This window comes from Eriocheir sinensis, chromosome 20 (genome assembly GCF_024679095.1).
Source record: "Eriocheir sinensis breed Jianghai 21 chromosome 20, ASM2467909v1, whole genome shotgun sequence".
Classification (NCBI taxonomy): Eukaryota; Metazoa; Arthropoda; class Malacostraca; order Decapoda; family Varunidae; genus Eriocheir; species Eriocheir sinensis.
In genome coordinates this window covers 16,001,099-16,073,187 of record NC_066528.1, presented here as the reverse complement: position 1 = coordinate 16,073,187, position 72,089 = coordinate 16,001,099, and the positions used below count along the sequence as shown (strand labels likewise).

The window sequence follows — 72,089 nt, the reverse complement described above, 5'->3', positions numbered from 1 at the left end:
TGTCCGCGTTCATGGTGGAGAAGCCTTGTCAAACTATCACTAGGCTTATCAAACTACCCTTGGAAATACCCCACACAACATCTACGAAAGCCTTATTAAGTGTGGGTGTGTGGGTCATGACAGTTTGAGAACCAGATAGTTTACGAGAGATATCAACTAGGTACTCTTTTTTTCCACGTTCATGGTACAGAATCTCGTCAAACTATCACTAGGCTCATCAAACTACCCTTGGAAATAGCCCACACAACCTCTGTCAAATGTGGGTGTTTGTAGGCGCCGAAATATGTGACTATACGGGCCTTTGAACCAGGTAGACAACGAGGGCAAAAGTCTTGTCAAACTGTTACTAGGCTCATCAAACTACCCATGGAAATACTCACAACAACCTCTACGAAAGCCTTATCAAACGTGGGTGTGTGCGAGCTCCGAAACGTTTGAGGATACGGGCCTTTGAACCAGATAGTTTACGAGGGTTTTCACCTACTCACGGGCCTCCTTCAGAGTGACTACGTGCCCCCTTTAACCTACAAACGACGAGGGCTGAAGGAGGAGGAGTCTCGCTCGCCCTTGTTTGGCTCGTGCTCTTCGCGTTGAGGGAGGCTCCGAGCGCACCTCATTGTCTTAACAGGGTGGAGGCTGATGTTTCTCGTTCCATCGGCTTTCTAACTCATCCCAGTTCTTCCTGTTTTCCTTTCGTATCCGGTGTCCTCTTGCGAAACCTCATAGTGTTTCTGTTCTGATGTTTCTGTTCCATCGGCTTGCTAACTCATTCCAGTTCTTCCTGTTTTCCTTTCGTATATCCGGTGTCCTCTTGCGAAACCTCATAGTGTGTTCTCATTACCTCGAAGTTCGTGTTCTTCAAGTTCTTCTTACTCTCTTCTGTTCTGATGTTTCTGTTCCATCGACTGTCTAACCCTTCCAAACTCTTCCTGTTCTCCTCTCGTCAACAATATCCTCTTGCGAAGCCTCATTCTGTGTTCTCATTATCCCAAAGTCTGTGTTCTTCAAGGTTTTCTTATTCTCTTCTGTTCTGATGTTTCTGTTCCATCGACTGTCTAACCCTTCCAAACTCTTCCTGTTCTCCTTCCGTCAACAATGTCCTCTTACGAAGCCTCATTCTGTGTTCTCATTACCCCAAAGTTCGTGTTCTTCAAGCCCTTCTTACTCTGTTCCAATCTTACGAAGGATGATATTTCTGTTTCATTGGCTTTCTAACTCTTCCTAACTCTTCCTCTTCTCCTTCCGTCAACAATGTCCTCTTACGAAACCTCATAGTGTGTTCTCATTACCCCAAAGTTCGTGTTCTTCAAGCCCTTCTTATTCTGTTCCAATCTTACGAAGGATGATATTTCTGTTTCATTTTCTAACTCTTCCCAACTCTTCCTCTTCTCCTCTCGTCAACAATGTCCTCTTGCTAAACCTCATAGTGTGTTCTCATTACCCCAAAGTCTGTGTTTATCAAGCCCTTCTTACTCTACTTTGTTTCAGTCTTACGAGGGTGGAGGCTGGTTTTTCTGTTTCATCGACTTTTCAACTCTTTCCAGCTCTTCCTGTTCTACTTTCTTCCTCGTGTCTCTTGCTTAATGAATGGAAATCTTGCACTATATCATTTTTTCAAGGCAGTGGAAAAAGTCACGAGTCTATGGGCCGTATTCTTAAACACTTCGGCTCCCAAGCACACATATTTGTCAAGACTTTCATGTATAGAAGCTCCGGGGATCTTCACGGATAGTTTATGACCCTGGTGGTAGATTGACCGTTCTGCACCACGAACCTAAAATAACCACTCGATAGAACCCAACTGATCTGTTTGGCGTTTGAAAATACTTGATATGAGAGGCGGAAGCGTCTGAGAGAGTCCCGACCTATCTCACCCAATTTCTCAGTATTTGGTTCAATGGCAATAAAAATAAAGAAAACCTGCTCGTTCAAGGTGCAAAGGTTGGTATGTCTGGGCCCGTGACTGCCTTCCTACCTTCATACCTCGCCCACGTGACCCCAGACCGACTCAACAATGCCCGGAACCTTCACTCCTGCCGCGGGGGTCCTGGGACGCGGCGTAGAGGTCCCAGGAAGTCCTTCGGCAGGGTAGGGCGAAGAGGAAGACATAGAGAGACAGATTGCGATAGAGACAGATAGTTATATAGATAGGATGATAGATAGATAGATAGGCAGATAGACACGGAGAAAGGCTTTAGTCAGTGTAGAAGGAAGATAAAGATATATATATAGATAGGTGGATAGATAGATAGGTAGATATACAAATAGATAAAAATATAGATAAGTAGATTCAGGGTAGAGGGAAGAGGAAGACATAGATATAGATAGAGATAGAAACAGATAGATATAATGGTAGGTGATTAAATAGATAGCCAAGGAAAGGTCAGCAAGCCCAAAGACAAGCCATAAAGCCCGAATTTAACCCAAAAGCCCGATCAGAAGCCCAAAGAACACCGTAAGCCTGAAAATTGCCTCACCCAAGACACACAGCCCGAATTTAATCCACAAAGCCCGAATATAAGCTCTCAAAACCCGAATTCAAGCCTCAAAAACCAGACAAAACCTTAATTCAACCCACAAAGTCCCATCAGAAGCCCGAGGAGCAACATAAGCCTGAAAATAACTTCACCCAAGACACAAAGCCCGAGTTTTATCCACAAAGCCCAAATATAAGGACACTAAACCCGAATTCAAGTCTCAAAAACCCGAATTCAAAGCCACAAAACCCGAATTTAACCCACAAAGCCCGAAAAACAACTTAAGCCTGAAAATGACCTCGCCCAAGACACAAAGCCCAAATATTAGGTCACAAAGCCCGAATTCAAGTCTCAAAAACACGAATATAAAACCACAAAGCCCGAATTCAAGTCTCAAAAACCCGAATATAAAACCACAAAGCCCGAATTCAAGTCTCAAAAACCAGAATACAAAACCACAAAGCCCGAATTCAAGTCTCAAAAAACCCGAATATAAAACCACAAAGCCCGAATTCAAGTCTCAAAAAAACCCGAATATAAAACCACAAAGCCCGAATTCAAGTCTCAAAAAACCCGAATATAAAACCACAAAGCCCGAATTCAAGTCTCAAAAACACGAATATAAAACCACAAAGCCCGAATTCAAGTCTCAAAAAACCCGAATATAAAACCACAAAGCCCGAATTCAAGTCTCAAAAAACCCGAATATAAAAATTCAAGTCTCAAAAACCAGAATATAAAGAATTCAAGTCTCAAAAACCGAATATAAACCCACAAACCCCCAATTCAATTCTCAAAAAACCCGAATATAAAACCACAAAGCCCGAATTCAAGTCTCAAAAAACCCGAATATAAAACCACAAAGCCCGAATTCAAGTCTCAAAAAACCCGAATATAAAACCACAAAGCCCGAATTCAAGTCTCAAAAAACCCGAATATAAAACCACAAAGCCCGAATTCAAGTCTCAAAAACCCGAATATAAAACCACAAAGCCCGAATTCAAGTCTCAAAAACCCGAATATAAAACCACAAAGCCCGAATTCAAGTCTCAAAAAACCCGAATATAAAACCACAAAGCCCGAATTCAAGTCTCAAAAACCAGAATATAAAACCACAAAGCCCGAACTTAACCCAGAAAACCCGATTAGAAGCCCGAGGAGCACCATAAGCCTGAAAGTTACCTCATCCAAGTGTTCCTCGACCTGGGTGTACAAGCCCGAGAGTGCCGCGTCATCCTAGTAATGGGCCAACGAGGGTGATAACCAGGTCGCTCGCCCGGCCACACCTGCATCCAGCGACCCATTTTCTCTGACAGGTTCTCCTTCTCGTATTCCTTAAGGGGACCCTCCAGACTTGTATTCCCACCCATGCATGTTTTAATTTGCGTCTATTTGTTTTAATTTTATTTCGTATCATATTGTTCATTTTTTATTTTGAATGTTGTTTCATGATTTGATTTGCGTTTTTTTTTTTTTTAGTGTTTTTCTTTTATTTTTCAAGTTCTTCAGTGTATACAAGAGTTATTTAGAGTAAAGGATTATGATAAAGACTAAACTCATGCTATATTAAAAAGATGGACCTAATACACACACACACACACACACACACACACACACACACACACACACACACACACACACACACACACACACACACACACACACACACACACATTAAGTTAGTTTATTAAAGACCACAACATACATATTCCGTACAAAATTTCTTTCTTTGGTTTGGGTCCAATATAAAATGGAAAATAAGGTCTCCCAAATAACCCACACATAAGAAGGTACACACACACACACACACACACACACATACACACACACACACACACACACACACACACACACACATTTGACAAGGCTTTCGTAGAGGCTGTTCTTGAGTGCGTTAGTATTTCCATGGGTAGTTTTATGAGCCTAGCGATAGTTTGACAAAGTTTCTACACCATGAACGCAAAATAACACTCATAAGAACCCGACTGACCTTCTTTGTGACCTTTGGAAATAATTATTGTAAGAGCGAAAGGGCCTGAGAAAACGGAGGAGGAGGAGGAGGAGGAGGAGGAGACAGGGAAAGGATGCAAGGAGAGAGAGTAACAGGAGTGCGGGTGAGAAGGAGGTTAGACGAGGCGGGAAGGTGCGGGGGGCAGGGAGGGAAGAAGGGATGGCGGAAGGGAGGTAGAGAGAGAGAGAGAGAGGATTCCTTCGTACCCAGCTGATCCTGCCTGGAAGGAAGGGAGGCAGAGGGCGGAGAGGCGAGGAAGGGAAAGTGAATGAGAGAAGAGGAGTTTATGGAAGGAGAAGGAGGAGGAGGAGGAGGAGGTGAGAGATAGAGAGAGGGAGAGTTAGCCAGCCACCAGTCAGCATGGAATATTGGAAAGAGAAATAGACAGAGGACTTCAGAGTGAAATATAGAGGAAGGGAAATGAAGAAGAGACGAGGAGCTTATGGAAGGAAAACGAGAGAGACAGAGAAAGAGGAGAGAGAGAAAGAGAGAGGGAGAGTTAGCCAGCTACCAGTCAGCATGGGATATTGGAAAGAGAAATAGACAGAGGACTTCAGAGTGAAATATAGAGGAAGGGGAATGAAGAACAGACGAGGAGGTTATGGAAGGAAAACGAGAGAGACAGAGAAAGAGGAGAGAGAGAAAGAGAGAGGGAGAGTTAGCCAGCCACCAGTCAGCATGAAATATTGGAAAGAGAAATAGACAGAGGACTTCAGAGTGAAAGAGAGAGGAAGGGGAATGAAGAAGAGATGAGGAGGTTATGGAAGGAAAACGAGAGAGAGAGAGACGGAGGAGGAGGAAGAGGAGAGATAGAGAGAGGGAGAATCAGAAAGGAGTCAGCATGGAATATTATAAAGAGAAACAGATAGACGATGTTAGGATGAGAAAAAAGAGGACGAGAAGAATAGCATTGAGAAAAGAGGAAGGGGAACGAGAAAGAGGAGGGGGAGGAGAGAGTACGAGAGAGGGAGATACAAAAAAACCCATAAAACAGTTAGCATGGAAAATTGCAAAGAGAAATAGACAGACTGAGTTAGGGTGAAAGTCTTGTTAATAGTGAGCGGTGTGAACTCTTAGATACATGACTAGACTTGGAAATGAGCCAGAGGAAGGGAGAGGGAGAGGGAGGGGGAGAGGGAGAGAGAAACACCATCCCAGAGGAAGAATAAGAGGGAGATTAACAGCTTGGAAGACACACACAAACACATCCACCCACCCAAAAAAAATAAAAAAATAAAATAAAACAAATAAATAAATAAATATATCGAAATAAGATTAATAACTGAACGGAATCAAAATTTACCCAAAACACAAATAATAATGCATAGGTATTTTAAGTTAGTGTTTGGTAATGAGAAACGAAATTCAGATGGGATGAAAATGGGATAAAAAGCAACATAAACTAAAATAAACAGAATGAGGTCAAGAAAAGATGGGGAAAAGAAGGAAAACAAAGAGAAACAAGGAGAAGGAAAATAGGACAAAACAAAACAAAAATAAAAACAAATAAAAGAAAAACAACAACACAGAACGAGGTCAATGAAATGCAATAACGAAGGAAAATAACACTGGAACAAAAAAATTAAAGAAGAGAAAAAAAGCAAAAATAAATAAAATAAAACAAAATAAATACAAAATAAAAATAGAAAATAAAAAAAAGACCACAAACTCGACCAAGAACAATGCGAGAGAGAATAACATTTGGCATTGAAAGGAAAAGGAACCAAAGACATTGTTGAGAAATCGTTAAAGAAAGACATTTATTTGGCATTTTTAGTGAAACAAGGACAGGTGAGAGAGAGAGAGAGAGAGAGAGAGAAGAGTAAAACCAGGTATAAAAATGTCCTAAATTCGATACAGGTAAATGATAGTGAAAGTATGATGATGATGATGATGATGATGATGATGATGATGATGAGGAGGAGGAGGAGGAGGAGGAGGAGGAGGAGGAAGAATAGGAGGAAGAGAGGAGAATATAAGATGAATTACAATATGAGAAGACGGAAGAAGAAGAAGAAGAAAAGGAGGAGGAGGAGGAGGAGGAGGAGGAGAGGGAGAAAGGAAGAAAAAAATGCAAAACAGAAAGAAAAAAAAGGAAAAGTTGATGAAATTTATGAACTAATAAAAAATAGTTGAGGAAAATAAAGTACTTGATGTGTGTGTGTGTGTGTGTGTGTGTGTGTGTGTGTGTGTGTGTGTGTGTGTGTGTGTGTGTGTGTGTGTGTGTGTGTGTGTGTGTTTCCTAACGGCACTCTCTTCCTTCCTCTCTCGCTCTCTTAACCTTGACCCACTTTCCTCCTATCCTCCTCCTCCTCCTCCTCCTCCTCCTCCTCCTACTCCTCTTCTTCATTCACCTCCTTCTCTTCCTCCTCCTCCTCCTCCTCCTCATCTTCCTTCTCCTCCATTCTTTTCCTTATGCAATCTCTCCTCTTCCTCCCCCTTCATCTCCTCCTTCTTCTTCTCTTTCTTCTTCCTCTTCCTCTTCCTCCTCCTTCTCTTCATTCTCATCTTCCTTCTCTTCCTTTCTTCTCCTTGTACAGTTTCTCCTCTTCTTCCTTCGCCAACACATCCTCCTCCTCCTCCTCCTTATCTTCCTTATTCTTCCTCCTCCTCCTCCTCCTCCTCTTTATTCTGATTTCCCTTCTCCTCCACTCTTTTCCTTATACAGTTTCTCCTCCTCTTCTTCCTCCTCCTCCTTGTCTTCCTAGTCCTCCCTCCTCTTCCTCTTCTTCCTCTTCCTATCCTTCCCTTAACAGATTCAAAAACAAGCAAATCCCATCTCTTACTCTGCCTTGTGAGACCAGACGTGGATTCAAACCCTTTTCCCACACTATAAACGAAGAAACAAAAGAAGATCTAAAGGATTGCATAGTACTGGATCCCTTGCAGACGCGACATGCTCTTCGGAAGATAAAACTTGTTAGAGAAAGGAGAAGATGATGATGGTGATGATAAGGAGGAGGAGGAGGAGGAGGGAGAAGAAGAAGAGAAGGGAAAAGAGAGAGAAGATAGGCTGGCTGTGAAATTGGAGGAGAAGGGAAAGGAGGAGGAGGAGGAGGAACAGACAGGGAAAGGATGCAAGGAGAGAAGGATAATTATATGAAGGAAGGAAGGAAAAAAAGAAAAGGAAAGGAGAGGAAAGAAGAGGAAAAGAAGAAGGAAAAGAAAGGGAAAGGAAAAAAAGAAAAGAAAGAAAGTAATATTCTAACTATCATCACCACCATCATCATCACCATCATCACCATCATCAGCTTTCTCGGCCTCCACAACGGGTCTGAGTGAGGCAGGCGAAAGGAGGAGGAGGAGGAGGAGGTGAAGTTCAGGGTGACCTTTTTGATCTACTGTGGTGGTGGTGGTGGTGGTGGTGAATCTTCCTGTTCATCCCTGTCTCGTCTGTCTGTCTGTCTGTCTGTCTGTTTGCCTCTTCATCTGTCTTTGTTTCTGTATCTCTGTCTGTCTGTCCGTCTGTCTGTCTCTTCCTCTGTCTCTGTTTCTGTATTTCTGTCTATCTGTCCGTCTGTCTTTTTTGCTGTCTCTGTTTTTCTTTGTCTGTCTTTCTTTATCTGTCTGTCTATCTGTCTTTTTCTGTCTTTCTTTATCTGTCTGTTTGTCTATCTCTCTGTCTATCTGTCTGTCACTTGCTCTGTTCTCTCTGTCTCTGTATCTCTGTCTGTCTCTATCTATTCATCTGTCTATCTCTGTATGTGTCTGTCTGTCTATCTGCTTCTCTCTACCTCTGTCTCTCTGTCTCCTTCTCTGCATCTTTCTTTGTCTCTCATTATAAGCAACTTGACAACCAAAACAACAATCTAATCTTCCTGCACTCCAAAATCTTCTTAGACAAGCATACGATATCTTAGAACTGCGGTAGGTTAGGGAGGCGAGAGGAGGAGGAGGAAGAGGAAGAGGAAGAGGAGGAGGTCATGTTGTGGGTGCCAATACGATAGTCACATTCAAGAAGGGGTTAGACAAATTTATGGATAGTGAGGTTAGGTGGGGTTAGGTTCACAGGAGTTGCCTTGTATAGAGCTGACCGGCCTCTTGCAGACTCCTTATGTTCTTATGTTCTTATGTTCTCTCTCTTATCCTTCAATCCCTCTGTTCTTCCTTCCTTCCTTAAGTTCTATTCCTTTCTTTACCCTTTTCTCCATTTTTTTCATTCCTTCCTTTTGATGGATTGTGAATTTGGGAGATGGGGTAAAAAGGAAAGTATGAGAGAGAGAGAGAGAGAGAGAGAGAGAGAGAGAGAGAGAGAGAGTGTGTGTGTGTGTGTGTTTAAGGAAAGTTTATGTTGGTGTCTGGTGCCAAATTCAAAACGTACCGATGATATTTCAAATTCCATGACACTATAATGAGACTGATCGTATAGATGATGATGATGATGATGATGATGATGGATACGTGGTTTGTGATAATGAGGGCTGGCGAAAGTGCTGGTGATTACGCCTGAGTGATGATGATCGTTATAATGAAGAGATGATGAGAGTGAAAATGAAGATAGAGGAAGAGGAGGACACGAAAATGATGCTGTTTGTGATTGCGGTGATAGTGAAGGAAGGTGATGATGGCAGTGAAAGTGAGGTAGGTAATTAGATAGTGTCGATGATGATGATGGTGATGATGGTGAAAATAAGGAAAAGAAAAACAGAACAATTACCATGAAAATTATAACCAAAATATCGATAATAACAATAATAATAATGATGATGATGATGATGATGATGATGATGGTGAAATAATAATAACAATAATAATAATAATGATGATGATGATGATGATGATGATGATGGTGATGATGGTGAAAATGATAGAAAGAAAAAGAAGAACAATTAGCATGACAATAATAACCAAAACATCGATAATAACAATAATAATAATAATAATAATAATAATAATAATAATAATAATAATAATAATAATAATAATAATAATGATGGTGATGATGATGATGAGGGTGAGGAGGATAGTGACAAGTGAAGGTGATGAGTGTAGTGGAAGTGAAGTAACAGCCTCCTCCTTTTCCTCCTCCTCCTCCTCCTCTTATTTCTTCTCCTCTTCCGACCTTCACTTTTTTTCCTCCAAAGTTGCAGTCTGTCATTATGGGTTCAGAACTTTCTCTCCCTCCGGCTACACCTGCATCTCCTCCTCCTCCTCCTCCTCCTCCTCCTCCTCCTCCGTATGCCCGTATGCACGTCTTCCTTCATTGCATACATTCATTGGGTCGTTCCACCCCCTCACGACTGCGTTATGGGGTCGTGACACACACACACACACACACACACACACACACACACACACACACACACACGTAGAAGGAAAGCAGGAATGATGGAGGAGGAGGAGGAAGAGGAGGAGGAGGAGATGTGATTGCCCCGAGGAACCTGAAAGTCGAACTGGTCCTCCTCCTCCTCCTCCTCCTCCTTCTACTACTACTACTACTACTACTACTACTACTACTACTACTACTACGCGGTCATTACTTGCTTTCCTCTCCTCTTTTGGCAACGAGGTCAGAAAGGCCATTAAATAGTTTAATATTCATTTACGCAATCTAATTATTGCACACAAGACACAACTAGAATTAGCGATTATGTGCTCTCTCTCTCTCTCTCTCTCTCTCTCTCTCTCTCTCTCTCTCTCTCTCTCTCTCTCTCTCTCTCTCTCTCTCTCTGTATCTCTCTCTCTTATTCCCTTTTATCTCTCCCCTTCTTCTTCCCTCTTTTCATCTCCTTCTGGTTCCTCCACTTTCCTCTCTTTCCTAAATTACTCCTCTTCCTCCTCCTCCTCTTCTTCTTTGTCTTATTCAACACTTCTATCACTAATTCTTATTCTATTTTATTTTAGTGCTCTTCTCTCTCTCTCTCTCTCTCTCTCTCTCTCTCTCTCTCTCTCTCTCTCTCTCTCTCTCTCTCTCTCTCTCTCTCTCTCTCTCTCTCTCTCTCTCTCTCTCTCTCTCTCTATCTCTGTCTCTCTCTCTCTCTCTCTCTCTCTCTCTCTCTCTCTCTCTCTCTCTCTCTCTCTCTCTCTCTCTCTCTCTCTCTCTCTCTCTCTCTCTCTCTCTCTCTCTCTCTCTCTCTCTCAAATAGAAACGAACGGATGACAGGGAAGGGTAGAGAGATGAGATAGGGACTGGTAGGAAGATAACATGCACCCTGAAGAGAGATTGAAAGAAATGCTGACAAGGGAACTGAAGGGTTTTTGGCCAGGAGATGGAATGAAGGCAAGATGATTAGGACAAGATATTAAAGCAGAGAATAACAAAAGGATAGTTAAGCTTGAGACTAATTAGAAGTAGATAAGAGAAGATACAGATGATAAAATGCATTGTAAGCTGGGCGAATTTATTTATAGTGGATTGGGTTATTTTTTGTGTGTGCTTGAAAACCATTAGCCCTTTCCTTTCTTTTTTCTGGGGGGGGAAGTCTTGGGTCCTCCTTACGGTGAGACGGGCGAATTTATTTACAGTGGCGCCTGGTTGGGATTAGGTATAGAAGAAATGAAAGTATATAACACGTTTTAGTATTGGAAGTAGGTACATGTAGAAAGGAGGAAGATATGAAAGGAAATTAAAGGAAGGAAGAATTTATAAAAACTGAGAGAAACAGAACAGACAGAAGGAGAAAGAGGAGGAGGAGGCAGGAGGAGGAGGAGGCAGAAGAAGATGAAGTGTTTAAAAGAAGGTTATTTGAGGTATTGAGAGTAGATGTAGAAGGAAGGTGTGAAAGAAAAGAAGGAATGGATAAGAAGGAAAATATCTATATCAAGAGAAGGAAAAGGAAGATTTAAAGAGTGAAAACGGTGCCGCCAAAACAGAAATAACAGGAATAGGAAAATAGGAATAGGGCCGGAAATAGAAAAATAGGAAAATAGGGAAAGGAAAAAAAGGATTCAGTCTTTCAAGAGTACCGATACATCTCTCCTTCCGAAATTGACCTCTGTTTTGACCATTCTTCTAAACTCTTCTCTATAGGGGCAGTGCGTAGCGGGCTTATTTTTTCATTATTGTTTTTTTTTGTGCCCTTGAGCTGCTTCCTTTGGTGTAAAAAAAATTAACGGGTATGACCAAAACAGGGATAACAGTATTTCGTAGAAGCTAAAGTTCTGTTCAGTTGGATTTCTCTCACCGGGTCAACAGTCCTCTCCTTCGTTAGCTCTCTCTTAGCCGCTGAGATGAGGGCAGAGGGATTGGCTAACAGCATCATGGAGGTGCTTAAGATGTGTTGCAACGCTGACACACGCACACACACACACACGCACGCGCCGAAATTAATGTGCCGCACGTTCCTTTTGCTTTCCATTTTTTGCGTGTGTGTGTGTGTGTGTGTGTGTGTGTGGGTGTGGGTGTGTGTGTGGGTGTGGGTGGGTTTTTGTGATGCTTGAGTGGGTTGGGTTATGTTTTTTTTGTGTGTGTGTGCATGAAGACCATTAGTGCTTTCCTTTCTCTTTTTCTGGGGAAGGTCTGGAAATAGGGTCATTTTTTTGGTAAGGCGGGCGAATTTATTTATAGTGACGCCTACATGTGTTGCCTCAGTGGGTTGGGATATGTTTTTTTTGTGCCTCTTATGTGACTATTATTCCTTTCCTTTCTCTTTTTCTGGGGGAAGGTCTGGAGGGTGGGTCCTTTTTTTGGTAAGACGGGCGAATCTATTTTTAGTAATGCCCACTTGTGTTGCCTCAGTGGGTTGGGTTATGTTTTTTTAGTGTTAAGACCATTAATACTTTCTCTTTTTAGGGGGCAGTTTGGTGGGTGGGTCCTTTTTTTGGTAAGGCGGGTGAATTTATTTATAGCAACGCCTAATTATTTTGCTCGAGTGGGTTCCTTTTTGTGTGTGTTAAGACCATTAGTGCTTTCCTTTCTCTTTTTAGTGGGCAGTCTGGTGGTTGGGTCCTTTTTTTGGTAAGGCGGGTGAATTTATTTATAGTAACGCCTCCTTGTTTTGCTCGAGTGGGTTCCTTTTTGGGTGTTTGCAAGAAGACCATTAGTGCTTTCCTTTCTCTTTTTAGTGGGCAGTCTGGTGGTTGGGTCCTTTTTTTGGTAAGGCGGGCGAATTTATTTATAGTCACGCCTCCTTGTTTTGCTCGAGTGGGTTCCTTTTTGGGTGTTTGCAAGAAGACCATTAGTGCTTTCCTTTTTCTTTTTTTGGGGTAAGGTCTGGATGTTGGGTTCTTTTTATGGTATAGCGGGTGAATTTATTTATAGTAGCGTCTCCTTGTGTTGCTCCAGTGGGTTAAGTTACCTTCTGTGTACATGAAAACCATTAGTGCTTTCCTTTCTCTTTTTCTGGGGGAAGGTCTGCTGGTCGGGTCCTCTTTATGGTAAGGCGGGCGAATTTATTCATAGTGACATCCCCTTGTGTTGCTCGAGTGGGTTGGATTAAGTCGTTTTTTGTATGTTAAGGCCATTAGTAGTTTCCTTTCTCTTTTTCTGGAGATGGGGTCCTTTTTTTGGTTAGGCGGGTGAATTTATTTATAGTGACGCCTGCATGGGATTAAGTATAAAAAAGATGAAAGTATAAAAGGAAATTGATTAAAGGAAGAATTGATAAGAAGGAAAAGAAGCAGACAGGAGGAGGAGGAGGAGGAGGAGGCAGAGACAGAGGAAGAGAAGATGCAGTTGATGAAAGAAAGTGGAGAGTTGAGATATTAGGAGTATACGTAGAAAAGGATGAAGATAAGGAAGAAGGGGAAGAAGTACAAGCAACAAGTATTAGGAGGAAGAAGAGGAGGAGGCAGGAGAAAAAGATACAGATGCTTAGAGAATATACGAAGAAAGACTGAAGTTACGAAAGACTGCTTAAGTTGCTAATGTTACCAGCTAATTCACCGCTCACTCGAGGTCACAGAAGGTTTGGGGTAGTGGGGCTGGCGGGCGGGGGCTTGGCAACACTGGTGCTTGAGTGAGCGGCCGAGGTGGTGGTGGTGTCTGACGGATGGCCCCAAAACGGTCAGTCCTTAACTCGTTTGGGAAAGACCTCGTCCGCCTTACTTCTTCCACCTCTCGTGTTGGTTGTAAAGGTTATTGTTCGTTCTTGCTTGGTTGTTTGTTTTTTGGCTGTGTTGCTGTGTTTGTTTTTGTTGTGTTTTTTTGTTGGGGTATTGTTGATTTTTTGTTTTTGTTGATGGTGGTGTTGGTAGTAGTAGTAGTAGTAGTAGTAGTAGTAGTAGTAGTAGTAGTCATTCTCGTATTCTACATTTTCCTCGTCCACCTCGTCTTCCTCCTCCTCCTCCTCCTCCTGCTCCTCTTCTCCTTCTTCATTAATTTTCCTTCTTCATGTTTTTGTTGTTCTTGCACTTAATCCACTTTTGTTTTCTTGATCTTGTTCTTCATGTTTTTCTTGTTGTTGTTGTTGTTGTTGTTGTTGTTGTTGTTGTTGTTGTTGTTGTTGTTGTTGTTGTTGTTGTTGTTGTTGTTGTTGTTGTTGTTGTTGTTGTTGTTGCTGTTGTTGTTGTTGTTGTTGTTGTTGTTGTTGTTGTTGTTGTTGTTGTTGTTGTTGTTGTTGTTGTTGTTTTTCTTCTTCTTCACTTATCCTCTCGTATATGTCAAGTTTTTTTTTTCTTTGTTCGCAAGCAAAGGTTAAAATAGATTATATAGCTTTTTTTTTTCTTGGCAATGTTTTTTATGGCAAATAACTGAAAGTGTTTTGACCGCACACTAGACTCAAACTACATATTAAGTGTGTGTGTGTGTGTGTGTGTGTGTGTGTGTGTGTGTCAGTCAGTCAGTTATTAAGTTAGTCTCTCTCTCTCTCTCTCTCTCTCTCTCTCTCTCTCTCTCTCTCTCTCTCTCTCTCTCTCTCTCTCAAAATAACAAAACAAAAAAATCAAACCAGAAAATAAGAAACGAGACAAGTCATCCAACCGAAGCTTTGTAATTCGAGGCTTCGCTATCTCGAACCCATAAGATCACTGAGGCATGACAGGGAGGGGAGGAGGGGAGGAGGAGGGGAGAGAGGAGGAAGAGGAGAGGGGAAGAGGAGGGTAGAACCTTTATAAATGTCAATGCCATCTCTTCTATTTCATTATTCGTTTTATTTTTTCTCTTCGTATGTGTGTCTGCCTTGCCTGTAGTGTGTGTGTGTGTGTGTGTGTGTGTGTGTGTGTGTGTGTGTGTTCTAATCTACTTGTCATATCAAAAACCTTCCATCCATTTCCTTTTCCTTTTATCAATATTTTTTTTCGTCTATTTTTGTGCCTTTGCTCCTCTCTGTATCCTGTTTAGAAGGATGAACTTGTGTGTGTGTGTGCGTGTGTGTGTGTGTGTGTGTGTGTGTGTGTGTGTGTTCTAATCTACATATCTTGAACTTTGTGTATGTGCGTCTATGCGTGAGTGCGTGTGTGCGTGTGTGCGTGCTCTGATCTATCACTTCATAATATCAACATTCTCGGCACGACAACAGGAGGCAGGCGGACAGATAACAACATACAGGTGACTGGACTTATTAATACCTGTCCACCGTCGCTGTCTGTCCGGCTTACCGATCTCTATATTATTATCATCATTCTGTCTAATTCTCTTATTCTCTCTCTTCTATCTCCCTTTCATTCTTTCCATATCTTCTCCCTGCTCAATCTCAATCCCATTCTCATTATTCCTCCTCCTTATCATCATTCTATTCCTCCCTCATTCTATCATTCAATCTCTTTCTCCTCATTTCATTCCTATCTCCTTATCTCTCTTTTCTTTATCATTCATCGTCATTCTCATTCAATATCTCACTTATCCTCTCTATCTCAACCTTCTTCTCTCCATCTCCCCATTCCCTTATCAGTGCCAGAGACGATCCAACACTCCTTACGTCTCCGGCTATAGGATTCAGTGCCACAAATTCGCGAGTCTTGCTGCTCTTTCCCTAGTTGGTATTCCCCACCTCGCCTCTGGGTGCAGCGAGCCGGATACGCTTATGACTTTCTCCACTAGAGGGCAGTGTTAGCATGTGTCGGGGAGGTGCGGCGTTGCTTTTATATGAGGAGATAAAGAGGAGGAGGAGGAGGAGGAGGAGGAGGAGGGAAGCGGAAGTAGAAGATGCAGACGAGAAGATAAGATTGATGAAGAAGTGAATGGGAAGAAGGGGAAGATAATTGAACAGATTGAAGTTAGGAGGAGGAGGAGGAAGAGGAGGAGGAGGAAGAAGGGAGAAGAATTATAAGATGTAGATAACGTAGATGGAAGATAGATAGATGGAAGAAGATAACGTTGGGAAAGGGAGAGAGTGAGGGTAGAAGAAAAGGAGAGATTGAAAACAAGAATAAAAGAGAGAAAATGAGGTAGGAACGAAAGGAGAAAGGGAAGATTAGAAGGAATGAAGAGAGAGAGAGAGAGAGAGAGAGAGAGAGAGAAATGGAAGTATTTCTCTCCTTATACAATTCCTTTCGGCTAACCTAACTTACAACAACCAACAAAAACTCATTACATCAATATTATGACCATCCTCCTCCTCCTCCTCATCATCATCATTATCACCATCCTGCTCTATTTTCATCTCATTCTCATCTCATTCCATCTCATCATCATCATTGTATTGCTTTCTCATCACTAGGATATTCTCTCATTCAATCTCTTCTATCTCCATCTCCTCATTTCATCTCTATTTCATTTTCTCTATCTCCCAACACTCCGCCATATAAAAGAGGAAGGAAGGATGGGAGGAAGGGGGAAGGAGGGTGGGAGAGGAGTGCCATTTATCCGTGCAGCCAACACCTCTCATCATTTCATCTCTATTTCATGTTCTCTATCTTCTAACACTCCGTCATATAAAAAGGAAGGAAGGAAGGAAGGGAGAAAGAGGGGGAAGGAGGGTGGGAGAGGAGTGCCATTTATCCGTGCAGCGAACACCTCTCATCATTTCATCTCTATTTCATGTTCTCTATCTTCTAACACTTCGTCATATAAAAAGGAAGGAAGGAAGGAAGGGAGAAAGAGGGGGAAGGAGTGCCATTTATCCGTGCAGCCAACACCTCTCATCATTTCATCTCTATTTCATGTTCTCTATCTTCTAACACTCCGCCATATAAAAAAGGAAGGAAGGAAGGGAAGGAGGGTAGGAAGGGAGGAGGAACAGTGCCGTTTATCCTCTGCGGCGGGCAGTGGCACACACACACACACACAGGTCCGGCAAACTAACCATCCCCTTTCTCCACAACACGGTGCCGCGCCGCCTCCGTGTGTTGGTCATAAATTCATAAATCTTTGTGCCGTAAGTTTCGTGATCCGCCTCCTCGTCGGTGCTGTCTCCTCGGGCTCGGACTCGGCGGGGGTTGCGGGGACCACTTCTCGGCGCTGTTCCCCTTGTGTCGGGTAGAGACGGCGGCGGAGGCTGTCGACGCCCCCGACACGTGATCGCCCAACTACGGGGCAGAACCTCCTGGAAGACCCCCAAACACCGTCTCTGTGCCGTCTTCTGCGCGAGGCGTGGAGGCTCTCGACGGCGCAGACGACACAGCCTCTGCGTCGTCTGTGCCGCCGAGTAACTGGCGTTCCGTGCAGCTGGCGGGGCGGGGCAGGATCGGTGGGGGTCTGCAGGAGGCTCCGAGCACGTCTTGGGCCGTCACTCCCTGTCCGGGCGTCCACAGCCCAGCGCCTCGCAAACCCGCCCAGCGTGAACCCGAAGAGAACAAACAGCCTCGCCGAAGACCCGGACCGTGACGCCACGACACAACGATCTATGGGTTTAGATAGATAGATAGATAGATAGATAGATAGACAGATAGATAGTTTATTGACCAGTTTCTTTTAAATTACATAGTGTGTGTGTGTGTGTGTGTGTGTGTGAGTGGGAGCGACTGTGTGAGTGAGTGAGTGTGTGTGTGTGTGTTTGTGTCTCTGTGTGTGTGTGGTGTGGTGAGGTGTGTGTGTGAGTGTGGTGGGCGACTGTGTGTGTGTGTGTGTGTGTGTGTTGTGTGTGTGTGTGTGAGAGAGAGAGAGAGAGAGAGAGAGTGGTGGGCATACAAGCGCGCGTTTTCGTATCTTTTTCTCATATTGATCCACAAGACAAATTAAGTTAACGTGTTTAAGAACGCATCGTAACATAAACAAATACAATTGAACACTATTAACTAAGCACAGTGACGGAGCAGCAGATGGGGCAAACACACACACACACACACACACACACACACACACCTGAGGAAAGCATTAGATTACCTGGTGTGACGTAAGTACTGTCTCGTTTCGCTCAGCTAGTGATTACGTTAACTCCTAAAATACCTGGAGGAGGAGGAGGAAGAGGAGGAGGAAGGGAGAAGAATTATAAGATGTAGATAACGTAGATGGAAGATAGATAGATGGAAGAAGATAACATTGGGAAGGAGAGAGAGTGAGAGTAGAGGAAAAGGAGAGATTGAGACAAGAATAAAAGGGAGAAAATGAGGTAGGAACGAAAGAAGAAAGGTAAGCAGAGAAGGAAGGGAGAGAGAAAGGGAGAGTGGGAATAAGAAAAGAGAGGAAGAAAATTAAGTATTCAAAATTTTCTCTCCCATTAAATCAATATTATGACCATCTTCCTCCTCCTCCTCTCCCTCATCATCATCATTAACATTATCATCATCATCATCATCATTATTAACATTATCATCATCATCATCATCATCATCCTCATTTCATTCCATCTCATTATCATCCTTGTATTGCATTCTCATCACTAGGATATTCTCTCATTCAATCTCTTCTATCTCCATTTCCTCATTCCATCTTTATCTCCTCATTTCATCTCTATTTCATTTTCTCTATCTCCCAACACTCCGCCATATAAAAAAGGAAGGAAGGAAGGGAGAAAGAGGGGGAAGGAGGGTGGGAGAGGAGTGCCATTTATCCGTGCAGCGAACACCTCTCATCATTTCATCTCTATTTCATGTTCTCTATCTTCTAACACTCCGCCATATAAAAAAGGAAGGAAGGAAGGGAAGGAGGGAAAGAAGGGAGGAGGAACAGTGCCATTTATCCTCCGCGGCGGGCAGTGGCACACACACACACACACAGGTCCGGCAAACTAACCATCCCCTTTCTCCACAACTCGGTGCCGCGCCGCCTCCGTGTGTTGGTCATAAATTCATAAATCTTTGTGCCGTAAGTTTCGTGATCCGCCTCCTCGTCGGTGCTGTCTCCTCGGGCTCGGACTCGGCGGGGGTTGCGGGGACCACTTCTCGGCGCTGTTCCCCTTGTGTCGGGTAGAGACGGCGGCGGAGGCTGTCGACGCCCCCGACACGTGATCGCCCAACTACGGGGCAGAACCTCCTGGAAGACCCCCAAACACCGTCTCTGTGCCGTCTTCTGCGCGAGGCGTGGAGGCTCTCGACGGCGCAGACGACGCAGCCCCTGCGTCGTCTGTGCCGCCGAGTACCTTGCGTTCCGTGCAGCTGGCGGGGCGGGGGCGGGATCGGTGGGGGTCTGCAGGAGGCTCCGAGCACGTCTTGGGCCGTCACTCCCTGTCCGGGCGTCCACAGCCCAGCGCCTCGCAAACCCGCCCAGCGTGAACCCGAAGAGAACAAACAGCCTCGCCGAAGACCCGGACCGTGACGCCACGACACAACGATCTATGGGTTTAGATAGATAGATAGATAGATAGATAGACAGATAGATAGTTTATTGACCACAGTTTCTTTTAAATTACATAGTGTGTGTGTGTGTGTGTGCGTGTGAGTGGGAGCGACTGTGTGAGTGAGTGTGTGTGTGGTCGAGTGAATGTGTGAGTGAATTGCGTGTGCGTGTGTGTGTGTGTGTGTGTGTGTTGTGTGTGTGTGTGTGAGAGAGAGAGAGAGAGAGAGAGAGAGAGAGAGAGAGTGGTGGACATACAAGCGCGCGTTTTCGTATCTTTTTCTCATATTGATCCACAAGACAAATTAAGTTAACGTGTTTAAGAACGCATCGGAACATAAACAAATACAATTGAACACTATTAACTAAGCACAGTGACGGAGCAGCAGATGGGGCACACACACACACACACACACACACACACAGCCTTACCTTACCTCCCTACTTCCCTACCATCCCCCCCCACCCCCCCCCGTCCAGGAGGTTGACGTTTTCAATAAATTAAAGAAATTAAGGACTCACAGAGCTACCACGCCCACTGACCTCCCAATCAAAATCTATAAGGAATCTCCCCCTGAACTTGCCACCCCTATTTGCTCCATAATAAATGCTTCACTTGAACAAAACACTTGCCCTAGCGACTGGAAACCTTCCTTTGCCACTCCCATCCCCAAAGTATCCAGCCCACAGTCCCTTAATGATCTAAGGCCAATTGCCATCACGCCCATTCCCAGCCTCATTTGTGAAGATTTTATTTTTAACTGGGCTTATGATGATATTAGTTGCCTCATAGACATCCAACAATTTGGCAACATGAAGCACTCCTCCTCCACTCATTGCCTGGTCAGCTTTCTAGATTTCATACACAGCCACCTGGACAAGCGAGACACCTCCCTTGCCCTTGCTTTTGTCGACTTCAGGAAAGCATTTGACCTTGTAGACCACACTGTTGTCATTACTGAGGCCATTGAGCTGGGGCTTCACCCTAATATTGTATCGTGGCTGACTTATTTCCTCAGCGCACGCCAGCAAGTAGTTCGCTCCCAGGGCTCGGTCTCCCCTCCTCTTGAGCTGACGTGTGGCCTCCCGCAAGATAATTGAACAGATAGAAGTTAGGATGAATAGGAGGAAGAGGAGGAGGAGGAGGAGGAAGGGAGAAGAATTATAAGATGTAGATAACGTAGATGGAAGACAGATAGATGGAAGAAGATAACATTGGGAAGGAGAGAGAGTGAGGGTAGAGGAAAAGGAGAGATTGAGACAAGAATAAAAGAGAGAAAATGAGGTAGAAACGAAAGAAGAAAGGTAAGCAGAGAAGGAAGGGAGAGAGAAAGGGAGAATGGGAATAAGAAAAGAGAGGAAGAAAAGGAAGGATTCAAAATTTTCTCCCCCATTAAATCAATATTATGACCATCCTCCTCCTCCTCCTCCTCCTCTCCCTCATCATCATCATTATCATTATCATCATCATCATCATCATCATTTCATTCCATCTCATTATCATCATTGTATTGCATTCTCATCACTAGGATATTCTCTCATTCAATCTCTTCTATCTCCATTTCCTCATTCCATCTTTATCTCCTCATTTCATCTCTATTTCATTTTCTTTATCTCCCAACACTCCGCCATATAAAAAAGGAAGGAAGGAAGGAAGGGAGGAAGGGGGAAGGAGGGTGGGAGAGGAGTGCCATTTATCCGTGCAGCCAACACCTCTCCTCATTTCATCTCTATTTCATGTTCTCTATCTTCTAACACTCCGCCATATAAAAAAGGAAGGAAGGAAGGGAAGGAGGGAAAGAAGGGAGGAAGAACAGTGCCATTTATCCTCCGCGGCGGGCAGTGGCACACACACACACACACAGGTCCGGCAAACTAACCATCCCCTTTCTCCACAACTCGGTGCCGCGCCGCCTCCGTGTGTTGGTCATAAATTCATAAATCTTTGTGCCGTAAGTTTCGTGATCCGCCTCCTCGTCGGTGCTGTCTCCTCGGGCTCGGACTCGGCGGGGGTTGCGGGGACCACTTCTCGGCGCTGTTCCCCTTGTGTCGGGTAGAGACGGCGGCGGAGGCTGTCGACGCCCCCGACACGTGATCGCCCAACTACGGGGCAGAACCTCCTGGAAGACCCCCAAACACCGTCTCTGTGCCGTCTTCTGCGCGAGGCGTGGAGGCTCTCGACGGCGCAGACGACACAGCCTCTGCGTCGTCTGTGCCGCCGAGTACCTTGCGTTCCGTGCAGCTGGCGGGGCGGGGGCGGGATCGGTGGGGGTCTGCAGGAGGCTCCGAGCACGTCTTGGGCCGTCACTCCCTGTCCGGGCGTCCACAGCCCAGCGCCTCGCAAACCCGCCCAGCGTGAACCCGAAGAGAACAAACAGCCTCGCCGAAGACCCGGACCGTGACGCCACGACACAACGATCTATGGGTTTAGATAGATAGATAGATAGATAGATAGACAGATAGATAGTTTATTGACCACAGTTTCTTTTAAATTACATAGTGTGTGTGTGTGTGTGTGTGTGTGTGTGTGTGTGAGTGGGAGCGACTGTGTGAGTGAGTGAGTGTGTGTGTGTGTGTTTGTGTATATGTGTGTGTGTGTGTGTGTGTGTGAGTGAGTGAGTGAGAGTGTGTGTGTGTGTGAGTGTGAGTGGGAGCGACTGTGTGAGTGAGTGTGTGTGTGGTTGAGTGAATGTGTGAGTGAATGTGCGTGTGTGTGTGTGTGTGTGTGTGTGAGAGAGAGAGAGAGAGAGAGAGAGAGTGGTGGACATACAAGCGCGCGTTTTCGTATCTTTTTCTCATATTGATCCACAAGACAAATTAAGTTGACGTGTTTAAGAACGCATCGGAACATAAACAAATACAATTGAACACTATTAACTAAACACAGTGACGGAGCAGCAGATGGGGCAAACACACACACACACACACACACACACACACCTGAGGAAAGCATTAGATTACCTGGTGTGACGTAATTACTGTCTCGTTTCGCTCAGGTAGTGAATACGTTAACTCCTAAAACACCTGGAGGAGGAGGAGGAGGAGGAGGAGGAGGAAGGGAGAAGAATTATAAGATGTAGATAACGTAGATGGAAGATAGATAGATGGAAGAAGATAACATTGGGAAGGAGAGAAAGTGAGAGTAGAGGAAAAGGAGAGATTGAGACAAGAATAAAAGAGAGAAAATGAGGTAGGAACGAAAGAAGAAAGGTAAGCAGAGAAGGAAGGGAGAGAGAAAGGGAGAGTGGGAATAAGAAAAGAGAGGAAGAAAAGGAAGGGTTCAAAATTTTCTCTCCCATTAAATCAATATTATGACCATCGTCCTCGTCCTCCTCCTCTCCCTCATCATCATCATTAACATTATCATCATCATCATCATCATCATTAACATTATCATCATCATCATCATCATCATCCTCATTTCATTCCATCTCATTATCATCCTTGTACTGCATTCTCATCACTAAGATATTCTCTCATTCAATCTCTTCTATCTCCATTTCCTCATTCCTCCTTTATCTCATCATTTCATCTCTATTTCATGTTCTCTATCTTCTAACACTCCGCCATATAAAAAAGGAAGGAAGGAAGGGAGAAAGAGGGGGAAGAAGGGTGGAAGAAGAGTGCCATTTATCCGTGCAGCCAACACCTCTCATCATTTCATCTCTATTTCATGTTCTCTATCTTCTAACACTCCGCCATATAAAAAAGGAAGGAAGGAAGGAAGGGAGAAAGAGGGGGAAGGAGGGTGGGAGAGGAGTGCCATTTATCCGTGCAGCCAACACCTCTCATCATTTCATCTCTATTTCATGTTCTCTATCTTCTAACACTCCGCCATATACAAAAGGAAGGAAGGAAGGGAAGGAGGGAAAGAGGGGAGGAAGAACAGTGCCATTTATCCTCCGCGGCGGGCAGTGGCACACACACACACACACAGGTCCGGCAAACTAACCATCCCCTTTCTCCACAACTCGGTGCCGCGCCGCCTCCGTGTGTTGGTCATAAATTCATAAATCTTTGTGCCGTAAGTTTCGTGATCCGCCTCCTCGTCGGTGCTGTCTCCTCGGGCTCGGACTCGGCGGGGGTTGCGGGGACCACTTCTCGGCGCTGTTCCCCTTGTGTCGGGTAGAGACGGCGGCGGAGGCTGTCGACGCCCCCGACACGTGATCGCCCAACTACGGGGCAGAACCTCCTGGAAGACCCCCAAACACCGTCTCTGTGCCGTCTTCTGCGCGAGGCGTGGAGGCTCTCGACGGCGCAGACGACACAGCCTCTGCGTCGTCTGTGCCGCCGAGTACCTTGCGTTCCGTGCAGCTGGCGGGGCGGGGGCGGGATCGGTGGGGGTCTGCAGGAGGCTCCGAGCACGTCTTGGGCCGTCACTCCCTGTCCGGGCGTCCACAGCCCAGCGCCTCGCAAACCCGCCCAGCGTGAACCCGAAGAGAACAAACAGCCTCGCCGAAGACCCGGACCGTGACGCCACGACACAACGATCTATGGGTTTAGATAGATAGATAGATAGATAGATAGATAGACAGACAGATAGATAGTTTATTGACCACAGTTCCTTTTAAATTACATAGTGTGTGTGTGTGTGTGTGTTTGTGTGTGAGTGGGAATGGGAGCGACTGTGTGAGTGAGTGTGTGTGTGGTCGAGTGAATGTGTGATTGAATGTGCGTGTGTGTTGTGTGTGTGTGTGTGAGAGAGAGAGAGAGAGAGTGGTGGGCATACAAGCGCGCGTTTTCGTATCTTTTTCTCATATTGATCCACAAGACAAATTAAGTTGACGTGTTTAAGAACGCATCGGAACATAAACAAATACAATTGAACACTATTAACTAAGCACAGTGACGGAGCAGCAGATGGGGCAAACACACACACACAAACACACACACACACACAGCCTTACCTTACCTCCCTGCTTACCTACCATCCCCCCCCACCCCCCACCCCCGTCCAGGAGGTTGACGTTTTCAATAAATTAAAGAAATTAAGGACTCACAGAGCTACCACGCCCACTGACCTCCCAATCAAAATCTATAAGGAATCTCCCCTTGAACTTGCCACCCCTATTTGCTCCATAATAAATGCTTCACTTGAACAAAACACTTGCCCTAGCGACTGGAAAACCTCCTTTGCCACTCCCATCCCCAAAATTTCCAGCCAACAGTCCCTTAATGATCTAAGGCCAATTGCCATCACGCCCATTCCCAGCCTCATTTGTGAAGATTTTATTTTTAACTGGGCTTATGATGATATTAGTTGCCTCATAGACATCCAACAATTTGGCAACATGAAGCACTCCTCCACCACTCATTGCCTGGTCAGCTTTCTAGATTTCATACACAGCCACCTGGACAAGCGAGACACCTCCCTTGCCCTTGCTTTTGTCGACTCCAGGAAAGCATTTGACCTTGTAGACCACACTGTTGTCATTACTGAGGCCATTGAGCTGGGGCTTCACCCTAATACTGTATCGTGGCTGACTTATTTCCTCAGCGCACGCCAGCAAGTAGTTCGCTCCCAGGGCTCGGTCTCCCCTCCTCTTGAGCTGACGTGTGGCCTCCCGCAAGATAATTGAGCAGATAGAAGTTAGGATGAATAGGAGGAAGAGGAGGAGGAGGAGGAAGGGAGAAGAATTATAAGATGTAGATAACGTAGATGGAAGATAGATAGATGGAAGAAGTTAACATTGGGAAGGAGAGAGAGTGAGAGTAGAGGAAAAGGAGAGATTGAGACAAGAATAAAAGAGAGAAAATGAGGTAGGAACGAGAGAAGAAAGGTAAGCAGAGAAGGAAGGGAGAGAGAAAGGGAGAATGGGAATAAGAAAAGAGAGGAAGAAAAGGAAGGATTCAAAATTTTCTCCCCCATTAAATCAATATTATGACCATCCTCCTCCTCCTCCTCCTCTTCCTCATCATCATCATTAACATTATCATCATCATCATCATCATCATCATCATCATCCTCATTTCATTCCATCTCATTATCATCCTTGTACTGCATTCTCATCACTAGGATATTCTCTCATTCAATCTCTTCTATCTCCATTTCCTCATTCCATCTTTATCTCCTCATTTCATCTCCATTTCATTTTCTCTATCTTCTAACACTCCGCCATATAAAAGAGGAAGGAAGGAAGGAAGGGAGAAAGAGGGGGAAGAAGGGTGGAAGAAGAGTGCCATTTATCCGTGCAGCCAACACCTCTCATCATTTCATCTCTATTTCATGTTCTCTATCTCCCAACACTCCGCCATATAAAAAAGGAAGGAAGGAAGGAAGGGAGAAAGAGGGGGAAGGAGGGTGGAAGAAGAGTGCCATTTATCCGTGCAGCCAACACCTCTCATCATTTCATTTCTATTTCATGTTCTCTATCTTCTAACACTCCGCCATATAAAAAAGGAAGGAAGGAAGGGAAGGAGGGTAGGAAGGGAGGAAGAACAGTGCCATTTATCCTCCGCGGCGGGCAGTGGCACACACACACACACACAGGTCCGGCAAACTAACCATCCCCTTTCTCCACAACTCGGTGCCGCGCCGCCTCCGTGTGTTGGTCATAAATTCATAAATCTTTGTGCCGTAAGTTTCGTGATCCGCCTCCTCGTCGGTGCTGTCTCCTCGGGCTCGGACTCGGCGGGGGTTGCGGGGACCACTTCTCGGCGCTGTTCCCCTTGTGTCGGGTAGAGACGGCGGCGGAGGCTGTCGACGCCCCCGACACGTGATCGCCCAACTACGGGGCAGAACCTCCTGGAAGACCCCCAAACACCGTCTCTGTGCCGTCTTCTGCGCGAGGCGTGGAGGCTCTCGACGGCGCAGACGACACAGCCTCTGCGTCGTCTGTGCCGCCGAGTACCTTGCGTTCCGTGCAGCTGGCGGGGCGGGGGCGGGATCGGTGGGGGTCTGCAGGAGGCTCCGAGCACGTCTTGGGCCGTCACTCCCTGTCCGGGCGTCCACAGCCCAGCGCCTCGCAAACCCGCCCAGCGTGAACCCGAAGAGAACAAACAGCCTCGCCGAAGACCCGGACCGTGACGCCACGACACAACGATCTATGGGTTTAGATAGATAGATAGATAGACAGACAGACAGATAGATAGTTTATTGACCACAGTTCCTTTTAAATTACATAGTGTGTGTGTGTGTGTGTGAGAGTGTGTGTGTGTGTGTGTGAGTGTGAGTGGGAGCGACTGTGTGAGTGAGTGTGTGTGTGGTTGAGTGAATGTGTGAGTGAATGTGCGTGTGCGTGTGTGTGTTGTGTGTGTGTGTGTGTGAGAGAGAGAGAGAGAGAGAGAGAGAGAGAGAGAGTGGTGGGCATACAAGCGCGCGTTTTCGTATCTTTTTCTCATATTGATCCACAAGACAAATTAAGTTGACGTGTTTAAGAACGCATCGGAACATAAACAAATACAATTGAACACTATTAACTAAGCACAGTGACGGAGCAGCAGATGGGGCACACACACACACACACACACACAGCCTTACCTTACCTCCCTGCTTACCTACCATCCCCCCCCACCCCCCCCGTCCAGGAGGTTGACGTTTTCAATAAATTAAAGAAATTAAGGACTCACAGAGCTACCACGCCCACTGACCTCCCAATCAAAATCTATAAGGAATCTCCCCTTGAACTTGCCACCCCTATTTGCTCCATAATAAATGCTTCACTTGAACAAAACACTTGCCCTAGCGACTGGAAAACTTCCTTTGCCACTCCCATCCCCAAAATATCCAGCCCACAGTCCCTTAATGATCTAAGGCCAATTGCCATCACGCCCATTCCCAGCCTCATTTGTGAAGATTTTATTTTTAACTGGGCTTATGATGATATTAGTTGCCTCATAGACATCCAACAATTTGGCAACATGAAGCACTCCTCCACCACTCACTGCCTGGTCAGCTTTCTACATTTCATACACAGCCACCTGGACAAACGAGACACCTCCCTTGCCCTTGCTTTTGTCGACTCCAGGAAAGCATTTGACCTTGTAGACCACACTGTTGTCATTACTGAGGCCATTGAGCTGGGGCTTCACCCTAATATTGTATCGTGGCTGACTGATTTCCTCAGCGCACGCCAGCAAGTAGTTCGCTCCCAGGGCTCGGTCTCCCCTCCTCTTGAGCTGGCGTGTGGCGTCCCGCAAGATAATTGAACAGATAGAAGTTAGGATGAATAGGAGGAAGAGGAGGAGGAGGAGGAGGAAGGGAGAAGAATTATAAGATGTAGATAACGTAGATGGAAGATAGATAGATGGAAGAAGATAACATTGGGAAGGAGAGAGAGTGAGAGTAGAGGAAAAGGAGAGATTGAGACAAGAATAAAAGGGAGAAAATGAGGTAGGAACGAAAGAAGAAAGGTAAGCAGAGAAGGAAGGGAGAGAGAAAGGGAGAGTGGGAATAAGAAAAGAGGAAGAAAAGGAAGGATTCAAAATTTTCTCCCCCATTAAATCAATATTATGACCCTCCTCCTCCTCCTCCTCTCCCTCATCATTAACATTATCATCATCATCATCATCATCATCATCCTCATTTCATTCCATCTCATTATCATCCTTGTATTGCATTCTCATCACTAGGATATTCTCTCATTCAATCTCTTCTATCTCCATTTCCTCATTCCTCCCTTATCTCATCATTTCATCTCTATTTCATTTTCTCTATCTCCCAACACTCCGCCATATAAAAAAGGAAGGAAGGAAGGAAGGGAGAAAGAGGGGGAAGGAGGGTGGGAGAAGAGTGCCATTTATCCGTGCAGCCAACACCTCTCATCATTTCATCTCTATTTCATGTTCTCTATCTTCTAACACTCCGCCATATAAAAAAGGAAGGAAGGAAGGAAGGGAGAAAGAGGGGGAAGAAGGGTGGAAGAAGAGTGCCATTTATCCGTGCAGCCAACACCTCTCATCATTTCATCTCTATTTCATGTTCTCTATCTTCCAACACTCCGCCATATAAAAAAGGAAGGAAGGAAGGGAAGGAGGGAAAGAAGGAGGAAGAACAGTGCCATTTATCCTCCGCGGCGGGCAGTGGCACACACACACACACACAGGTCCGGCAAACTAACCATCCCCTTTCTCCACAACTCGGTGCCGCGCCGCCTCCGTGTGTTGGTCATAAATTCATAAATCTTTGTGCCGTAAGTTTCGTGATCCGCCTCCTCGTCGGTGCTGTCTCCTCGGGCTCGGACTCGGCGGGGGTTGCGGGGACCACTTCTCGGCGCTGTTCCCCTTGTGTCGGGTAGAGACGGCGGCGGAGGCTGTCGACGCCCCCGACACGTGATCGCCCAACTACGGGGCAGAACCTCCTGGAAGACCCCCAAACACCGTCTCTGTGCCGTCTTCTGCGCGAGGCGTGGAGGCTCTCGACGGCGCAGACGACACAGCCTCTGCGTCGTCTGTGCCGCCGAGTACCTTGCGTTCCGTGCAGCTGGCGGGGCGGGGGCGGGATCGGTGGGGGTCTGCAGGAGGCTCCGAGCACGTCTTGGGCCGTCACTCCCTGTCCGGGCGTCCACAGCCCAGCGCCTCGCAAACCCGCCCAGCGTGAACCCGAAGAGAACAAACAGCCTTGCCGAAGACCCGGACCGTGACGCCACGACACAACGATCTATGGGTTTAGATAGATAGATAGATAGATAGATAGACAGATAGATAGATAGTTTATTGACCACAGTTTCTTTTAAATTACATAGTGTGTGTGTGTGTGTGTGTGTGTGTGTCTGAGTGGGAATGGGAGCGACTGTGAGTGACTGTGTGTGTGTGTTTGTGTATATGTGTGTGTGTGTGTGTGTGTGTGTGTGTAAGTGAGTGAGTGAGAGTGTGTGTGTGTGTGTGAGAGTGTGAGTGGGAGCGACTGTGTGAGTGAGTGTGTGTGTGGTTGAGTGAATGTTCGTGTGTGTGTGTGTGTGTGAGAGAGAGAGAGAGAGAGAGAGAGAGAGAGAGAGAGAGAGAGAGAGTGGTGGGCATACAAGCGCGCGTTTTCGTATCTTTTTCTCATATTGATCCACAAGACAAATTAAGTTAACGTTTTTAAGAACGCATCGGAACATAAACAAATACAATTGAACACTATTAACTAAGCACAGTGACGGAGCAGCAGATGGGGCAAACACACACACACACACACACACACACACACACACACACACACCTGAGGAAAGCATTAGATTACCTGGTGTGACGTAATTACTGTCTCGTTTCGCTCAGGTAGTGATTACGTTAACTCCTAAAATACCTGGAGGAGGAGGACGAGGAGGAGGAGGAGGTAGAGATGAGGTGAAAGAGGAAAAGAGTGGGTTGGTAATAGTGAAGGCGATCATGGAGGAGGAGGAAGAAGAGGAGGAGGAGGAGGAGGAGGAGGAGGAGACAGACTTATGACATGTTATTGTTCCTCGTTAGTGTTTTAGAAGTGAAATCCGATTCGATGTGGATGAGAAAATTGTTGCTTATTTTTTTTTGTTTACTACTACTACTACTACTACTACTACTACTACTACTGCTACTACTACTACTGCTACTACTACTACTACTGTCATTATCATCTTTGTCATTTGATTTTTTTTTTTTTCAATTTTGATTTGACTTATTTTAGTTCGTTTTCTTTGTTATTTTTTTCTTTTTTTTTTTTACAGAGCTGAACATTCATTACTTTTTATTTCCACTTGTTGTTGTTGTTGTTTGTTTTTTGTTTTTCTTCTTGTTCTTCTTCCTCCTGTTCTTCTTTTTCTTTCTTTCTTTCTTTCTTTCTTTCTTTCTTTCTTTCTTTCTTTCACCTTTTCCATTCATTACAAAACAGTCAGTTATTTACTCGTTCTCTTCTTCCTCCCTTTTTTTTCCTCCCTTCCTTCCTCCATTACTTACCATAACAGTTTAAGAGCCAAGACCTTTTTTTTATTTCTTTTTTTCGTCAAGGCCGCGAGGGACTGACCGCCGCTTCCTCCTCGCCTCACGTAAAAGAAAGGCAAAGGTATTTAGTTTTTCTCACCTGCTCCCTTTGCCTTCACGTTCAACACCTTCACGCCTCCCTCCGCCTTCCTCCTTTCCCTTTCGTTCCAGTGTTTTCATTGCCGGAACGAAAGAGATGGGGCTGAGAAGGAGGAGGAAACATGGAAGCGTGAAAGAGTTGGTTACAGATATCCAGTTGAGAAGGGAAACATGGAAGCTTGGAAGAGTAGGTAACATAGACATTATAGGAGGAAACATGGAAACTTGGAAGAGCAGGGGGTGTTGGGAAGGATGAGGAAACATGGAAGCTTGGAAAAGTAGGTTACAGATAGTTGAGAAGGGAAACGTGGAAACTTGGAAGAGCAGTGGGCGTTGAGAAAGAGGAGGAAACATGGAAACTTGGAAGAGCAGGTTACAGATAGCCAGGTGAGAAGGAAACATGGAAACGTGAAAGAGCAGGGGGTGTTGCGAAGAAGGACGAAACATAGAAACTTGGAAGGGAAGGCAACAGATAGTCAGCTGAGAAGGAAACATGGAAACTTGGAAGAGCAGGGTGTGTGGAGAAGAAGGAAACATGGAAGCTTAGAAGAGCAGGTGGTGTTGAAATGAAGGAAACATGGAAACTTGGAAGATCAGGGGGTGTTGAGAAGGAGGAGGAAACATGGAAACTTGGAAGAGCTGGAAACATGGAAACTTGGAAGGGAAACTTGGGAAAGGTCAAAAGAGTAAATGGGGGAGAAGAGGAAATAAAGGAGAAGAGAAAAGGATAGGAGGCAGAAGAAGAGCATGATAAAAAAAAGGAGGAGAAGAAGGAGGAGGAGGAAACAGAGAAAAAGGCTGAAAAGAAAAAGCAGAAAAAGGCGAAAAAAGAAGAAAAAAAGAACATAAGGGAGAAGAACAGCTTGATAAAAAAGAGGAGGAGAAGGAGGAGATAGGGAAAAAGGCAGAAAATAAAATAAAATAAAAGAAGCAGAAAGAGGCAAAAGAAGAAGAAAAAAAAGAACACAAGGCAGAAGAACAGCATGATAAAAAAAAAGAAAACAAAAAAACACACACACACACAAAAAAACGCGTATCATTCGTGTATTTCCTTCGTAATGGACTGAAATGAAAACAACAATGAAATAAAAGGAGAAAAAATAACAGGACAGGAGACAGAGGAAGAGCTTGATATAAAAAAAAAATGAAAAGAAAAAGAAAAAAACAAACTCATTCGTGTTTTCTCGTAATTGGCAGAAACCTCTCACGCATGAACAGACAAACATCAGATAACTTCACCTGCGTGGAGTTGATGTTACCCCCATCCTGAACACGTCTGAATACATAGTTATCTTCTGTTATCTTTTTTTTCCTCCTTTTCTCTTTCTGCTTCTTCCTTTCTTTTTCTCTTCTGCTTTTTTCTCTATTTCCTCCTCCTCCTTCTTCTTCTTCTTCTCCTTTTTTTTATCAAGGTCTTCTTCTGTCTCCTGTCCTTTTCCTCTTTTTTCTTCTTTCTCTTCTCTTTTCTCTTCTCCTTTATTTCCTCTTCTCCCCAATCTACTCTTTTAACCTTTTCTGCTCCTCGTTTATTTTTTCTCTTCTATCTTGATCGCTATCCTCCTCCTCCTCCTCCTTCTTCTTCTTCTCCTCCTTCTTTTTTTTTATCAAGCTGTTCCTCCGCCTTCTGTCCTGCTTTTTTCTTCTTCTCTCGCCTTTTTCTGCTTCTTCCTTTCTTTTTCTCTTCTGCCTTTTTCTCTATTTCCTCCTCCTCCTCCTCCTCCTCCTCTTTTTTTTATCATATGAACGAATGTAAGATAAAAAGAAAATATATGTGTGTGCCCTGAAAAACAGAAACCAGAGAATGAAAAAATGAAATGAGAGAAAGAGAAGGAGAAGAAGAATGGATGAGAAGGAAGTAGAGATTGCAACAAAAAAAGAAAGAAAATATTACAAAAAAATATATACGTGTTTGCCCTTAAAAAGCAGATACTAGAAAACGATAAGGAAATGAAGAGAAAGAGGAGGAGAAGGAAGAGGAGAAGAAAGTAGAGAGTGGGGGAAAATAAAAGAAAATAATAAAAATAAGAATATATATGACTAAAGAACAATGAGGAAATGAAATAAGAGAGAAGAAGAGAAAAAAGGAGGAGGAGGAGGAGGAGGAGAAGGAGGTAGAGGATGTGGAGGAAAAAGAAAGAGAAAATAACAAAAAAGATATGTTTCTGAACTTAAAATATAGAAACAGGAGAAGGATGAGGAAACTAAATGAGAGAAGAGAAGAGAAAAGAGGAGGAGGAGGAGGAGGAGGAGGAGGAAGTACAGAATGTGAAAAAAATGATAGAGAAAATGACAAAAGAAGAATATATGTGTCTGGCCTTAAAACACAGAAACCAGAGAACGACAATTAAATAAAATGAGAGAAAGGAGAGGAAAAGGAGAAGGAGGAGAAGGAAGTAGAGGATGTGGAAAAAATGATAGAGAAAATAACAAAAGAAGAATATATGTGTCTGGCCTTAAAACACAGAAACCAGAGAACGAAAATGAAATGAAATGAGAGAGAAGAAGAAGAGGAAAAGGAGGAGGAGGAGGAGGATGAAGTAGATGATGTAACAAAAAAAAAAAAAAAAGAGAGGATACAATAAAAAATAATATAAGTTTCTGACCATAAAACAAAGACTAAACAGGATAAGAAAATGAAACGAGAGAGTAAGAGGTCGTGGAGGAGAAAGACAAAGAGGGCGTGGCTGGGAAAGAGATAGAAAGACACACACATTCACACATACAAACACACACACAAACACTCACTCACACACCTGCATCCTGGTCACATCACAGACCCGCCACACCTGATCAGACACGACCACACCTACTAATTAACTCGAAACTAACAAGCATCTTAGCCGCTATAATGCCCCAATAAGAGAGATAGAGAGATAAGAGACATCCATTTAGAAAGCACATATGAAAACTCTTGAAATCACCCATGCAAGGCGGATAGATTGAGTGATTGGAGATACATATAAGAAATGTAGAAACTCAGACTAACTTACCTTAACTTAACCACCTTGATGCCGAAATAAGAGAGATAGAGAGATAGAGACATCCATTTAGAAAGCACATATGAAAACCCTTGAAATCACACATGCAAGGCGGATAGATTGAGTGATTGGAGATACATATAAGAAATGTAGAAACTCAGACTAACTTACCTTATCTTAACCACCTTGATGCCGAAATAAGAGAGATAGAGACATCCGTTTAGAAAGCACATATGAAAACCCTTGAAATCATGCATGCGAGATGGAAAGATTTGACTGATTGAAGATAGATATATGTATAAAAGATCTGACTGGGGATGTGTTACGAGTGGGGTCCCACAAGGTTCGGTATTAGGTCCACTTTTGTTTATTATTTATATCAATGACTTAGACACAGGAATTAGTAGTGATGTTAGTAAATTTGCAGATGATACGAAGATCGGTAGAGTAATTGAGTCGGATCAGGACGCTAGTATTCTCCAAGGTGAACTCAACAGATTATATGACTGGGCGGATAAATGGCAGATGGAGTTCAATGTAGGGAAGTGCAGTATTCTGAGTGTAGGTAGGAACAACCCCTCACATAACTATTGCTTAAATGACACTCTCATAAGTAGGTCTGGGTGCGAGAGGGATTTAGGGGTCTTAGTGAGCTCTGATCTCCGTCCAAGGGCACAATGCATTCAAGCTAGAAATCGAGCTAATAGGGTACTGGGATTTATTTCAAGGAGCGTAAGCAACAGAAGCCCCGAAGTCTTCCTCAAACTATATTTAGCATTAGTTAGACCTCATCTTGACTATGCGGTTCAGTTCTGGTCACCCTACTATAGAATGGATATCAAAATGTTAGAATCGGTGCAGAGGAGGATGACTAAGATGATTCAGGAGTTGAGAAACTTGCCATACGAGGAAAGACTCAAACAGTTAAACTTGCATTCTCTAGAAAGGCGAAGGGTGCGTGGAGACATGATCGAGGTTTATAAATGGATGAAGGGCTTTAATAAGGGAGACATTCATAAGGTTTTGTTGGTAAGAGAACCGGGTAGGACACGAAGTAACGGGTTTAAACTGGATAAATTCAGATTCAACAGGGACATAGCCAAAAATTGGTTTACTAACAGGGTGGTGGATGAGTGGAATAGGCTTAGCAGTCATGTGGTGAGTGCCAATACAATTGTCACATTCAAAAATAGACTAGATAAATTCATGGACAGCGATATTAGGTGGGGTTAGATACACGGGAGCTTAGGGTCAAAGGAGCTGCCTCGTACAGGCCTACCGGCCTCTTGCAGACTCCTGCGTTCTTATGTTCTTATGTTCTTATAAGAAATATCGAAATGTCACCTTGTGTAGAAATTAATATTGATTGCTTGATTCGTTGATTGATAGTTCATTGTTGCAAAAGTACACTATAATCTATAAAACTCTAGAAATCATACTTGCAAGATAGATAAACTGTTTGATTGAAGCTAGGCACATATATAAGAAATGTCACCTGTATAGAATTTAGCATTTATAAAACCCTTGAAATCACAGACACAAGACAGACAGATAGATTAAAAATAGACATATATGAAAAAGTGTCACATGAACTTAAAATTTATGAAACCCGAGAAATCACACGCACAAGATAGATAGATAGATAGATTAAAGTTAGACATATATAAGAAGCGTCCCGTATAGATTTAAACACTTATAAAACGTTAGAAATCACACATACAAAATAGATAGATTGATTAAAGATAGACATATATAAGAAGTCCCACATATAGAATTTAACACTCATGAACCCCTAGAAATCACACAAGCAAGACAGATAGCCGGACTGATTAAAAAAAGACATATCCAGGAAATGTTACAAATATAGAAACCACAGAGGAAGATAGATAGATAGACTGATTAAAGTTACACATATATAAGGAATGCCACGTATAGAATTTAACACACATGAATCTCTAAAAATCACACATGCAAGACAGATAGACAGACTGATTAAAAATAGACATCCAAGAGGTGTCACCCGCCTAGAAAGCAATGAGAAAGCACATTGAACAAAGCCAACACGATTGAGTACACACACACACACACACACACACACACACACACACACACACACACACACACACCATGAATTTAGATGTACTGGTGATTGAGAGCAGACATACATACACACAGACATGTACGTTCACTAATCTGAGCACCTGCATGTACACTCTTGCACGTACACACACGCACACACAAGTACACACGCGTACTCTCTTTTCTTATCAAGCATACACAAACTTGTCCGGGTTCACAGACCGTTGCATTTGCCCTCCATAAATCTGTATTCTTAACCCGTCCACTGCGATTTGTACAGATTTTGCCTTCACTGGTAGCCTGGTAACATACACTCCCAGGTCTTTCTCTGTGGTGGATAGTGGAGTGTTCCCATGTGGTATTGGTGTGTTGGATATCCCTTCCCTGGTAGCCTGGTAACATACACTTCCAGGTCTTTCTCTGCCTCTGTGGTGGATAGTGGAGTGTTCCCATGTGGTATTGGTGTGTTGGATATCCCTTCCCTGGTATCCTGGTAACATACACTCCCAGGTCTTTCTCTGCCTCTGTGGTGGATAGTGGAGTGTTCCCATGTGGTATTGGTATGCTGGATATCCCCTCCCAAGGTACAGGACTTTACACTTTTCTTCATTGAATTGTAGCAGCCACTTTTTGTTCCATTCCTGTAGCTTGGTGATGTCTTCTTGTAGGGAATCCACAGCCAAGGGGTTAAATGTATCGACCACTCAGTTCGCATGTTTGAAAAGCCTCTCGTAGAAATTGCTGGGCTTTTCGTGGACTGTTTTGTGATGCTGGTGATAGATCTAATGCTGGCGATAGATCTACACGACATCTGTACTCTCTCTCTATCTCTTTCTTTCTTAATCGTAAGGTTGCGTATTAATTTCACACTTCAAAAACGGCAGCCTCTTTCTGAGTCACCTTGAACGGAAATAGAAAAGTCACCCATAAAAACCCGGTTAATCTTCTCTGTGGCCTTGGGAAACAGTCTTAATAGGAGCCCAATACGTTTAAGAATAAGACCCTTTAGAGTGTATGTCATCTTCGTTCCTCATTTTCGTCGTTAGTGCGTGCGATCAAGCCGTAGGTGAATGATAGAGGCTCCCATTACGACCCTGACACAATGAATCACGCTTTTCCCATCGACCAAGGACACATGAACTGCCTCTTCTTCCTCTTACTCTTCTTCCTTATCTATCAAACTCTCTTAGTACACTCCACCCTCACCACCACCGTCACCACCACAACCACCACTATTCTTCCACATCCTCCTCCTCCTCCTCCTTTTCCTCACCTATCAAACTCTCTTAGTACACTCCACCCTCACCACCACCGTCACCACCACAACCACCACCATTCTTCCACATCCTCCTCCTCCTCCTCCTCTTCCTCACCTATCAAACTCTTTTAGTACCTAACCTAACAATATCTAACCTAACCTAATCTCACCTAATTTGACCTAACCTAACCTAACTGTATCTAACCTGACCTAACCTAACTGCATCTAAACCTAACCTCACCTTACATAATTTGACCTAACCTGACCTAACCTAACTGTATTTATCCTGATCTGACAACCTACATTACTTGACCTAACCTAACCTCACCTCACCTAATTTGACCTAACCTAATCTAACTGTATCTAACCTGACCTAACCTAACTGCATCTAAACCTAACCTCACCATACTTAATTTGATCTAACCTGACCTAACCTAACTGTATGTATCCTGATCTGTTAACCTACATAACTTGACCTAACCTAACCTAACCTGAAACTCCTCTTCCTCCTCTTCCTCACCTATCAAACTCTTTTAGTACCTAACCTAACAATATCTAACCTAACCTAACCTAACTTAACTGTATCTAAACCTAGCCTCACCTCACCTAACCTGACCTAACCTAACCTAACTTGACCAAACCTAACCTAACTGTATCTAACCTGACCTATCCTAACTGCATCTAAACCTAATCTCACCTCACCTAACTTGACCTAACCTGACCCAACCTAAACTAACCTAACTGTATCTAACCTAATCTGACTTAACCTACATAACTTGACCTAACCCAACCTAACCTAACCTAACTGTATCTAACCTGATCTGACTTAACCTACATAACTTGACCTAACCTGACCTAACCTAACCTAACCTAACCTAACCTAACCTAACCTAACCTAACCTAACCTAATCTGAATTAATCTACATAACTTGACCTAACCTGACCTAACCTAACCTAACTGTATCTAACCTAATCTGACTTAACCTACATAACTTGACCTAACCTGACCTAACCTAACCTGAACGGCCTCCTCCTCCTCTTCCTCAATCATCAACCTCTTCGTACACTCAACCACCACCACCACCACCACCACCAACAACAACAACACCAATACCACCATCACCACCACCATCCTTCCGTGACCTCGAGCTCTGGTGACGAAATATCTGGAACGCGAGAAAGAAAGAAAAGAGACAAACGAAAATGAGAGAGAGAGAGAGAGAGAGAGAGAGAGAGAGAGAGAGAGAGAGAGAGAGAGAGAGAGATGGAGAAGAGAGCGAAGAGAGAGGAGAGAGAGAGAGAGAGAGAGAGAGAGAGAGAGAGAGAGAGAGAGAGAGAGAGAGAGAGAGAGAGAGAGAGAGAGAGAGAGAGAGAGAGAGAGAGAGAGAGAGAGAGAGAGAGAGAGAGAGAGAGAGAGAGAGAGAGAGAGAGAGAGAGAGAGAGAGAGAGAGAGAGATATCCACATTCTCTTCCTGGAGGGTTCATGACGAGGCGGATTCAAGCGGGGCACAAAAACTCGACTTCAAATTCGCGCTCATTGACACCGAAGGAACGACACGCTGAGGGCTGAGAAGGCGGACTTACGGGGTGCTAGATGCTGGCTGGAATGGGCTGGACGGTAGTTATCGGGTCTAGAGAGGGGGACTTGGATTTGGCTGTGGGGTCGAGGAGGTAGCTATGGGATTTTAAGAAAGCTATGGTCTATAAGCTTCAACATGGTCTTTGCTGCTATAAGGGTTGAGATCTCGTTGATGAAAAGATTATATAATTTTATGCTGGATGAAGATTTTTGTTTGTGTGTGTGGTTTTGGAAGGGAGTGGAAGGGAGAGCTGAGGAAGAGACGAATGTGTGTGTGTGTGTGTGTGTGTGTGTGTGTGTGTGTGTGTGTGTGTGTACAGGGTAACGCCCCCTACCAGCTGCCTGTCTCCATGTTGGGACTTCCGCTGGGCATTGCTTAGAACCTGCTTCCTCCTCCCACGCCCTGCCCTGCCCCTCCCTCCCCTTCCCTTCCATTCGCTTCCCTTCCCCTTCTCTTTTTCCTATCCCCTTTCCCTTCCGTTCCCTTCCCTTCCCTTCTTTTCCCTTCCCTTTTCCATCCCCTTTCCCTTCCATTCCTTTCCTTTCCCTTCCCTTCCTTCCCTTCTCTTCTCTTCTCTTCCCTTCCCTTCCCCTTCTCTTTTCCCATCCTCTTTCCCTTCCCTTCCCTTCCATTCCATTCCTTTTCCTCCCTTCCCTTCCTTTCCCTTCCCTCCCCTTCCCTTCCCTTCCCTTTCCTTCCCTTCCCCTTCTTTTTCCCCATCCCCCTTCCCTTCCCTTCCTTTCCCTTCCCTTCTCTTCCCTTCTCTTCCCCTTTCCTTCCCTTCCCTTCCCATCCCTATCCTCTTCTCTCTTCCCATCCCCCTTCCTTTCCTCTGCCATCCCCTTCCTTTACCTTACCCTTCCCTTCTCTTACCTTCCTCTTCCCTGTCTTTATCTTCACCTTCTCCCATTCTCATTCTCCTCATTCAATTTCCATTCTTTGTCTCCTGTTCCTCCTTTTTCATCCCCTTCCTTCTCTACCTTCCCTTCCCTTCTTCTTCCTTCCCCTTTCCTTTACTCTTCTTGTTTTCGCAATCTCCCATTTACTTCATCCAATTTTCTTTCTATGTCTCCTTCTGTTATCTCTTTCTCGTTCCTCTCCTTCCCTATCTCTCCCTTCCCTCACCCTTCGCTATATTGTCTTTGCATTCTCCCATTCACAATCTCCTCATCAATTCCATTTCCAGACTCTCAACGTTCTTATGTACTTGTGTTACCTCCAGTGCTCCCCTCCTCCCTCACCTTTCGATTCCCTCTCTCACCTGTCACTCCCTACCTGCCCGTTTCCCAGGTGTTGATTAGTCAGCGTTCATGATTCACTCTACGATGATTCACGGCTTTGCGACTTGCTTGCTGAAGGTCAGGTCTTACAGGAATGATGACAATGATGGTGGTGGTAGTAGTAGTAGTAGTAGTAGTAGTTATGGTAGTAGATGGAAATGACGATGGTGTGTGTGTGTGTGTGTGTGTGTGTGTGTGTGTGTGTGTTCTTTCTTTTCTCCTTCTTCTTTCTTCCTTTTCTTCCTTTCTCCTTTTTTTTCCCCTATTCTTCCATTCGTCAAACCACTTCCCTATTCCCTTTTACGCATCCTTCTCTTCTTCCTTCACCACCACCACCACCAACAACAACAACCATGACCCACACTAAATCAACCAACATTCACCACCACCACCACCACCACCACCACCACCACCACTGCCCCGCCCACCTGAGAGTTACCTGTCGAGCTTCCCGTTACGCTGAATTTTGTAATAGCAAGGTTATTCACTCACCTAAATGACCTCCTATTGTTGGCACACTCAGAATTGTCTCTCTCTCTTTATCTCTCTCTCTCTCTCTCATTCTCTCTGTCTTTCTTTTTCTTTCTTTCTTTCTTTCTTTATCTCTCCCCGTTGGCTTCACTGGTTTGTCTGTCTTTATTTCTCTCTCTTTCTCTTGTTCTCTCTTTGTCTTGTTCTCTCTCTCTCTCTCTCTCTCTCTCTCTCTCTCTCTCTCTCTCTCTCTCTCTCTCTCTCTCTCTCTCTCTCTCTCTCTGTTACTTTCTTTCTTTCTTTTTTTTCTCTCCATTTTCTTTTCGTTCTCTTACATCTCCTCCTCCTCCTCCTCCTCCTCCTGACCTTACGTGACCTTTCCATCCCCTATGACCCCATGTTTGACCTCAATGATGACCTCTACCCCAAAAAACGTGACCTCTCTTCATTCACTTGACCTAACGTGACCCTGACCTACCGATTCAACCTTGACCTCTGTGTATGTGTGAATGACCTCTGACCTTAAATATGTCTATGTAGGTCAGGTGTTTTTTGAAGGTCAGTGGATGTTAAGTTAAGAAGATGAAGTTTGGGAGTAAATGAAGTTAGCTTAGTTTATTGTTGTTGTTGTTGTTGTTGTTGTTGTTGTTGTTGTTGTTGTTGTTGTTGTTGTTGTTGTAGATGGATTAAGGAATGGTTGAGGAAGGGGGGGAGGAAAAGGGGAGGAAAAAAGGAGTAGAGGGAACGGAAAGGAAGAGAAATGAAGAAGGTAAAGGAGAGGAAGAAAGAGACGAAAAGGAAAAGAAAGGAGGAGGAGAAGGAGGAGGAGGAGGAGGAAGGAGAGAAGAAATGAAAAGGAAAAAAAAGGAAGGAAGGGAAGGGAAAATAAAAACAGATGAAAGAAACGAAAAGAAAAAGAAGGGGAAGAGGAAATGGAAAAGAAAAAAGAGATGGAAAAAAATGAAAAGCAAAGTAAAGGAGGAGGAGGAGGAAGAAGAATGAGGTGGAAGAAAAGGAAAAGAAGGAAAGGAAGGGAAAGGAGAAAAAAAAGAAGAGGTGGAAGACACGAGAAGGAAAAGAAGAGAAGGGAAAGGAGAGAAAAAAAAGAAGTTGAAGAAAAGAAATGGAAAAGAAGGGAAGGAAGGGAAAGAAGAAAATAGAAGAGGTGGAAACGATAAGGAAAAGAAAAGAGGAAGAGAAGGGAGAGAAAAAAAGTTTGAAGGAAGGGAGGAAGGGAAAAGGGGAGGAAGGAAGGAAAAGGAGAAAGAAGGAAATGAAAGGAAAAAAAAGAGGAGGAAGGAATAGAAAGGAAAACACACACACACACACACACACACACACACACACACACACACACACACACACACACACACACACACACACACACACACACACACACACACACACACACACACACACACACACACACACACACACTTCCTCGTTCTCTATCACCTGGCATTTCTTAATTAAACAAAACAAAAAAACAACAAAAAAAAAACGAGAACAGTTGTATGTGAAATATTTGCTTGGCGCCCAGTGTGTGTGTGTGTGTGTGTGTGTGTGCGTGTGTTGTTCCATTAATCTTTCTCGTCTCTAAATCTCTATCTCTTCCTGGTCATCTCTTTCCTTTCCTGTCTGTCAATGTACTTTTTTACCAGTCAATCCATCTCTTTAACTCTCTCTCTGTCTATCAATCTCTCTGTTTATCTATCTTTCTCTGTCAATCTGCCTTTCATCTGTCTCTCTGTCTCTCTAACTCTCTCTCTGTCTATCAATCTCCCTGTTCATCTATCTTTCTCTGCCAGTCTGCCTTTCATCTGTCTCTCTGTCTCTTTAAAACTCTCTCCCTCTGTCACTCCGTCCATCAGTCATTCCTTTAGTCCACAACCTCGCCTAGCGCCACCCAAGACCCGCTAATCATTCAAGGGCCGAGTCTAACGAACAATAGGGGTCCCAGCGGCTCGCCTTGGCAGTGGACCATGATACAGCGAAGGTTAGTGTTCTTAGGAGTGTAAAAATAACCACCACAAAGAACGAGGAGGAGGAGGAGGAGGAGGAGATAGACAGCCCGTAGCGACAATGTACCCCCGCCGGTGACATTCATTTGAGTCTGCCCTTGAGCGCCGGTGACTAGAAAACGGGAGAAGGGAGAAGAAGAAAGAAAAAGGGAATGACATGGAAAGTAGGCTAAGTCGGTGTTCTTTAATCCCCTTTCTCTCTTTATTTGTAGCATTGAATTCCCTTATGACTCCTATGGAAGGTTTCGGATTGCATTAAGAGCATTGTCTCCCGCCCACTTAAACATTTCGGGGTCTACACATAAACATTTGATAAGGCTTTCGTAGAGGTTGTTGTGGGTATTTCCATGGGTAGTTTGATGAGCTTAGTGGTAGTTTGACAAGACCTCTGAACTATGAACGTCAAAAACACTCCTTAGAACCCGGTTACTCTCCCTTGAAGCCTTTGAAATTATTTGTTATGAGAGCAGAAGGCGTATGTTAAAAAGGGCCTTCGTAGAGGTTGTTGTGGGTATTTCCATGGGTAGTTATACGAGCCTGGTGGTAGTTTGACAAGACCTCTGTACCATGAACGTCAAAAACACTCCTTAGAACCCGACTAATCTCTGTGGTCTTTGGAAATTATGCAACCCGAAAGCGACACGTATCAGCGCTGACCCAACACGTATTCTGCTTCCCTCGACCCAAGCCTCCGACTCTCACTCTTAGAACTATTTAGGTGGAATGGCAGCGGGTGGTAGTGACAGGCGAGTGAACAGGCGGGTGGCAGAGGGCGTGGGTGTCGGCAAGAGGGAAGGGAGGGAAGGGAGGGGGTAGGAACGAGAGGGAAAGAGGAAAGTAACAGCGAGTGGACGGGACTTTCCTCGTCATGGTGAGAGGATGCGGTTGTTCACTCCCTCACTTGCTGACCCACTTGTGAGAGAGAGGGAGAGAGAGACAGACATAGAGACAGACCCCCCCCTCCCCCTCTCCCTCAATCTTTTCATATCACACCTGACACATTTCAACTTTGGTATACTCATTTTCTTGCCGCTGAGAGAGAGAGAGAGAGAGAGAGAGAGAGGGGGGGGGGGGCGGTACTGTCAAACGCTTCCAACCCTCGCATCAGCTCCTTCCAAAGGCCGAAAAAAAGATCAGTCGGGTTCTAATGAGCGTCTTTATAGGAGGAAGAAGAAGAAGAAGAAGAAGAAGAAGAAGAAGAAGAAGAAGAAGAAGAAGAAAAAGAAGAAGAAGAGGAGAAGGAGAAAGAGAAAGACGAGGAAGAGAAAAAACACGAAATCGAGAATAAGGAGGAGGAGGAGGAGGAGGAGGAGGAAGGGACAAACCGCCACCAGGGTCATAAACTAACTAATGAGGAGCATACACTTGGGGGTGCGTTGCTTCACTCACACTCTAGCAGGATAGACGTCAGGTAGGCGCTCCACGTGTCCATATACCCGGAGTTGGCGTTCGCGGACAAGCTGGAAACAGGCCTCGTTCAGCTTCACGGGGTAATCGTTGGCTCGTCACAAAGGGCCAGTTCGACCGTCCTACAGGGTCATCGTAAGCACCCAGATCAAGCTATAATATCCTCAATGGTTCGTTATTTCTTCGTAATGCCAGATACTTCAGTGACTTCCCGTGTGGTCTTTTAAAATTCATTCCTGTTTATATCAATCGCAAACACAATGCAAGGAATTTTCGTAGTATTTTGTGTTTGGTTGGGGGGCCTACGAACTTGCTCTACTGGACTGTAAAACTGGTCCAAAGTCATCCTAGCGATACCCCGTGACCCTCTGCATGGATGTTTTTTGTTCTGATAATCTACGCGTTTTGACTATTCCAATTATCAATACTTTTTTTGTTTTTTTTTACAGCTAAGGAGACAGTTCAAGGACGTAAAGAAAGATATATAAAAAAGCCCGCTACTTACTGCTCCTGAATAGAGGTCAAAGGAGTGTCCAAAAAGAGAGGTCAATTTCGGGAGGAGAGGTGTCCTGATACCCTACTTGCAAAACCTCAATATATGTCTATGTGTCCTTTTCCTTCCACTATCCCTTTCCATAGATAGATACAGATAGCTATACACACACGTACATAGATAAATACACACATATACACGAAGATGGCGCCACTGTAAACACTTGCCTGCGCCATGACGAGGTGGGGCCGAATACCATCCAGGCCCCTCAAGCAAGCCTACCGACACAATAGGCTGAGACATAAAAAAAAAGACACATTTCATTATTATTCTATTGGCACCGAAGGCATCGACACCTCTCTCCAAGTCGCTGTTCAATGTCCATGTCTCACAGCTGTACATTAAGACCACAACCACATACTTCCCCTTTGCAAGCTCGCTCCACTCCGCCTCTCCGATCATCACCATCATCATCATCATCATCATCATCATCGTCATCAGTAGCACCTCCTTGACACAGTAACAAGACGGCGGCACCTCGTCAGAACACAACAATGGCGTGCGTCAAGGTGATACTGGTGTTTGTGTTTCCCGAGCCGCGGAGGAGAGGAAAAATAAGCTGCTTGTCCGGCGTTCTTAATACCCCGCGAAGGCTTGAGGAGGAGGAGGAGGAGGAGGAGGAGGAGGAGGAGGAGGTAGTGAAAGTGGAAGCGGAGGACTCGGGGTGGTGCAGGGCATGGCGGGAGTGTTGGGTCTACTGGGCTGAATTTGGGGAAAGAACATGGACGATTGGGGCTGTCTAGGGCTGAAGGGGCTGGCGGGGATGGGTTTGGGGAAAGAACAGGAACGATTGGGGCTGTCTGGGGCTGAAAGGGGCTTGGGGGGGTTGGGTTTGGGGAAAGGACAGGAACGATTGGGGCTGTCTGGGGCTGAAGGGGCTGGTGGGGTTAGGTTTGGGGAAAGAACATGGACGATTGGGGCTGTCTGGGGCTGAAAGGGCTGGCGGGGTTGGGTTTGGGGAAAGAACAGAAACGATTGGGGCTGTCTGGGGCTGAAAGGGCTGGCGGGGTTGGGTTTGGGGAAAGAACAGAAACGATTGGGGCTGTCTGGGGCTGAAGGGGCTGGGTTTGGGGAAAGAACAGGACGATTGGGACTGACTGGGAAGAAGGGAAGGTGGCTGGGTATTGGGGCTAAGTTAGGGTAGGAACAGGCGGCGATGGGGACTGATTGGGGGTTAATGGGGAAGAAGGGAAAGTGGGGGTGGGGTGTTGGGGTTGTCGGGGGTTGGTTGAGATTGGGTCTGGTTGCTGGGGGCTGTCTTGGAGTGTGTGTGTGTGTGTTTGTGTGTTTGTGTGTGACGGGGACGAAGGGATGGAGGAGAGGAGGGGTTTAGGGAGGGGGGGGTCATGGAGTGTGTGTGTGTATGTGTGTGTGTGTGTGTGTGTGTGTGTGTGTGTTTGCGAAAGGCTTACCATTCTTATATGTAGTACTACGTCAAATTTTACTACATCATTTAATTTTTTTATGTATATGTTCATCATAGGTGTTGTGGTCAATGAAATACAATAAGAGTAAAATGTGTGTGCGTGTGTGTGTATTTATATATGTATGTGTGTGTCTATTAATATCTATCTATGGTAAGGGATAGTGGAAGGAAAAGGGAGACATAGGCATATATCGAGGTTTTGCAAGTAAAGTTAATTGGGATAGTCAAAACGCGTAGGTTATTAGAACGAAAAACATCCATGAGTTCAAAGCAAAGTTAGATGAAGCATAGATCAGACAAAGCATTGATTAGATGAAGCATGGATTAGATGAAGCTTAGATTAGAAGAAGCATAGATTAGAGTAGATGAAACAAATATGGAAACAGGACAGCTTGAAAGTAGGTCAAATCCTGTACACTATAACAAAAAAGTAAAATAAATAAATATACATAAATAAAAAAATGATAAGGAAAGAAATAAAGAAAGAAGGAAAACAAAGAAGACGAAGAAGAAGAAGAAGAAGAAGAAGAAGAAGAAGAAGAAGAAGAAGAAGCAGCCTCCCCAAAATTCGAGGAAGAAGAAGGAGACTCGCTCAATGCAATATATAGACCGTTGAATGTATAACTTGAATATTTTTTTTCTTACATATATTTTGACGAAGAGTTTCCTGGAATTTCTTTATCAGCCTTGACAACCCTTCCCCTTCCCCCCTCCCCCCCTCCTCTTCCTCTCCCTCTTCCCTTCAGCCTTGGCACCCTCCTCTTCCTCTCTACATCACCTCTCCTCCTCTTCCTCCTCCTCCTCCTCCTCTTTGTCACCCTCCCCTTCCTTACCCCTATCTTCCCTGCTATTCCTTTCTTTGCCTTCCTCCTCTTGCGATACAGAATTTCGAAGATACACACACACACACACACACACACACACACACACACACACACACACACACACACACACACACACACACACACACACACACACACACACACACACACACACACACACGAAAAAAACCCCAATATCCTTCTTCATTAATACACGCTTGCATATCTATCTTCCTCCTCCTCCTCCTCCTCGTCAGTATTCAGGAAATTCTCACTGTAAAGAATAAAATGTGGAGATGAAATACAGCCTGGGAAACACGGAATACGCCCAGGCGACCCAGCGTTCCCGAGGCTTTGGTCGGACAAGGTTGAGTCACTTGTGTTGGGGAATGCGTGAAGGAGATGAAGGTGAATTGTGACACGGGAAGAAACGAGAGAGAGAGAATATATCTGTTTCACTATTTCTTATTGTAGGTACAGCATCTTCATCATCTTTGCCATTACTATATAGACCACTGCAAGGCTTTATAGTAGGGAGAGGGAGTCACTTGTGTTGGGGAATGCGTGAAGGAAAGAAGTTAAATTGCAATACAGAAGAAACGAGAGAGAGAATACATCTGTTTCAGTATTTCTTATTGTAGGTACAGCATTTTCATCATCCTTATCATTACTATATAGACCACTGCAAGGCTTTATAGTAGGGAGAGGGAGTCACTTGTGTTAGGAAATGCGTGAAGGAAAGAAGTTAAATTGCAATACAGAAGAAACGAGGGAGAGAATATGTCTGTTTCAGTATTTCTTATTGTAGGTACAGCATTTTCATCATCTTTTCCTTTACTATATAGACACTGCAAGGCTTTATAGTAGGGAGAGGGAGTCACTTGTGTTGGGAAATGCGTGAAGGAAAGAAGTTAAATTGCAATACAGAAGAAACGAGGGAGAGAATATAGCTGTTTCACTATTTCTTATTGTAGGTACACCATCTTCCTCATCCTTACCATTACTATATAGACCACTGCAAGGCTTTATAGTAGGGAGAGGGAGTCACTTGTGTTGAGGAATGCGTGAAGGAAAGGAAGGTGAATTGTGACGCGGGAAAAACGAGAGAATATATCTGTTTCAGTATTTCTTATTTCACCATCTTCATCATCCTTCCCATTACTATATAGACCACTGCAAGGCTACTACTACTACTGCTACTACTGCTACTACCACTATTACTACTACTACCACAACTACTACTACTACTACTACTACTATTACCTCATCAACCTCATCAACGCAACAACAACAACAACAACGTAGCTTCATATCATTGGATCGCTAGCTCTTGACACGCCAGATAAACCCAGCCTCCCTACCGGCGTCTCGAGGCTCCACGTTTCCAGCTTTCGTGTGTCCTCAAGTGCCCACTCTTCCCTCTCCCTTCAAGGACCTCCAGTACCGGCGTGTTACCAAATATTTGCCCACCGACGCCACTACAGACAGGCACAGAGACGCTAAACAGCAGGATCAACACCTCGAACAGTTCCTTAACCTCCCACTTGGCGCCGAACACCCTGCAATGTCCTTCCCCTGCCAAGGAATACCATCACCCTGCCATGTCCCGCCCTGCCAGGGAATAAGAAGACCCCGCTGTTTTTCTCCCCTGCCAAGGAATACCATCACCCTGCTATGTCCCGCCCTGTCAAGGAATAAGAAGACCCCGCTATTTTTCTCCCCTGCCAAGGAATACCATCACCCTGCTATGTTCCGCCCTGCCAAGGAATAAGAAGACCCCGCTATTTTTCTCCCCTGCCAAGGAATACCATCACCCTGCTATGTCCCGCCCTGCCAAGGAATAAGAAGACCCCGCTATTTTTCTCCCCTGCCAAGGAATACCATCACCCTGCTATGTCCCGCCCTGTCAAGGAATAAGAAGACCCCGCTATTTTTCTCCCCTGCCAAGGAATACCATCACCCTGCTATCTCGTCCCCCTGCCAAGGAAAAAGAAGATCCTGCCATGTCGCTCTCCTGCAAAATACCGACACCTTGCTATCTCGCTCCCCTGCCAAGGAATAAGAAGACCCTGCCATGTCGCTCCCCTGCCAAGGAATACCACCACCCTGCTAGTCGATCCCCTGGCAAGGAATAACACTACCCTTCTATGTTTCTCCCTTGCCAAAAACCACCACCCTGCCATGTCGCTTCCCTGCCAAAGAGTAAACAGCTGAGTGACGTTCCTGACTATCAGTAATATCAGCCGAGAGTATATTATGATGAACGTTATATCACAAAGCCTTTTACCTCCCAGAACACACACATAAGAACATTTTAAGAAGTCTGCAGGGTAGGTCTATGCAAGGCAGCTCCTGTAACCTAATATCCCCACCCAACATCACTATCCATGAATCTATCTAATATTTTTACCTTGAATGTGTCTGTCGTGTTGGCATCAAGAGTCCCGTGCCATGAATGTTATGTTGCAAAGCCTTTTAAGACCTTGCCGTCCGATCTTGCTAACCCCAAAACATGGCTCGTTCTCTGACCATCACGCTGACTCAGGACCGTATTCTTAAACATCACTGGCTTCCAATACGACTATTTGCCAGGGACACAGAGAAGAACAACCTGGTTTTCATGGGTTATTTCCCCGTTCAAGGTGCAGAAGACGGGTAAAACTGTCACCAGCATCACACAACGGCCAATGAAAATCCCAGCATCTTCCACGAGAGGGTTTTCAAATAGACAAACTGAGGCGCCGAGACGCTTATAAGAATAGGTTGAGGTTCTTCGTCGCCTCGTCAGATCACCGCGGTCGATGCTGAGGTGACGTTGCTTGGCTGAGTGCAAGTCTGACCTCACGCACGGCAAAAAAAGAGGAAGGGAAAATGGGTAGGGAGTGGCGTGTGGCCCTGGGACCGCCCCCCCCCGCCCCCTGCCCCGCTTCTTCCCCGGTGCCCCCCGTTGGGAGAGCATCGCTGGTGTTGTGCAATGCTTGGGGGGCGGAGGGGGGAGAGGGGGGAAGGATGCGTACTGGGGAGTGTGTTAAAAAAAAGAAAAAGGCGTATTGGTGTTGCTTTTGCGTTGTTATTGTTGTTGTTGTTGTTGTTGTTGTTGTTGTTGTTATTCATTGTTATTATTGTTATTGTTACTACTACTACTACTACTACTACTACCACTACCACCACTACTACTACTACTACTACTACTACTGCTACTACTGTGTGTGTGTGTGTGTGTGTGTGTGTGTGTGTGTGCGTGCGCGCTTGCCCGCACTCACATTACCTTGCATAAGCGGAAACGTGTTTTACGTGGAATATATAAATAGTTCATCCTTGCTTTTTTTTTTTTTTTTTTTTGCTTCTTCCTTTACCTCAAGATTCTGTTCCTTATTCACACACACTTATCACTCACCTTCATACTTACTTACCTATCATTTACCTTAACTTACGACCATTTGTCTTCACTTACGACCATTTGTCTTCACTTACGACCATTTGTCTTCCTTTTACGACCTTCACTTACGACCATCTGTCTTCACTTACGACCATTTGTCTTCACTTACGACCATTTGTCTTCACTTACGACCATTTTTCTTCCTTTTACGACCTTCACTTACGACCATTTATCTCCATTTACGACCATTTATCTTCACTTACGATCATTTGTCTTCACTTACGACTTTTCTTTTCCTTTTACGACCATTTATCTTCACTTACGACCGTTTACCTTCATTTACGACCACTTATCTTAATTTACGACCACTTACCTTCATTTCAACACCTTTTACCAACTCTATTTATCTTTCTTTTTAACTACATTTTCCTTCCTTCTTTTTCTTCCTTTTATCATTTCCTTTCCTCTTCCTTCCTTCCTTCTTCCCTTTTCTTCCTTTTATCGTCATTTCCTTTCCTCTTCTTCCTTCTCCAAGCACATCCATTTTTTTTTTTTACGAGACACAAGTGAAGAATTATAAGCCATTTTTACGATCTTTTTATGGCTCTTTCCCTCGCCGCCTCTTCCTCTTCCTCTTCCTCGTTCCTCAAGTCTTTCATTCAGTATTTTCTGCCTCAATAGTTTTTCCACGTTCAAGGAATTCAATGGTGGTGATCGTGGGAGGGGTGGTGGGCGGGTGGGGGAGGTGGTTGATGCGTGTGCGTTTGTGTGTGTGTGCGTGTGGGGGGTTATGTGTTTGTGTGTGTGTGTGTGTGTGTGTGTGTGTGTGTGTGTGTGTGTACCAAACCACATGAAATATTATCCCATTCCCAAACCCATTGAAAACACACACACACACACACACACACACACACACACACACACACACACACACACACACACACACACACACACACACACACACACACACACACACACAAAGAAACAAACAAACAAACACATACATATATACACCCTCCCCTAATCTTTCCTAACCTAACCTAACCTAACCTATCCTAACCTATCCTAACCTAACCTAACCTAACCTAACCTAACCTAACCTAACCTTACCTAACCTATCCTAACCTCACCTGACCTCACCTGACCTAACCTAATGTAATCTATTCTCTCTTTTGGCCGCTCTTTACTTTTCTCTTTAATGGGAGCAGGAATTAGCGGGCTTATATTCTACACTTTCTTTTTTTTTGCCTTTGAGTTGCTTCCTTTACTGTAAAAAAAATAAATAACCTGACCTCACCTGACCTAACGTAATCTCATCTAATAATCAACTTTCCCTTTCTTCCAGGTAAGTGTGGCAGCTGTCTTGGTGTGCTCAGGTGCTTGAATTAGTACAAGGTAGGTTAGGTGACTGTCTTAATTAACGCCTTGCTCAACACACTCGCTCTTCATTATGTACGATGCTGTTGTGAATTCCTCTTACAAGGGGGATAATTTCGTTGTCTTTCATTCGTATTAATTTCATCGCTACTGTCTAAACTCTTTGCTATTCTTTCTACATATGTTTATTGTCATCGTTATTTCTACACTTACTGAATGTTTGCTTACTTTATTATTATTATTATTATTATTATTATTATTATTATTATTATTATTATTATTATTATTATTATTATTATTATTATTATTATCATTTTTTTTTGTGTGTGTCAACCTATGCCGCCGGTAGACCTTCTTGGTGGGGCCTAATGGTCTGCCCCGGCCCATTATAGCGCAGGCAAGTGTTTATAGTGGCGCCACCTTGCTTGCCTCATGCTACCCCCTGGAGCTCATCTTTGATCTTGCTGTTTAGAGAGAGAATCTAAAAGTGGTCTTCAGGACAGCATGTGGGTAGTCTTAGGCCACTCGGCGGTGACTGAAAAATCCTATCTGTGGCGGCGGGCAGGACTCGAACCCATGTCCTCCTGAACGCGGCACCGGCATGCTTACCACTCAGCCACCGCCTTCCCGCTATGTCTTATTCGTGTTCATCTCACCGCTAATGTCTGACCTCTGTGCTGTTCCATCTACATATCTCTCATCATCGTTGTTTTAACACCTGCTGAATGCTACCTACGTTTTGCAATCAGTTAATCTCATTTTTATTCATTGCACCGCCGTTTTCTGCCCTCATTGTTGCTATACCTACATGTTTTTTATTTTTATTATTATTTATGTTCATTATCATCTGAATGCTGCCTTGCTTTACACCTGTCATCTGTTATGTAAGAGAAAGAACATGAAGAAGAACAAAAATATAGGAAAACGTAGAAGAAATAGAGTTAGGTATTCTATTCTCTCTGTTATTTTGCTTTGTTATGGCTATGTATTTTCATCGCTAGTCTTACACCCACTGAATGTTCCCTTGCTTTACTTACTTTTTTTTTACAACAAAGGAGACAGCTCAAAGACACACACAAAAAAGGAAACAATAATAAAGAAAAGCCCGCTACTCGCTGCTCCTAAAAAGAATCCAAAGAGGTGGCCGAAAGAGAGGTCAGTTTCGGGAGGAGAGATGTCGTGATACCCTCATTTACATTGCTACATTTATTATCATTTATTTCTCACCCGTATTCAATTCACAACACCTTTCTACTCTCTCTGTTATTCTGTTGTGTTATGGATATTTATTATCATCGCTAGTCTTGCACCCACTGAATGCTGCCTTGCTTTACTTACTTTTTTTTACAACAAAGGAGACAGCTCAAAGACACACACAAAAAAGGAAACAATAATAAAGAAAAGCCCGCTACTCGCTGCTCCTAAAAAGAATCCAAAGAGGTGGCCGAAAGGGAGGTCAGTTTCGGGAGGAGAGGTGTCGTGATACCCTCATTTACATTGCTACATTTATTATCATTTATTTCTCACCCGTATTCAATTCACAACACCTTTCTACTCTCTCTGTTATTCTGTTGTGTTATGGCTATGTATTATCATCGTTAATTTCACACCCATTGATCTGCCATATTTTATTTTTGCAATCGGTTATTTTTTTCTCATTCGTGTTCATTTCTCTACGCCTTCCTGCTTTCACTGTTATTTTTATTCTGTCTACGTATCTTTGTTATCATCGTTATTTTCACGCTTATTGATTGCTGCCTTGATTTTCTTGTAGTATCAATTATCTCTCATTTTAATTCACTCCATTGCCGCTGTCTAATCTCTTTCTTTTTTTCCACGTACATAAACCTATTAACGTAACCTAACCTAACCTAACGTAATCTATCGTAACCTCACCTGACCTAACCTGACCAAACCTAACCTAACCTAACCTAACCTAACCTAACCTATCGTAACCTCACCTGACCTAACCTGACCAAACCTAATGTAATCTAGTCTCTCTTTTGGCTGCTCTTTACTTTTCTCTTTTATGGGAGCAGCGATTAGCGTTTCATTTATACACCTAATGATTGCTGTATTTTCTGAAAGGAGCCTTTGAAGTGGATATCAGTTTTATTTTCCTCTATTTCTTCTTCGTTTTCCTATATTTTTGTTCCTCTTCTTCATGTCCTTTCTCTTTTCCTATCCACAACGGGCTAAAGCGACGAAGATGACCATTTACCTACATCGTCATTTATACACCTAATCATCGCTGTATTTTCTGAAGGAGCCTTTGAAATATGTATCAGTCTTATTTTCCTCTATTTCTTCTTCGTTTTCCTATATTTTCCTTCCTCTTCATGTCCGTTCTATTTTCCTATCCTCAACGGGCTAAAGCGACGGAGATGCGCACTGCAGCCACGCGCATTCCTATCCGTTCCTCCGCCGCTACTGTTCTCTCATTTTAATTCTTCGTCCGTGGGCTCCGATGATTCTCTCCGCTTAAGGTCTCTTCGTGCGCAGGCAATTAAGGCGGGAAAAAAATAACTGTTTAATTGGCTTTCGATCTTACCGATAAATTGGGCCTTGTCTGTACGCTATAATTAGGGAGTGATCGTATATTTAAGGCTTCATATGTAAGAGTTTAATATTGGGTCTTTAAACTTGTCAGAAAAAGGAGAACAAAAACAAGAAAACAGAAACGAAAATAAGAAATGGAAAGGGAAAAGAGGAATGAGCACAAACACACACACACACACACACACACACACACACACACACACACACACACACACACACACACACACACACACACACACGTACACGCAATCCTCCCCCCCCCCACACACACACACCTCCACACGCCACTAATGATATGGTGCGAGACTTTCCTAATCATTGCACTGGTCAGCACGTTTCCAGAGGTGACCAGAAGCTATCAGAGGAAAAAGTTGTCCCCAGAAGTTATAGCAGACTCCTCAAGGCCGAGAAAGGAGCGTTTTAGGAAGGATACACGATTGATTCTTGTCTCGCTTTGCTCTGCTTGGAAATGCCAGACGCGTAGCGAATGAGTTGTAGATATTTCAGTGATCATTCCCCTTCTCTCTCTCTCTCTCTCTCTCTCTCTCTCTCTCTCTCTCTCTCTCTCTCTCTCTCTCTCTCTCTCTCTCTCTCTCTCTCTCTCTCTCTCTCTCTCTCTCTCTCTCTCTCTCTCTCTCTCTCTCCTTCCCTATTTTCTTTTCCTCCTCCTCCTCCTCCTCTTCCTCTTCTTTTCTCCTTCTCTCCTTCTTTTCTTATTTTCTTCCTTCATGTTTTCCTCCTCCCTTCTTTCCTCTTTCTCAATCTTATGCTATTTCCTGTCTTCTCTCCCTTTCCTCTCCCTTTTCCTCCTTCTTTCCTCCTCTTTCTGTGACCAATTTCTCCTTTATCTTCCTCTTCTGCCATTCTCCTTTCATTTTTTTGGTCATTTCCTTCACTCTCTTCCTTTCTTTCCACCTTCTTTCATTCACCTTATTCTTCTCTTCCCTCTTTTTGCTCTTCTTTTCGCCTTTAACCATTTTTTCCTTTCTTCCTTCATTCCATTCTTCCTTCTTTTCTTTCCTTCCTCTTACGCATTTCTGATATTCTTCTTTACTTCACTCTTCTTATTTCACTCTTTTTCTTTATCAATGTTATATTTTCCTTCACGCTCCAGTATCATTCCCCTTCTCGTCTCTCTCCTTCCTCCTTTCTTTTCCTCCTCCTCCTCCTCCTCCTCCTCCTCCTCCTCCTCCCGCTCTTTTCTCTTTTCCTTTCCTATTCCTTCTCTTCGCATTCTCTTTTTCCTTCCTCTCTTCTCCTTTTATCCTTCTTTTCTTCTTTTCTTCCTTTATTTTTCCTCTTAGTTTAATTCACAATATTGGTTCACTTTTAAATATTTTGCGATTCATCTATATATCTTCTTTTTTTTTTTATAACTGATGGGTAGGAGGCGATTCTCTCTTCCTGATCCTCCTCTTGAAATGGATTCCTCGCCCTTAGAATTGAGACGAAACGAGAAATAAAAGTGATCAAATCTCTTATAGTTTAGAATCGAGTCCACTTTTATATCCATCCTATCCCTTCACCTTCGCATTCCAACTCCCCTTTCCCTTCCTCTTCCTCCCTTTACCCTTCCTCTTCTCCCTCTCTCTCCTCTTCCCCTTTTCACATACCAACTTCCCCTTCCCTTCCTCTCCTCTACCCCCTCTTTCTCTTCTCCCCTTCTCTCCCCTTCTCCCTTTCCTCCAGCTTGACATTGACCTCTCTGTGACCTTGGCTTGGGGAAGTAGGGAGGAAGGGGAGGACGTGGGGAGGTCAAGCCTTCGGAGCAGAGGTCAGGCTGATGACGTCATGAAGCACGAGGTCAGGATTTGATACCGCCTTGATGATGCATAAATGTGTGTGTGTGTGTGTGTGTGTGTGTGTGTGTGTGTGTGTGTGTGTGTGTGTGTGTGTGTGTGTGTGTGTTTTCTTTTTGTTTTTCTTCCTCTTTTTATTTTTTGTTTTTTCTTCTTGTTCTTTTTCTTCTCTTCTTTTCTTTTGTTCTTCTTGTTCTTGTTTTCGCTCTTCTTTTTTTATTTTCTTCCTTTCTTAACCTATTTTTTTTCTTCTTTTTCGTCTCTCTCTCTCTCTCTCTCTCTCTCTCTCTCTCTCTCTCTCTCTCTCTCTCTCTCTCTCTCTCTCTCTCTCTCTCTCTCTCTCTCTCTCTCTCTCTCTCTCTCTCTCTCTCCTTCCCCTTCTTCTCTTCCTCTTCCTCCTCCTCCTCTTTCTTCCCCTTCCTCTTCCTCTGTCTTCAAACATTCCTCTCTCCTCTTATTTCCTTCTCCTTCTTTTCTTCTTCTTTTCTTCTTTTCTTCTTCCATATTTTCCTCCTCTAATAATATAGCTTCCTTCTTTCCTTTTTCCCAACCTTATGCTATTTCCTGCCTTCCCTCCCTTTCCGTTCCCTTTCCTTCCTTCTCTCCTTCTCTTTCTGTAACCAATATGTCTTTTATCTTCCACTTCTACCATTTTTTTCTAATTTTTTTTTGTCATTTCCTTCCCATCCTTTCTTTCTTTCCACTTTCTTTCTTTCAGGGAGAAATGACTGGTGTGTTGGGATGGGTGGGGGGAGGGAGGTGGAGGGGTAAGAGGGGAGGACCTAGAAATGACTGGTGTGAGGGATAGAGAAGGAAAGAGGCAAGGTATACGGTAAGGGAAGAGGGACGGGAGGAATGATTGGTGTGTTGGGATGGGAGGCAGGAGGAAAGGGAGGTGGAGGTGGAGGTGGAGGAGTGATGGGGCAAATGTCCTTTAATGTTGACAAATGCAAAGTCATGCACATTGGGTCCAGAAATAGTATCCACACATACATCATGAATGGGAAACCTCTGCAGGTGATGCAGGAGGAAAAGGAATACATAGGAGTACACAGGAAGAACAGACACCAGAAGACCTATCGGTCTATGGCGAGGGTGTCTGTTTACCTACGTGTGGTAGGACAGGACAGAATAGATGAAGGCTCCTCCCCACCCACCTCTCCCTCCGGCAACGTGCCGGCAGGAAATAGTTAGAAGAGATCACCATGTATCTTTAAGGAAGAAAGGGACATAGAAATTTTACAGTAAAGAGAGAAATAAGAGGAAAGTACTACCCTTAACTTACACTACTGGTAACCTAAGCTGTGGGGGAAAATGACTTCATTACATACGATCATAAGAACATAGAAACACAGGGAGACTGGAAGAGGCCGAGTGGCCTACACAGGGCAGCCCCAGAATCCCCCCTAATACTCACGATGGGTGAGGTGTAGTTTCAGGGGCACAGGTGGAGGCTTGATCCTCGTTTTACCGGCGGTACTAGGCACGCACCAGATTTTCTTCACCTATGTGCATTACTTTACATTTATCTACGTTAAAACTCATTTGACATTTTTCGCTCCAGTCGGCAAGTCTTATTAAGTCTGATTGAATATTCTCGCAACTTTGACTGTTCATTACCGTACCTCCTAATTTGGTGTCGTCGGCGACTTTGGCTACTTTTGATAGGATATCAATTTCTAAGTCGTTCACGTAAATTATGAATAGTGTTGGCCCCAGGACCGAACCTTGGGGCACGCCACTGGTGACGGGTTGCCAATCCGATGCTTCACCGTTAAGAACTACACGTTGTTCTCTATTGGTGAGCCAGTCATGAATCCACGCACATAGATGGTCGTTAATACCGTGGGAAAGCAGTTTAGAAATAAGTCTAACGTGAGAAACTTTATCAAACGCTTTCTGAAAATCTAAGTAAATTACGTCATATGGGCTTCGGGCGTCCCAACATGTATAAACATCGTTGAAAAAGGTTAATAGGTTGGTAAGGCAAGACCGATTACTACGAAATCCGTGCTGACTATCAGTTATCAAATCATTTGTTTCAAGGAAAGTGATCATTTTATCCCTGATTATTTTTTTCGAATAGTTTAATTAGGACAGACGTAAGGCTGATGGGACGATAATTCCTGGCTTGTTTTTTGTCTCCTTTTTTAAAGATCGGGGTAATATTGGCCTTTTTCCACTCGAGAGGCACACTGGCCTGTGCTAATGACTTGTTGAATATTAATGTTATGGGTAATTCTAGCTGTTGACTACGTTCTCTTAACACGCGAGGAGATGAATTATCGGGGCCCGGAGATTTATTTGGATCTATTTTCTGCAGGTACGCACGCACTTCGCTGATATCAATCTTGGGGTCACTATCAGCAGGGACCTGAAACACGCAAATCACTGTAAAAAAGGATACAACAAAGCCAACACTATGCTCGGGTTCATAGCGAGGAACTTCGAGTGTAAAATGCCAGACATGATATTGTCCTTGTATCATAATTCCATGGTAAGACCGCACCTCGAGTATTCAGTACAGTTCTGGTCTCCTAATTACGGAAAGGACATTGCTTTATTGGAAAGGATTCAACGACGCGCCACGATGATGATTCCAACCTTAAGGGCTCAACCGTACGAGGAACGACTCAAGCGACTCAATCTCTTTACACTGGAGAAAAGACGCCTACGAGGGGATATGATTCAAGTCTTCAAGTATCTGAAAAAAATCAATAACGTCGATTACTCCAAATTCTTTGAACTGCAAACCAACTCAAGAACTAGAAATAACGGTTTACCCATTCAGTCGAGTCGATGCAACACAGATAGCGGAAGGAGTTTCTTTTCAAACCGAGTCATCCGTCACTGGAACAATCTTCCCTCAGAAGTAGTAAATGCGAATACCATCAACTCCTTCAAATATAGAATCGACCATCATTTCGCTGCGTCGGGAGTAAACTGAATATCGAGGTGCTTTCATCTGCTCCAAGCCCCAAGTGGCTGTCGAGAAGATTAAGTCATCAAAGCGGGCAACCTCGTAATGAGCCAATAGGATTTCTGTTGCCTGCATTTCCATGTTTCCTTCCTTCCTTTCCTCCTTCCTTCCTCACTACGCACGCAACTTTCTGCCCTAATTTTCTTTACCTTAACCTCGTAAGCAAAAGGTGTGACAACCTCTACCTTGACACCCCAATTTAACTTAATAACCAGAAAAGTGCAGAATATTACCCGTGTGTGTGTGTGTGTGTGTGTGTGTGTGTGTGTGTGTGTGTGTGTGTGTGTGTGTGTGTGTGTTTTCTTTCTCTGCTTTTCTTTCTCTTTTCTTTTTTTTTTTTGGTTTTTATTCTTGTTATTTTCTTCTTTTTACTCATCTTCTTGTCTTCTTTTTGTGGTTCGTTTTGTTCTTGTTCTTGTTTTCGTCTTTGTTCTGTTTTTCTTTCGTTTCGTGTTTTCTTCTTTAACTTCATTTTCTTTTTTTTCTTCTCTCTCCTTCCCCTTTCTTTTCCTTCCTCTTCCTCCTTTTCCACCTTCCTATTCAAACTCCCTTTCTCTTCCTCTCTCTCCTCTTCCTCCCTTCCTACCTTCATTCCTCCCTTTCTCTTGCTCTTCCTTCCTTTATTCTTCCTCCCTTCCTACCTCCATTCCTCCCTTTTCACCTCCCTATTCAAACTCCCTTTCTCTTCCTCCCTTTCCTCTTCCTCCCTTTACTTTTCCTCCCTTCCTACCTCCATTCCTCCCTTACCACCTCCCTATTCAATCTCCCTTTTCCCTTCCTCTTCCTCTTTTTCTATCCTCCTTCTTCCCTCCCTATTCAAACTCCCTTTCTCTTCCTCCCTCTCCTCTTCCTCCCTTTACTTTTCCTCCCTTCCTACCTCCATTCCTCCCTTACCACCTCGCTATTCAATCTCCCTTTTCCCTTCCTCTTCCTCTTTTTCAATCCCCCTACTTCCCTTTCTTATTCAAACTCCCTTTTCCCCTTCCCCTTTCCCCCCCTTTCACAATTCCTCTCCCCCCTGATACAAATAAGTTCCCCGAAGTCTTCAAGGTCCGTCTCTATGCAACTTTGGACTCGCTCGTCACCAGGAACCGGACTTGATTTCGCTGCGTGCCTAATCGTTCGAAGTGGGGCACATTCGGGTCTGTCTATACCTGCCCTTTATAATTCTTTTTTGCCCTCCTCTATGTATTGCCTCACGCGGACGTTGGGTGACGGTTGCGTTAAGTTGAACCTGCTTGACTTATTATTAGGGGGAAGGGAGAAGAAGGGGAGTGTGGAGGAACGGGAGGGAAGAAGAGAGAGAGAAGAAGAGAGAGAGAGAGAGAGAGAGAGAGAGAGAGAGAGAGAGAGAGAGAGAGAGAGAGAGAGAGAGAGAGAGAGAGAGAGAGAGAGAGAGAGAGAGAGAGAGAGAGAGAGAGAGAGAGAGAGAGAGAGAGAGAGAGAGAGAGAGAGAGAGAGAGAGAGAGAGAGAGAGAGAGAGAGAGAGAGAGAGAGAGAGAGAGAGAGACTTAAGGCAACCGTGTGAGAAATGTCAATCGCGACGTCTCATTAACTCCGAAGAGACTGTTGTGTGCGTTAATCTTCCGTGTGTGTGTGTGTGTGTGTGTGTGTGTGTGTGTGTTTGTTACCAAGAGATAATGGAGATGAGGGAGTCTTGAGGAGTTAAGAAAATTGACATGAAGGAGGAGGAGGAGGAGGAGGAGGAGGAGAAGGAAAACACAAGAAAGTTAGAGAGAGAAAAAAGGGGAAAAACTGGATATGGATTAGAGGAGGAGGAGGAGGAGGAGGAGGAGATGGGAGAGGAGAAGGAAAAGACAAGAAAATTAGAGAGAGGAAAAAAATGGAAGAACTGGATATGAATTAGAGGAGAAGGAGGAGGAAGAGAAGGAGGAGGAGGAGGAGGAGGAGGAGGAGGAGGAGGAGGAAGAGGAAGAGCTAATCAAGGGAAGCAGGAAAATAAAGATGATAGAGAGTAAAAAAAAGGAAAAAAACTGAATAAGAAGTGAAAAAAGGAAAAGGAGAAGGAAAAGAAAGAAGAAAAGAGAGTTTGATAAAGCTAAAAGAGAAAGAGAAGAAGGAGGAGTCAGGAGGAGAAGGAAACAACTAAAGGGAGAGAGAACTAAAGAAGGAAGAGGAGAAGGAGGAGGAGGAGGAGGAGGAGGAGGCTGCGGGGGAGGGAAACAGGGTCAGAGAACGGTTAATCACACCTGTGGACACCTGGACTAATTAAGAGTTACCTTGATTCCTTTCTAAACAGGTGAGAGAGAGAATGACAGGTGTTGCTTACAATTGTCTCCTTCCTTCCTTCTTTCCTTTCTTTCCTTCTCTCTTTCTTTTTCTTTCTCCCTTCCTTCCCTTCTTTTCTAACTCAATCTCATTTTCTTCGTTAATTTCTTGTGCTTCGTTGTATAATCTAACTGTTAATTGTTCTTGTTTAAAACCGGTATTGTCGAACTGTAAGGTTTTGTCAAAAAGCTGTCTATTGGGCTGTCTGTCTTTCTATCTATCTGTCTATCTGTCTATTTGTATCTGTGTTGGTCTGTCTGTCTCTGTGTCTGTCTATCTATCCATCTGTATCGCTGTGTTTGTCTATCTCTGTCTATTTGTCTCTGCTTGTCTCTCTACATCTCTTTGTCTCTCTGTTTATTTCTCTCTCTGTGTCTGTGGTCGTCCATCTGTCTGTCTATCTATCTCTCTGTTTCTCTATCTCTCTGTCTGTCTCTCTCTCTTTCTGTTTCTCTATCTGTCTCTATCTGTCGCTCTGCCTATCCCCTACTTTCCTTCCCTTCCTTCATCCTTATAAGTCTTTCTCCTCCCTCTTTTCCATCTCCTTTTTTCCCTTCTTCTATCATTATATCTGCCTTACTTCTTCTCTCTTCTCCTTCTTTAATTCTTTCCTTTCCTTGGGTACGCCTGTGTGTTTCTTTGTCTCTCTCTGTCTCTGTTTGTTTATCTGTTTGTCTTTCCATTCATCCCATCTCTCACTATCCACATTCGTCTAACTAAATGCATGCAAAGAATATCACCTCAAATTAAATCAAGCCGTGTTCACACTCCCTGGTCAGAAGGTAATTCGGCCCATAAGGGAAAGGAGGTTAAGCCACAAGACAGCCGCTGATTCGTATGCGTGGGCGGCTGGCAGTGAGTGTCTGTGTGTGTGTGTGTGTGTGTGTGTGTGTGTGTGTGGTGGTGGTGGTGGTAGGAGGGGGGAGTGGGGAATGCAACAACAGGAAGAAAACAACAGCAAAAAACACGTTCATTGCATACCCAAGGAAAGGAAAGAAGGAAAGAAGGAGAGGAGGGAAGAATTGAAGGAGATATAATGACCGAAGAAGGGAAAAAAAGGGGATGGAAAAAATGGAGGAAGAGAAAGAGGTATACGGATGGAGGAAGGGAAGGAAAGTAAGGGAGGAAAGGAAGGGAAAGGAGTAGAAGGAGATAGGAAGAGAAGAAAATAAAAAAAACGGGAAAATGGGAAGCGAAGGAAAGTTGAAAAAAAAACAGGAAAAGTGTAGCAAAATGTAATGAAATGTTTATACCAAGAAAAAGAGATATAAGGATTAAAGAAGGGAAGGAAAGGAGGGAAAGGAGTAGAAGGAGTTAGGAAGAGAAGAGACTAACAAAACTGGGAAAATGGGAAGCGAAGGAAAGTTGAAAAGAAAAGAAAAAAAAACAGGAAAAGTGTAGCAGAATATAATGAAATATTTATACCAAGAAAAAGAGGTATAAGGATGGAGGAAGGGGAGGAAAGGAGGGAAAGGCGTAGACGGAGGCAGGAAGAGAAGGAAATGAAAACCGGGAAAATGGGAAGCGAACGAGAGTTGAAAAGAAAAGAAAAAAAAAACAGGAAAAGTGTAGCAAAATATAATGAAAAGCTTATACCTGTAGATGGGTGAAATGTGGTATTTGGGACGAGGTGGAACAACAACAACAACAAAAAAAAGATAGCCAAAAAAATACGTACATTGCGCACCCTCATTTGTCATCATTGCAAAGGAGATGAAAAAAAGCAAGCAAGAAAAACGGTAGCAATATATAATGAAAAATTTATATGCATAGGTGGCTGGTGGTGGTGGTGGTGGTGAGGGGGGGGGGGGATGCAAAACAGGGAGAAAAAATGACAGCAAATAATCCGTTCATTGTAGTCATTTGTCAGCATTGCAACGGAGACACAAAACAACAACAAAAAAAGTGGACCAAAAAATTATGTGAAAAAAAGACAATCAAATATATGTTCATTGCAGTCATTTATCAGCATTGCAACGAAGACACAAGACAGCAAATAAAGTGTACCAAGAAATCATGGAGAAAAAAAAGACAGCAAAATATATGTTCATTGCAGCCATTTATCAGCATTGCAAAGAAGATACAAAACAACAACAAAAAAAGTGTACCAAAAAATTATGTGAAAAAAAGACAACCAAATATATGTTCATTGTAGTCATTTATCAGCATTGCAACGGAGACACAAAACAACAACAAAAAAAGCGGACCAAAAAATTATGTGAAAAAAAGACAACCAAATATATGTTCATTGCACTCTTTTATCAGCATTGCAACGAAGACACAAGACAGCAAATAAAGTGTACCAAGAAATCATGGAGAAAAAAAAGACAGCAAAATATATGTTAATTGCAATCATTTATCAGCATTGCAAAGGAGATACAAAACAACAACAAAAAAAGTGTACCAAAAAATTATGTGAAAAAAAGACAGCCAAAAATATGTTCATTGCACTTATTTATCAGCATTGCAAAGGATACACAAGACAGCAAATAAAGTGTACCAAGAAATCATGGAGAAAAAAAAGACAACCAAATATATGTTAATTGCAGTCATTTATCAGCATTGCAAAGGAGATACAAAACAACAACAAAAAAAGTGTACCAAAAAATTATGTGAAAAAAAGACAACCAAATATATGTTCATTCCACTCATATATCAGCATTGCAAAGAAGACACAAAACAATAACAAAAAAAGTGGACCAAGAAATTATGTGAAAAAAAGACAGCCAAAAATATGTTCATTGCACTCTTTTATCAGCATTTCAAAGGCGACACAAAACAACCCAAAAAGTGGACCAGGTATCAGGTCACCTCTCCTCCCGAAATTGACCTGTCTTTCGGCCACTCCTCTAACTCTTTTTAGGAGCAGTGAGTAGCGGGCTTTTTTTTCACATTTGTTTCCCTTTTTTTTATGCCCTTGAACTGACTAATCTGCTTTAAAAAAAAAAAAAAGAAACGTAATGACAGATGTTCGTATGTGCGGGTGGCTGGCAATGCGTGTGTGTGTGTGGGGGGGGGGGGGGGGGGGGGATTTAATAACAGGAAAGTACGTCCATTGTATACCCGTTTATCAGCATTGCAAAGGAGATACAAAACAGCAGAAAAAGTGGATCAAATAATTATGAAAGATGTTCGTGTGCGCGGGTGGCTGGGTACATTGTGGGGGGGGCGCCTGCAACAGAATATGAGACCGCAAAAAAATGAAAATAAAACAAAATAAATAACTAAATAAAAACATGAGAAGAAATGTGGATATCCATTTACTGTAACTGCAAAGAGGATGAAGAAAGACACAAACAAACAAACAAAAAAATCTTCTTGCCAAAAAAATAAAATAATGAATGCACCAAAATGAAACAACAACAACAACAGCAACAACAACAACAACAACAACATAATATACTCTCGTTTATCACCGCACTGCTAAACGAGATGAAGAGAAAGAAAGACAAGGAACGTGTAGCAAATGATAATGAAGACAAAAAAAAAAGAAAGGAAAAAAAGAGAAAGTAAACATTCTTATTCTTCATCAGCGCGACAAACGAGATGAAGAAGAAAAAGAGAGAAAAGAAAACAAAGAAACGTGTAGTAAATAATAATGAAAATAGAAATGAATAAAACAAAACAAGTGACAAGGAGAAAATGATGATGAAATGAGCAAAATAAAAAAAAAATTAAAAAGAAAAACGTTTGTACTCATTTATCACCATTGCAAAAGAGATGAAAAAAGAGAAAATGAGAAATAAAGAAAACGTGTAGCAAATGATAATGAGAGAAGCAAAAAAAAAAAAAACAGAAAAGAAAGAAAAAGAAAAACGTTTGTACTTATTTATCACCGTTGCAAAAGAGATGAGAAAAGAGAAAATGAGAAATAATGAAAACGTGTAGCAAATGATAATGAGAGACAAAAAAAAAAGAAAAGAAAGAAAAAGAAAAACGTTTGTACTCATTTATCACCATTGCAAAAGAGATGAGAAAAGAGAAAAGAAAGAAAAAGAAAAACGTTTGTACTCATTTATCACAATTGCAAAAGAGATGAAAAAAGAGAAAATGAGAAATAATGAAAACGTGTAGCAAATGATAATGAGAGACAAAAAAACAAAAAAAAAACAGAAAAGAAAGAAAAAGAAAAACGTTTGTACTCATTTATCACCATTGCAAAAGAGATGAAAAAAGAGAAAATGAGAAATAAAGAAAACGTGTAGCAAATGATAATGAGAGAAGCAAAAAAATAAACAGAAAAGAAAGAAAAAAAAAACGTTTGTACTCATTTATCACCATTGCAAAAGAGATGAAAAAAGAGAAAATGAGAAATAATGAAAACGTGTAGCAAATGATAATGAGAGACAAAAAAAAAGAAAAGAAAGAAAAAGAAAAACGTTTGTACTCATTTATCACAATTGCAAAAGAGATGAAAAGGAAGAAGAAAAAAAAAACAAAGATAAAGAAAATGAGAAATAATGAAAACGTGTCGCAAATGATGAGGAAAACAGACTTAAAAAAGGAAAGAAGGAAGAAGATATTTATACTCCCATTTATCATCATTGTAAAGAAGTTGAAGAAAAAGAAGAAAAAACAAAGAAAAAGAAAAGAAAAGTAGTGTGTTGCAATTACTAATGAAAATAATTGCAAAAAGAAAGAAAGACAAACGTAAGCTCTCCTTCATCATCATTGCAAAAGAGATGAAAAGGAAAAAGAAAACAAAACAAAAAAGATGAAGAAAATGAGAAATAATGAAAACGTGTTGCAAATAATAATAAAAACAGCTTAGAACAAGAAAAAAAAAGATAAACGTATATACTCAATTTTCGTCATTGCAAAAGAGATGAAAAGAAGAAGAAGAAGAAGAAGAAGAAGAAAGACAAAGGAAAAGAAAAATAAGAAACGTGTAGCAAATCATAATATAAACAGACCCTAGAAAAAAGAAAAAAAGAAAACATATATTTACCCTCATTTATCATCATTGCAGAAGAGATGAAAACAAAAACAAAAACAACGAAACAAAAGGAAGAAAACAAATGTGAAGAAAGAGTAGGAGGGAAGAGGAGAGGAAAAGGAGGAGAAGGAGGAGGAGGGAAGGAGGGGAAGAGGAAGAGGAGGAGGAGGGAAAGAGGGAGGGTGAAAGAGAGAGGAGGAGGAGGAAAGAGGTGGAGAGAGAGAGAGGAGAGAAAGATAAATAAACATCGCAAATAATAATGAAAAGACAAAAAAAGAAAAAAAGAAAAACATATATATCCCCTCATTTATCATCATTGCAAAAGAGATGAGAACAAACAAACAACAACAAGCAAAAAACAAAACAAAAAAATAAGGAGGTCCTGACAAGAATGCATAAGTACGATTCGATCCTCTCCGTGAATACTAAAAGGCCATTTGAGTTCACACGATATATATTTAGATCCGACTTCGTGTGCATTGAAGGGTGAACGCGATGAGGCAATCAAATACTCCGATATAGATTTGGATTCCTTTCATCTATTAACTCATTATATTACCCTTGTTTAGGATCGTGGCGTATAACTTAATAGGGGATTGAAAGTACATAGATTCACATCGATATATATTAAAATCCGATTCCTTGTGCATTGAAGGGTGAACGCGATGAGACAATCAAATACACAGCAATAGATTCCGATTCCTTATATCTATTAGCTCATTCTATCACCCTTATTGAGGTTCCTGACATGAATTGATAGGGGATTGAGAATACATAGATCTATTGAATATTTCCGGATGGAGTCATCTACATTGAAATAGATTCGGATTCCTTTTATCTTTTACCTCATTCTACCCTTATTGTGGTTCGTGACATATATTAATAGAGGATTGAGAGTACTTAGATTTATAGCATATTTCCGGAGTCAGTCAAATACATTGCAATAGGTTCGGATTCCTTTCATCTATTAGCTCATTCTATTACCCTTATTGAGGTTCCTGACGTATGAATTGATAGGGGGATTGAGAGTGCATAGATTTATAGCATATTTCCGGAGGCAGTCAAATACATTGCAATAGGTTCGGATTCCTTTCATATATTAACTCATTCTATTACCCTTATTGAGGTTCCTGACGTATGAATTGATAGGGGGATTGAGAGTACATAGATTTATAGCATATTTCCGGAGGCAGTCAAATACATTGCAATAGGTTCGGATTCCTTTCATCTATTATCTCATTCTATTACCCTTACCGACATTCGTGACTTATACATTAATAGGGGGATTGAGAGTACTTAGCTCTATAGAATATTTACTGTGTTGTTAAAGGTGAATACTCTGATACAAAGCGATTCAATTCATTCATTTTTTGGGTGAATAAAACGAGAAATGACTCAGTTTGTTTTGTTTGGGGTGAATGATAAAAAAAAGTACTTGTCAGGGATGAAAATACGATAAAAAAGGAGACTATTTACTGTGTTTACAAAAGTATTATATATTATTTACTTTCCTTACTACTATTGTATATATTATTTATTATTTACACGTCTCCTATTTTTTGTCTTTAATCTCTTCTTTAACCGTAAAAAAGAAAAAATATGGTGAATTGTTTTACTTTAATTCCTTTTTGCTCGATATATTACTGTAAGAAGAAAAAATATTAGGAAAACTATCGTAACTTAGCCTCGTCTTAGTGTGCGGGCGTTAGGTTATGCAATAGGCGTGCGTGTGTGTGTGTGTGTGTGTGTGTGTGTGTGTGTGTGTGTGTGTGTTGCGGGGTCAGCAGGCATCCCGCGCCCTACTTCGCCGCCCCGCCCTCCAGGACCCGGATGCCCTGACGCGCTGATGACGTCATGGGTGTGCAGTGGGCGGGAGGGGGGCGGGGGTGGAGGGAGAGAGGGGGGAGGAAAGAGGGAGGGAGAGGAGGAAGAGGAGGGAGGAGGTGCAATGTGCGGGGTTGCGAAAAATGGATCTCTTCCTATTCTCTCTTTTTTTCTCTCTCTTCCTTTCTTTCTTCTTCTCTTTCTCTTTTCCTCTCCAACCTCTAGAGGAGGATAGAAGGAGAGAAAGAGGAAGAGAGAGAATGGAGGAGGAGGAGGGAAAAGGGAGTAGGAGGAAAAGAGAGGGAGAGGAGGGGATAGAGAGAGAGAGAGAGAGAAGGAGGAAAGGAAGGGGAGATGAAGAGAAGGAAGAGGAGGAGAAGGGAATGAGGGAGGGTGAAAGAGAGAGGAAGGAGGAGGAGGAGAGGAGGAAAGAGAGGAGAGAGGAAAGAGAGAGAGAGAGAGAGAGAGAGAGAGAGAGAGAGAGGAGAGAGAGAGAGAGAGAGAGAGAGAGAGAGAGAGAGAGAGAGAGAGAGAGAGAGAGAGAGAGAGAGAGAGAGAGAGAGAGAGAGAGAGAGAGAGAGAGAGAGAGAGAGAGAGAGAGAGAGAGAGAGAGAGAGAGAGAGAGAGAGAGAGAGAGAGAGAGAGAGAGAGAGAGAGAGAGAGAGAGAGAGAGAGAGAGAGAGAGAGACCACGACACATTATAATTTCCTAACCCAAAAAGGAAAGGTCAGTTCGCGTCAGGCACAGAGTTGATGGACAGGAAAAAAATAATAATAGACGGTGGAAAGGAAGAGAACGGGAAGGTATTTGTGTAGGAAGGAGAGGAAGGGAACTAAAGAAGAAGAAGAAGAAAAAAGAAGAAAAGAAGAAAAATGAAAATGAAAATGAAAACGAACAAGAAAAAGAAGAAGAAGAAGAAGACGAAGAAGAAGGAGAAGCATAAAAAAAGACGAAGAAAAAAAGAAACGAAAAAGAAAAAAAGAAAGAAAGAAGAAAAAGAGGAAGAAAAAGAAAAGAAAAAGAAGAACAAGAACAAGAGTAATAATGATAACAGTAATAATAATGCAGATGACTGTGAATGATAATAAATAAATAAATAAATAAATAAATTAAGAGAACAAAATACAAAAACGAGAACAACAACAACAAAAAAGAATATGTAACTTGACTTCATAACGAAACAAAAATGCAAACAAGTACAAACAAACAAACAAACAAACAAACAAACAAAGCCAACAACAACAACAACAACACTACCACCATCACCACCATCACCATCAACAACAACAACAACAACAACACTACCACCACCACCACCATCAACAACAACAACAACAACAACAACAACAACAACAACAACAACAACAACAACAACACTACCACCACCACCACCACCACCACCACCATCAACAATAACAACAACAACACTACCACCACCACCACCATCAACATCAACAACAACAACAACAACAACAACAACAACAACAACAACAACAACAACAACAACAACAACAACAACAGGGAACAGGATGCATCAGTTTCCAGTAAGTTTTTGTGGATCGAAGAAGTCCAACAAGTGACCTCGGTGAGACATTCTTCATGGTGCCAGCCCGTTAATCAGTCAGTCAGTCAGTCAGTCAGCGAGTCAGTCAGTCAATCAGTTAGTCAAGTATTCAGTCGGTCAGTCAGTCAGCGAGTCAGTCAGTCAGTCAGTTAGTTAAATAGTCAGTCAGTCAGTCAGTCAGTCAGTTAGTCAGTCAGTCAGCCAGCCAGTCAGTCAGTCAGTCAGTCAGTCAGTCCTTCCTTCCTTCCTTCCTTCCTTCCTTCCTTCCTTCCTTCCTTCCTTTCTTCCTTCCTTCCTTCCTTTCTTTCTTTCTTCCTTTCTTTCTTTCTTTCTTCCTTTCTTCCATCCTTCCTTCCTTCCTTCCTTCCTTTCTTCCTTCGTTCCATCCTCCCTTCCTTCCTTCCTTCCTTCCTTCAGTCAGTCAGTCAGTCATTTACTCAGTCATTCAGTCAGTCAGCCAGTCACTCACTCACTCACTCAGTCAACATACCAGTGAGTCTCTGCTTAACCCAACCTGATCGTTTGTTTGTCAGCCTGTCAGTCAAGATGCCGCATAATTCTGACAAGGCCATTTTTTTCCCCGGGGCCATCAGACAAGCTACCGCACAATTCTGGGAAGACACTGTTTGCCAGGCTGTCAGTTAAGCTTTTGTGTAACTATCGGATAAGAGACGAATGTACGAGGCAAACACGAGCGCAGTCAGCTATTCAATTAGTTAGTCGGTCGGGTCTTTGATAGCGTAACATGCATACCAAATAAAGTGTACTGAGAGAGAGAAACCAAGAGAGAGACATTGACACACACAAGTCCGTATTCTTAAACATCTCGGCACTTCAGTTCGTCCTTGAAAAGCCTCTTGTGGAAGTTGTTGTGTTGATTTTCATGGACTGTTTTATGAGCCTAGTGATAGTTTGACACGACTTCTCCGCCTTGATCGGGAAAAAGCATTCATTAAAACCCGGTTAGTAGATCTGTGGCCTTGGAAGATAGTCGCCATGTAAGCCTGAGACGTTTAATAATATAGACAGACAGATAGACAGATAGAAAGTCCTCCTGTCATCCGTATATACAGGAATCGGTTGTCTGTGTTATGTCTGTTTTGCTCTAAGATGCCGAGTAACACAGATGCAGCCTCCGCCCTCATCTCCCTTCCCTCCTTCCTTATCTCCCTTCTCTCCTTCTCTTCCGTCCTTCCCCTCCTTATCTCCCTTCTCTTCCCTTCTTTTCCTCCTTTTTATCTCCCTTCTCTCCTTCTTCTCCCTCCCTCCCCTCCTTCCTTATCTCCCTTCTCTCCTCTTCCCTCCTACTCATCTTCCTTCTCTTCTTCTCTTCCCTCTTTCCCCTCCTTCCTTATCTCCCTTCTCTCCTTCTTCTCCCTCCCTCCCCTCCTTCTTATCTCCCTTCTCTCCTCCTTTTCCCTCCTTCCCCTCCTTCCTTATCTCCATTCTCTCCTTCTCTTCCCTCCTTCCCCTTCTTCCTTATCTCCTTTCCCTACTTCTCTTCCCTTCTTCCCCTCCTTCTTATCTCCCTTCTCTCCTCTTCCCTCCTTCCCTTTCTTCCTTATCTCCATTCTCTTCTTTTTTTCCCCTCCCTTCATCCCTTTCTCTCCCTCACATGCTGGTCTAAGATTCTCCCTCCTCCTCCCTCGTGGCTTTCTTTACCTCCCTTCTGTTCTTTCCTCACGTTCTTCCTCCCTCCCCTCCTCTCTTGCCCTTTCTCTTTCTCTCTCTCTCTCTGACTCTCTTCCTTTCTCCCTCTTTTCTTCCTCTTTGTTTGTACCGTGTGATATTTTTCCTTCTTTATTTTTTCCTTCCGTCGCCCTTCCATCCTTCCTTTACTCTCCTACCCTCCCTCCCTCCCTTCCTCCCTTCCCTTCCTTCCTCCCTTTTTTCCCTCCCCAAGCACGTGTTCCTCCCATTGCCCTTCCTCCCTTCCCATATTTCCTCACCTCCATCCCTCCCTCCCTCTCCCTTCGTCCCCTCCTTCATGAATGTTGCCGGACGGGCCTTCAAGGATGTGCCGGGGCGTCCTAAAGCCAGAGAAAGGTCAAGGGCAAGGCTTCCACAACAACTAAGGGCGTGGAGTTATGAGGGGGCGGAGGGCAGCGCTAGTGTGTATAAGGGTGAAGAGGTGGAGTGTTACGGAAGTGTGTGTGTGTGTGTGTGTGTGTGTGTGTGTGTGTGTGTGTGTGTGAGTGTGAGTGTGTTTGTTTGTTTGTTTGAAGGAGTGCGTGTGGTTTACTAGGAAAGAGGAGGAGAGGAAGACAAAACGATGGAGAGTTAGAGTGGGAAGAAGAGGAGGGAGAGGAGAAGGAAGAGGAGATATATAGGAAGACAAAAAGAAGATGAGTAGTTAAAGGAAGAGGAGGAGAAGGGAGAGGAGAAGAATAGGAAGAAAAGGCAGAAGAGGAAAAGTAGGTGGAGAAAGAAGAGGAGGAAGAGGAGGAAGAAAAAAACCCCATATAGAGACAAGATGAAAATGAGAAGGAGTAGGAAGGAGGGGAGAGGGAGAAAGGAGAAAAAGAAGAAGAAGAAGAAGAAGAAGAAGAAGAAGAAGCAGAAGAAGAAGAAGAAGAAGAAGCAGAAGAAGAAGAAGAAGCAGAAAAAGAAGAAGAGGAAGAAGAAGAGGAAGAATATGTACCAATGTATGTATATGTAGGTCTCTATAGATACTCCCCATACCTAACAAACCCAACAGGCAAGGAGAATGTGACGTATGGGATCCCTGAAGATACACAACGTCAGGAGCATTGGGTCGATAAGATGAATGACTCTACTTGTGTGCGTGGACGGGCGGGGAGGGGAGGGCCGAAGAATGTGGATGGCCTCTATATCTGTTGGTTGTGAGGGGTGATAAGACCTGACCAGAGAGGGAACATGAGCAGGTTTTACCATGTGTAGAACTGATACCAGACAAACAAGGGTAATAGAGTCGTAACCGAAGAACAATGAGAGAAAGAAGAGAGGTAAAGACGAAGAACAGTTGGTGGAGGAAGAAGAGGATAAAGAAGATGAAGAGAAAGAGGAGGAAGAGGAGTATATTAAAACAAGGCAAAGAAGAGTTATCAGAGTAAGAGGAAGGAGGAGAAGGAAGAGAAATAGAGGTAAAGACGAAGAACAGTTGGTGGAGGAAGAAGAGGATAAAGAGGATGAAGAGAAAGAGAAGGAAGAGGAGTATATTAAAACAAGACAAAGAAGAGTTATCAGAGTAAGAGGAAGGCGGAGAAGGAAGATAAATATTGTTGGTGGAGGAAGAAGAGGAGGAAGAGAAGGAGGAGGAAGAGGAGTATATTAAAACAAGGCAAAGAAGAGTTATCAGAGTAAGAGGAAAGCGGAGAAGGAAGAGAAATATAGTTGGTGGAGGAAGAAGAGGAGGAAGAGAAGGAGGAGGAAGAGGAGTATATTAGAACAAAACAAAGAAGAGTTATCAGAGTAAGAGGAAGGCGGAGAAGGAAGAGAAATATAGTTGGTGGAGGAAGAAGAGGAGGAGGAGAAGGAGAAGGAAGAGGAGTATAG

At 43.4% G+C, this 72,089-nt stretch overlaps 1 long non-coding RNA gene across 2 annotated transcripts; it reads right to left on the bottom strand.

Moving 5' to 3' along the window:
* Positions 1–16,416: 16,416 nt before the first annotated feature.
* On the bottom strand, positions 16,417–28,677 carry LOC127001261 (uncharacterized). 2 transcript variants are annotated; one of them, XR_007754977.1, is made up of 6 exons: positions 28,078–28,677; positions 25,524–26,062; positions 22,971–23,509; positions 20,899–21,437; positions 18,312–19,017; positions 16,417–16,443 (listed from the first exon to the last, which is right to left on the bottom strand). It is a non-coding gene; the product is annotated as an uncharacterized LOC127001261 (long non-coding RNA). The 2 variants fall into 2 exon arrangements; XR_007754976.1 differs by lacking the exon at positions 16,417–16,443 and adding an exon at positions 16,995–17,148 and having other exon boundaries at positions 18,479–19,017; positions 28,078–28,675.
* Between the last annotated feature and the right edge of the window lie 43,412 nt (positions 28,678–72,089).